Source organism: Erpetoichthys calabaricus, chromosome 17 (assembly GCF_900747795.2).
Source record: "Erpetoichthys calabaricus chromosome 17, fErpCal1.3, whole genome shotgun sequence".
Classification (NCBI taxonomy): domain Eukaryota; kingdom Metazoa; phylum Chordata; class Cladistia; order Polypteriformes; family Polypteridae; genus Erpetoichthys; species Erpetoichthys calabaricus.
This window is the reverse complement of record NC_041410.2, coordinates 93,950,681-94,022,769: the sequence shown is the minus strand read 5'-3', so window position 1 is coordinate 94,022,769 and position 72,089 is coordinate 93,950,681. Positions and strand designations below refer to the sequence as shown.

Genomic DNA, 72,089 nt, shown 5'->3' with positions numbered 1-72,089 from the left:
TAAATAAATGGCGCAGGGCTAAGCTGTAAGGAGACCGCAATTTGATGTACAGTTATTGAAACTGACAACATAATATATCTTTAAAGACTTTTAGTATACTTAATTAATTAGCAGTGCTAAGTTATCCAAAAGGCACTATATGATAGACAGATAGACAGACAGACATGAACGGCACTGTATAATAGATAGACAGATTAAAAAGCGCAATATGATAGACGGGCCGTGTTTTAATACACTTTAATATGAGATTCGATAAGCCGTCTTTGATTCCGTGTTTGATTTTCGTATTTCTCTTAAACTGATGGGCACTTGTCCTTCATGTAAAAAAATAAGTTTTACACAGATTCCTATCTATCACCAACAACATTCATATAGATTTATAAACTGATTTTTTTCGAGCTTGTTGTTTTTGATCATATTATAAATAATAACACTCTTCTTTTGAACGTATTGATTTATATTTGGTGTCCTGCATGGCAATAATGGCAAGACTTAATTACAATGTTGTCCGTTTCAGACATTCGCTGTTTTTTTGCACTCCTTGCTTACGTTTTATTTCTAATATATTTAGTGAATTGAACAGACTTGGAGTTCTTATAACTTTAATATTTTAATAGATATGTCATGAAATATGAAAGAATATTTTGATTATTACTTTTAACTGCAGTTCCTACACAGCAACGTATAGGCTTTTCATTAAATATCTTATGACATTATTCGAATTAAAATGTTGCTTCTTCCAAATAGTGGAAATTGCTATTAAATTACCCGACAAGACCCGTTACTTAATAATGAGTTCCGTTATTTTCGCGTTTTTCATGAGCCTGTTAAATTTGAATGCTTAGAAGTAAATATGAAGTTGACGCGAAGTGACCTGCTCAGAGGGGGATGTGCACTCTTGAAGACCCCCAAGGCCCTTCATGTGCCAGACACACAACGAGCGCTCTTTTCCGCCGGTCGCCTTCCGTCGAGTCAGCCGATATATCGCATTCGATACGTCACTCTTAGGCCTTTTTTAGTCATTTTTTCTCTCTTGTTTTAAATCCACCCACACACAGTGACAGTGGCATTTTCACAAACTGTATTCGGAGTGACCCAGCACGAAAATATACAGTAACTTTCTGGCAGTAGACTCCTTCAGATGGAGACTGCATTGTTAAATTATATCGGCTAATATATTTAAACCACCTGTTCAAGCATATTGTGACCCCGCGTTTTCCATTACAGGGATACGGACCCTCCCAGGACGGGACGCCAGTCCGGCGTTAGGCTGACACATGGGGTCACTCACATTGTGTTTTGATCTTTCGTCGTCATTTCTTACCATGTGCTCTTTTTCCACTCATACACATTTTATGCCAAAACATACAATTACAAAATGATTGCTTGCAGTCCTTCAGTCCACGCTACCCTGTGAAACATATCTGCATGTTTTTGAAGATTTTTATGAATGCAATACGCCGGTGCTCGACAGTTGTTCTTCATTTTCCCAAAGACAAACACAGCTGTAGAAAGAAGTCCTGTGGTCAGTTCATGGCACTGCTATTGGGTCTTCAGAAAATGTTTTTACTGGTGCCTGCATTTATGGGGTGGAAAAAACAACAGGGAGAAGAAGAAGGCACCAATGAAAAGCATCCCGGACGGTGCGCGTGCCAGCAGTTCATATCAAGACACACACTTTAGGGCTGCCGGGCCAGTTGGAAGGTCCGCGTGCACCTGCGCGCGCCGCTCTCGCGAGGCTCCGCTACGTCACTAATACAATACGCGTACAAAAAACAGCCCGCCAATAGCAATAAAAAATAAAAAACAAACAAAAAAAACAATGACACAATGAAGATAAGTGCGTATAAACACATGTGGAAAAGCGCACATCGCTTCTTATAAAAACACACACCCTCGTGAAGCCGGTTACAGCCCCCAGATACATGCGTGAAACAGCAGGAGTCCCTCATTGGGTTGCCTCCGTTTCCTCCCTGTAATCTTATTGGGACCCTCGGGGGAGCGGGCATCACTGACGGAACTTGGGTGGGCTGAGGAGCAGGCTGGTCTGTGTTGCATCGCATAAATGTATCACGCATGTCTTCGCTGATTAGAACCAGCTTCAGTGTCATTGAAGAAACCAGTAATTAAACGGATAATAATAGTGTTTTTATTATCAGCATGATTTCTAGCTCATGAGAAAACGCAAATGCTGATGTTTTACATTTTTCTTTCTTTTTTTTCCCTTCATTGGTCGTGGCAATGATTATCATGATTATTACAGCAGGGATAATGATAATTGTTGTAATTACGCAAATAATGAATCATTTTAATATTGTGTCACTGCTGTTATTTTTAGACATGTGATAATGGTAATTGCCATCATGAGTATTAATATTGTTTTCCAAAATAGTTACCAGCTGGAGCGATGCGCTTTTTTCCTATAATTGTATGGTTTCCTCCATCAATGAGAACAAAACTAAAACGAATACAATATGTTTTAAATAGAATACATATTCATTATTATGTATATTTAGAAATGATTGCACTGCTTCGGTGGTTGACCAACCCTAAAAATATAAGCAATGTCTTTAATATTTAAAATATTTTTCAGTCATGTTAAATATACATCATATGAAAGGAAATATGTTTTGCATGTGAGCACTTAAAAAATAATAGCAGCTGCTTGATTTAGCAATAGCCTTGATTTCCCAGTTTTTCTTTCGGGCATTTCTTTCATTATAGATTATTCCATTCAGAAGTCTATTTCGGAGAGATTCGTTGATAGACAGGCAGTGCGGCGTAGTGGGTTAGGCTTTGGACTTCACACCCTCAGGCTGTCGATTCAAATCCCGCCACTGATACGGTGTGACCCTGAGCGGGTCACTTCACCTGCCTGCATGTGTTCCAACTGGAAAAACTAAAGGGATGGAAATAACTCTGTCTCAACATGGTGCAAGTCTCTTTGGATGATACGATTCACCACAGACCCCCTATAACCAATAGTTACGGGGACTCTGGTGAGTCTTGATCCGGTTTTCTGTGGTGGCGATCTGCGCCACCACTACCTAATCAAAGCACCGTGATGTCCCTACATTGATGGATTAAAGACCAGAAGTCCACGTGACCGTCATCATCAAGTCCTTCTATGAGAGCCCTGAATACAATGAGGACTGATTGAGGTCATTTATGTGAGGTAGAATGCCTAGAGGGGGCTGGGTGGTCTCGTGGCCTCAGGACCCCTGCAGATTTTATTTTTTTCTCCAGCCGTCTGGAGTTTTTTTGTTTTTTCTGTCCTTCCTGGCCATCGGACCTTACTTTTATTCAATGATAATTAGTGTTCTCTTATTTTAATTCTTATTTTGTCTTTTTTTTCTCTTTCTTCATCATGTAAAGCACTTTGAGCTATATTATTTGTATGAAAATGTGCTATAGAAATAAATGTTGTTGTTGTGTGACATTAAAACTCATCCGGACAGCTATGGCCCCATATCCGGTTTTAATTACGAAGGCCTGATAGATGGGAAAGGCGCAAAATATTATTATCACTATAACGGAACTGACTAATAAGAGTGTTGAAATAAAAACTTGTGAAAGAGTGGGGTGGGCTTTTACCCTTCAGTTTTTTAGAAAGGATTTAACAGGAGCTGCAAAGTCTCGACTTAACAATACCCTCGATTTTTCTTTTTTTGATAATTCTTTCATTATATATTTATTTCATTACGTCTGTGCATATGATGTTGGTTCTTTGAGCTTTAAGAAGGTTCCTAAATATGCGGATGAAACAGAAAACTTTAATGTCCAGTAATCTACCTACAACATATCAAGTTAATTTGAACTTAGTCTGATTTATCGAAAAGTAAAGTCCTTTTAAAACCTGCAGGAACCAATTAGGATTTCACAAATACGTTATCAGCAATTCATATGGGACCTGCTACGGATGTAAAAACAATAAAGGTTATGTCTGGAACGTTCTTGTTTATGGTTCTTATGGAGACCAAAAATTGTTTCCCTATGGCATCTCTCTGAAAAACCTTCATTTTTAAAATTGTAGATAAATAGGTATAGGTAGTGTAGTTAGCAAGATTAAAAATATAGACAGATTAACAAGAAAGGGCATTGTATAGGATAGATAGATAGATAGATAGACCTTACAAAGTATTAATCCATTAATAATTCGTATAAAATAAATGTACTTGTCCTCAGTATTTGTGTAACAGAAATTCAATGAAACGGCTCATCATATCAAATAACAGGATATGGCAAAAACTATAGAGATGTTTGGTTTGAATTTCCTTTTCTTTGACAAATTGTTCCAGAGGAAAACTTCTCGGGACAAGTTTCACATTAATTCCTTTTCGTTTTTTTAATATTTATTCAGACCCATGAGTCTGTAAAAATCCAAACTAATTATACCAAAGACTTACCTTTAGAATTGCTTTTCACATATAAAAGCTTTGTAAATGCCGGCACGGTGCGGATTCCAGGTGAAGTTTTCGACGATTCAACTCTCCCCCAATACAACATGAGCCCCCCCCCCCCCCCCCCCCCCCTCCAATGCACCACGAGCTGTGAACTAAATCACCGCTGGGGATTTGAGGTCACGTGGACAACAAAGCGGGACATTCACACTTCCGTTCTGTGTGACTTGCAGCAGAGCTCCCCGTGCCGCGTATCAAATATCAGGCGGTAATAAAAATCACACCACAAACTGAAAACATGTCCTTTACCTCAGTGCTAGTTAAACACAGGGCACTGAAAATAAAATGCAATTTTTCTTTCTTTCTTTTTCTCTTTCTGTCTTATAGATATATAGTTGACGAAAAACTAAACGGCTCCATTGCTTCATATTGCTGCCCAAGTCGTCGAACCTTTGATCACAAACTAGACACATACACAGCAGAAACCGCTCTTTGAAGACATTACAGTAACATAATTGAATAACATTTGTTTTCATTCTTGCTTCTTTTTAAAAGTAACGTTGGATAAACCGAAATTATTGCGGCCACGTGACCTTCAGAAATTTCCAGCCACCACCTAAGCGTTTTCATCTCTGTAAACGTATAAAGCGTTACATTTATTATTCTGCATGCCTAATGGAATTCATATTTATGGATATGATAGTCGACCTATTTTTAATATATCTGCTTGTTTTGTAAAACGCTTTACCTTTTTTTCTCAGTATTATATAAGGCACTATATGAAGCAATTGACTAGCCTTATTGACCTTAAACAATGAAAAGGATCTCACTTAGGATCTAATTTCGTGTCTATCTCAATCCATATTGGAAATCTGTATATTTATTACAATTAGTAGACGGAGAGAGAGCTTTTAGAGGCGCTATGTAAGAGATGGGTGGATGTGTAAGGCACTATATAATAGATAAAGCACCATATTATGGATAGATAGACATACAGGCAGGCTTTCTGGGAGTCACAAACGAGGAGCGTGACGTGCGATCACCCGCAATTAGAGCAGCTGGGCTCAATTTCTGTTCAGCTTTTAATAATGACTGGGGCTTAAGTGCATTCCGCATCTCCCTGGCAGCTTTCAGACGTATCATGAATATAATAAACCATTTTCGCATTAACAAATAAGTACTTTCTGGTTTGGATTAATAGCCTGTTTGACATTCCCAATTCTTCAAGTGCCTTCAGTATAAGATATCTAATTTATGTTCTGCCAATGATGTTTAATTTACAGAAAACGGAAATTTGAATGCAGTGGAAAGAAATTAAGAAAACCGTTGCGCTTCGTCTCCAAGTTCCCTTGCAATAAGCAGTTACTCCGTGTATTGGTTTGTCACCCACGCATATATATTGCTTCAGAAAGTATAGCACTCATTCGAGCACAAAAGACAGAGGATTTTTTTTCTGCACCCGCTTTCTATGCAGTTGTAAAGAAAATCATATTTTGAGCGCTTTCGGCTCGTTTACTAACTAAAGTTTCACCAAACACCAAGCAGCCTGACAGAGCAATCGTTTAGGCAGGATGCGTGGTTATCGCGATCGTTGTCGCGTGGAGTCTCCGTGTTGTCCCCTTGAGTGAACCTCCAGTTTTCAGCACGCATCCCCAAAGACACGAAGGTTACGTGAACTGCAGGCCACCTTGGGGAGTGAGAGCAAAGGGCCCTTATAACGGATTAGCGGACGTCTGAGGGCTCTTTTCCAGTTCATACCCACCCTGAATTGGATTCAGTGAGCTGAAAATGATTGTCATCGTTTTCATATGCTGAATATAATTGTTAAAGACCTAAAGGAACATCTGAGATTTATTTTACAGAGCCAGTGCCTCTTCAAATCTCGTTCAACTGCATTGTCTAAGGTTCGTTTAATTTCAACATTCATTGTTAACAGGACGGCATTTTTGTTTTTTCTTTGCAGATAGATAGATAGATAGATAGATAGATAGATAGATAGATAGATAGATAGATAGATAGATAGATAGATAGATAGATAGATAGATGTGTGTGTATTAGGATATTTGAAAAAAGACGAAAAATAGGCCATTCCAAGCTAATATCACGTTGACTTTTGAAGGTCCCTACAGTCCTACTGTCTAATACATTACTTGACCACTCGTGTGTCTGTGGTTTTCTGAGTAAGGAAAAAATTCCTAACGTTTATGCGAAATCCACCTTTAATAAGTTTCCAGCTGTGTCCCCGCGTATTCTTGTTGAACTCATTTTAAAAATAACAGACTCGACCCACTGTACTAATCTGTAAGTAATTTTAAACACTTCATTATGCCTTATAATGTCCTTTTGCTTAAATACACACAGCATACACGGTATATATATATATATATACACAGTATATACAGGTATACACACACACACACACACACACACACACACATATTATTGAATTTCCCCTTGGGATTAATAAAGAATCTATCTATCTATCTATCTATCTATCTATCTATCTATCTATCTATCTATCTATCTATCTATCTATCTATCTATCTATTCACATATATATTCTTTTTAATTTACAGTTGTTCGTATGGAAAGGTTGTGACTGCTATAGTCAAGCACACTTTAATAATAATAAAAAGAACACAGATAAAAAGACAGACAATACAAATATGATACACTAATTAATAAATAAGTAATAATAAAATAATAAACTGTTTAGCATGCTCACAACTGTACTTTTGCCCACCCCTGTATGAATGTATGTATACGTGTGTTTATGTCTATATGGTGCTGTACCTGTCTAAAACGACTCGAAATCAAAGTAATCAGTGTAGAGCTTAGCGTTAACGTTGGCAGTGCACCATTCAATGCCCACGTCTCTGTTATGTGTCGTTTGGTTTGGGATTCGTCAAAGTGCTACTGTTTGTGATGCGCCATCTGTTGGAATGACAAACGCAATGCAGGTGTCTCTGTTGAATGTATGCAGTTTAGTACTGAGGCCTGAACTTAACCTGAGTTGTGTGCTGGGACAGTCCTTTTAAAATAAGGTATCTATCGGCATTTTCTAAGTCCGTTATCACCTATTTGTGGTTATTTATGGGGATTGTTTAAGGATCTAAATAAAAGATTCATTCTGGATCCTTCACGTGGACGGTTCTTTTGAGCACTGTATGTGGTTCTCGTATGACTTCGCTCTAATTAGCGCTTATTAAATCGGGCTCGTGTTATTGCTTTGGTTCCTGCTTTGTGCCTCAGCCGGCAGCGATAGGCTCCTCTACCCGCGCCCCTGAACTAGTTTAAGCTGGTTTGAGAATATCACCTTAAATGGCAAAGCTGCCAGTTCCAGCCACTCACACACCGAGCGAGTCGATTGAGCTGCACGAATATACGAGTCACCCGACTGTATGAAAGGCGCTATTTGAAATAACTTGATTTCTTTATTTAGTCTGCTAAACTATAGAGCGAAACTGCTCGTTTAAAATATTGCGCATTCCATATGTCAGAAAACGTGCATACTTAATTACAGACAATTAAAGCGCAGGGTAACAGAAGAGAATATATTTCCCTTTAACTTGCGAATTTCGGAAAATATCCGATTCAGTGCTCGTTACTGGAGGCTTGACATTTCATTTCAAAACCGCTTCTTTAATTCCGGGGCTTTATAGTTCGTGTATTGTGATTGCAATTCCTGTTAAATTTCAGTACAAATTGTCTGCTGTGCTTTTTTATTAGTTTTAAATAGTGTAACGACTTCCGCATCATGTTAACCCTTTCCCTTCTTACCGCGTCCAAACTGTCCCGGTTTTTCTTTAATAAACAAAGTGATGTGCAGATTTTCTTAGATATTCAGTTAAGACTTCGGGAGCTTTCAGTTTTGTAGTTTAGTTCATTTACTGCCATACTACACGCACAGACAGCAAAGTCTCCTCAAAATATGGTAAAGATTCTGGGAAAAGAGGCTCCAGCAGAGTTGGATTATTTTTTGGACGCGCATATTTATTTATTAATAAATATTTTATATTATGTATTATATATTTTGAGTTCAACTTGGAAGATAATCTTAAGCAGTTTAACCACGGACGCAAATATAAAACAGCACCGCGGTCCATGCATGTGCCGCTGATCTCCATGGACGCATCTCAGGTAATTCAATCCCGTTTATTTCGACGACGAGACGGCGGATTTCATGACTTCATGCCATCTGCGCGTTGACTTCAAATACAGAAAATGAGCGGTGATGACGGGCGCTGTTTTCATGATTTATCTTTCTAAAGAAAGCTTAGGATCGGCAGCTTAGCGGCCAAGGCATCGGACCGAGTAAACCACAGGCCTGCGACTGAGTGCGCGACCCCCGCTTAAACTGTGTTCTTGTAAACTAGGAAAGGCACCATAAAATAACGGTTAGTTGTGGAGATACTTGGTGTGCACTTTAACGACCACCTTCCTGGAACCCACGCTGTTTCTCGAAAGTTATCGATGTGTAGTTCAAAAAACGTGCGCGTCTATTTTGCAAGAATGTCAATTAATATGAACAATCTTATTTAATTAAAGAGTTCATTTTCAATAACGCCTGCGTATGTTTTCTAAGAAAAAAAGTGTTAAGTGGAGTAAATCAAATTTAGGAAAGTTACTGCTTTGGTGGTCTACGAGGATGAGGATATAAGAGGTACACTTTGGGGGCAAAACAGTTGGGGGTCTCGACACACGGCTACCTCGCGTCAGTGTGGCGGTTTAAACTTCATTTACGAAATCGTCACCTCGCGAGTGGAATTCTGGGCCATGCGGCACTTTCTTGGTGAATCTCAGCAAAATCAAAACCGCCATGGATTAACCAGTAATTTACGACATTTACACATAGTTGATATATAAAATTATATTATATTATATATTATTATATTATACTGTGTATATATATATATATATATATATATATATTATATATATATATATATATATATATATATATATATATATATATACAAGCGTTACCTGGTAGGTAACCACCCATACAATCAGATTGTGACACAGACTTCGAATGCCGTGAATATATATATAATATATATATAAAGGTATTGTCTCTTTTTACCTGCATTATTATCAATCTTTAATTTAATATTGTTTCTTGTATCAGTAAGGTGCTGCTGGAGTATGTGAATTTCCCCTTGGGATTAATAAAGTATCTATCTATCTATCTATCTATCTATCTATCTATCTATCTATCTATCTATCCTATCTATCTATCTATCTATCTATCTATCTATCAAATAAACTTGTATTTGTTTGATTTAATAATATTTAACGTAATCAGTTTTATTGAACTCCAACCAGAATATGAGTTCATATGGATGTTTTATTTTGCTAAACTCACATATAACCATATGATAAACCAGGGGTGTCCAGCTGCAGTGGTTACTGGTTTTCATTCTAACCCTTTTCCTAATCAACGACTAGTTTTCACTGCTAATTAATTCATTGTCCCTTCATTTTAATAGCCCCGTTTTTAAGGATTCAGTCCTCTGAATTGATTCCTTTCTTCATTAAATGACAGCCAAACAGAAATGAGACGTGAAAAGAGCCAACAGATGACCGGCTAAATGGGAACGTCAAACTGCAGCCAATTTCACTCCAACCAGTTTCTTAATGAGAAGCCGATTCTTGCCGTTAATTAAAGCCGTTAGTGAATATCTGGACTTGTTGCTGCTCTCATTCTGCCACAGTTGATTTTCTGTTTTTTCTAAGACCACCGTCAAGATGTTTTGGTGATCTGAGCAGACCAACATGACCGAGACCTTCACCTTTCTTCATTTTCAGGTGAGCTGGTCTTGTGGCGGCTTGTTTTGGTGTCTCATTAGCGTTTGGCTGCTCATAAAGGGAAAAGAGACAACTAAGGGGGTCCGAGTCACGTCAATTAAAAACTGAGGCAAAACAAGTGAAATGGCAGCAAAACACGGCTCACTAATTAAGAAGAGGGTTAGGATGAAAACCTGCTGCCACTGTGGCCCACCCGGACCGGAGTTGGACACCCCTGTTAAACGTTACAGAGCCGCAGCCCTCAGAGTTTAGACTCACACACTCTTAACGGGCTACCCGCTCAACAATAACGAACATCACGCAATCCGTGTGCGGACCACTAACCCTAAAGCTCTATTTAAGAAAATGAGCTCCTTCTCAGTCACTCTTGTCGGTCATCTCATCAGACCTGCCTCTACTGTAAAAAATCTTGGTATCATTTTTGATTCCTCCCTTTCTTATTCCGCCCACATAAACCACAAGAAACTTTCTTACTTTCACCTCCGTAACATATCCCGTGTTCGCTCCTTACTTTCCTTTTCTAATTCTGAGAAACTTGTCCCTGCTTTTATCACATCCTGCATCGATTATTGTAATTCTCTACTGGCAGGAGCCCCTTCTAATCTTCTATCACAGCTCCAGTTTATTCAAAACTCAGCTGCAAGAGTCCTGACTCGAGCCAGCAGCAGCGAGCACATCACACCCATCCTGCTCCGTCTTCATTGGCTCCCTGTGTCTTACAGGATTGAATATAAAATTTTGTTACTGACCTACAAGCTTTAAATGGCCTCGCACCGGACTACATCAGTGACCTTCTAAATCACTAGGCTCCTGTTCTCCTACTAAGGTCCTCTGATTCTGGTAATCGTGTTGTGCCCCACACTAAACCTGCACTCTATGGGTGACAGCAGGGCCGTCAGCTCCATAGCACCCAGACTTTGGAATGACATCCCGAAATTAATGATATCAGCTGACACCATTCATTCTTTTAAAAAACAACTTAAAACTCATCTATTTAGGAAGGCGTTTAACTGAACTTAACATTCTGCTCTTTCTTTCAGTTTACCTTTCTGTCCAGGTGCTCAGGATAATTTGTGTGTCTGTTATATCACTCTAGTTTATTGTTCTTTATTCTATTTAATGCTTTGTTATCTGTTTCATTGTTCTACTCAGGAAAACATTTGTATCCAATGTTACATATACCCTGCTGTTTTTTTCTAAGACTCTGTGAAGTGCCTTGAGCATGGAAAGGCGCTATATAAATAAAATGCATTATTATTATTAATGCTATGAGGTCTCATGTAATTCAATGACGTTTACATTTGAACGAAACCGAATTAGAATAAACACGCGTGCAACAAGAGAATGAGCAGAGGTTCACACAAACAATTTAGAATGGAAACTGTAAGATGGCGGGGTAAGGAAAAAACTGTTTAAAAAATACAAGACGATGTGTTACGTTTGATAATCTTCTCCCGTTAGTTATCCTAATTTCTATATAATCTGTTAGAAATGAACGGCCCCCTGCACACTCGGACTCGCGTCCTGCTTGTGGAGGAATTGAATAGCAGAAAGGGAAATCCGTTAGACCGAGGGACTTGGAGGTCACCACACTGCATGAGTTCACTGCTTTAGACCCTTTTACATCTGATCACTATCTATCTATCTATCTATCTATCTATCTATCTATCTATCTATCTATCTATCTATCTATCCCTATATAATATCCTTCTTAATCTAACTTTTTAATCTTGCCTACTACACTATCTATCCTATATAATATCCTTCTTAATCTAACTTTTTAATCTTGCCTACTACACTCTCTATCCTATATAATATCCTTCTTAATCCAACTTTTTAATCTTGCCTACTACACTATCTATCTATCTATCTATCTATCTATCTATCTATCTATCTATCTATTTGAGTTCATTACAAACCACAAAGCTGCTCAAAGCCTTTTCATCAGCTATTCAATGATTTCTGGCGTAATGAAGATATTGCTGATGTCCTTTTTATTTATCTTTATTTGTATTTCATATTTTAATTTGTGATATAGTGGCTTAGGTTTTGGACTTCAAACTCTGAGGGGGTCGGTTCAAATCCCACTAGTGACTAGTGAGCAAGTCACTTCACCTGCCTGTGCTTCGGTTAGCAAAAGAAATGTAAAACAGGTATAGTCTCAAATGAGGTAAGTCGCCTTGGATAAAGATGTCAAAATCATTTGTATCACTATATAAACATTAAAATGATCTGTACTGATTTTGTATTTAAATCTTTATTGTTCAAATAGAGAATAAAAAAAACGTATTTGTCTGCATTTTGTTGTGGTAAATAATTAATCGAATACAATTTGTTGATTGAAAACTATACCTTTAAATCGTAACTTTACAGTCAGTGGTGGGTTTGAAAAATAAATATCGGATTCAACGGGGTTGCAAAATGGATGGATGGATGGAAGCTCGCTTTTGGCCCCCACCTAGTGACGAAGAATGGTAATGGCAGGTCAAAGTTCGCTTCACGCGGAACTAAAAATTCCGGATTGATTTTCTAGGGAATCACTTCAGGCTGACCCACTCGGAAACGTGAAAAGCGGATTTGGTTTGTTAATATGGCGGCCCCCAGTAGTATTACAGTGGCTGAAGGAGAATGGTGATTTTTCTTTTTCACCGTGATGACTGCAGTTTAATTTCCTTTCAAAAAAGTGTAAGTCGGTGGTATGTTGTGCTTATTTCATATAAACGCTCAGCGTCAATCGAAGATATGGTGGTAGCTAAAATAGTTCGGTGTGTAGTTTTTATATTCGGTGCTTTTCCTTTTCGCGTGAAACTGTTGCCAATTAGCTCGTTTCGTATTGTTTATTCTTGTGTTGTGCATTGTTAATATCGGAGCAACTAACGATGTTTTGAGGAGCTTTCCGCTGACCCTGTCAGTACACGGCAGGCGCATGTTCGCGCTGATCTGCTCCTCTCTTCATTTCTCTCCACTTTGGGGGCCCTGGTGAAGCCATCCCAATTACCCCCTCCTCCTCCTCCTCTACTGTATCCTTCTTTAATTCGGGATGCTCTCCTGTCTCAAACTACTTTCCTCATGTCGAAGGGGACTATTACGAGTCATGTGAGGCGCCGCTCGTTTGAATGAAGCATCCGAGTTGGACTTGAAAAGCAACTTTAGAGTCCATTTAAAAGATGAAGCCGAAATGACCGACAGTTACGTAGTGTGTAAAGCATACTAGTCGGTTTAGGACACCCAAATGAATGAAAAACGGTAGCAGGTGAGCGCCTCTAAATGCTGCAGCTGTCGAACTGGATCTGTTGGTCAGTAATATGATGTCTTCTGGTGTCTATCTTTAATCATCATGTATCTTTTATTATCGGTCTATGTGCCTGCCATATTTTGGCTTTCTTTATCTGGGAGCCTGTCCTATAGCTCCTTTTACTTAGACGTGTGTGTGTTTATGTATATATATATATATATATATATATATATATATGTGTGTGTGTGCGTATGTATATATATCTGTTAATGCCTGTCATTGTCCTTTTCTTTATCTGCCTGGTTGCCTGCCGTATAGCATTTTTTTGTTAGATAAGTTAAAGGCACTAATATATATATATATATATATATATATATATATATATATATATAAAAAAAACTAATAGGAGCAATATAGGAGGCAGATAGGTTAAATAAAGGGGTGCAATAGGACAGATGTAGATACACATATGGTGCCTTTATATCTAACGTATTGCACCCCTTTTAACCTTTTTTGCCTACCATGTGGCTCTTTATTTATACACACACACAGTCCCTCTATCTACATCTGTCCTTTTTATATTCCTTTAATTTCTGTCTGCTTGCCTGTCATATGGCTCCTTTTATTGATATACATATGTAATTCCCCATCTATCTGTTATTGTATACTATCCTATCTACAGTAATGCCTTTCTTGTTAATATATCTAATTTTTTAAGTTTCTAATATCTACAGTATTTTAGACAGCCTTTCACATCTCTCTCTGCATCCCCGATTGCTCCTTTTATTTAGAGGTGTACGCTGATCAGCCACAACATTAAAGCCGCCTGCCTAGTATCGGGTAGGTCCCCCTCGTGCACCAAAACAGCTGTGACCCCGTTGGGGCGTGGAGACATACAGTAGATGGCCTGCAACATGCTTTAGGTAGGTGGCACGTGTCAGAGTGACATCCACACGAATGCCAGGGCACCCAAGTTTCCCAGCAGACCATTGCCCATGGTATCAAACTGCTCCCACAAGCTTGCCTTCTTCCCTTAGTGCCCCCCTGCTGCCATCTCTTCCCCCAGGTGAACAACGCACACAAACACACCCAGTGGTCTGAACATTCCAAGAGAAAATGGGATTCATCAAACCAGGCCAACCTTCTTCCGTTGCTCCATGGTCCAGTTCTGACACTCCTGTGCCCACTGTAGGTGCTTTCGATGGTGGACATGGGTCAGCATGGGCACTCTGACCGTTCTATGGCAACACAATCTGCAATGCACTCTGTGCTCTGACACTTTTCTCTCTCCTGCCAGCTTTGGCTTTTTCTGAAATTTGTTCTACAGTAGCTCTTCTGTGGTATCGGACCAGACTTGTTACCCATCACTCCTCTCATGCATCAGTGAGCTTTGGGCACCCATGACCAGTTCTAGTTTGCCTGTTCACCAGGTGTCTTTCCTTGGACCACTTTTGCTAGGTACTAATCACTGCATACTGAGAACACCCCGCAAGACCTGCTGTTTTTGGAGATGCTCTGATCCAGTGGTCCAGCTGTCACAATGTGGCCCTTGTCCAAGTCGCTCAGATCCTTACACTTGCCCACATTTCATGTTCCAACATCTCGCCTTTCAGGGGCCGACTGTTTCACTTTGCTACCTAATATATCCCCACGCCTTGACAGGTGCCCCTTGTAACGAGATCATCAGTAGGATTCACTTCACCTGTCAGTGGTTTGACCATTGGGGCTGACTGGTGTGTGTATGTATATAGCGTCTCTGTATGTCTCGTACTGCACTCCTTTACGGGGGGGGGGGGCCTCAAAAATATATATATATTTTTTTAAATCGTATACTTCTCAGAACATTTCCAAAATGTAAGCACCCTCCAAATACTCATTCTGAGGCGCAACACGCTTGTCCCACAGTTTTTCCATCGTTCAGTAACTGTTGTGAGGCTTTTGCAAAGTGAGAGCCTTCAGTGCCTCCGTGGTTTGCTTCTTGACCTCCTCTTCCTCCTGAGAACGCTTTACTTTAAGGGCCCTCTTCATTCTTACAAATAAGAAAAAGCCGCAGTGTGCAAGGTCCAGGTGGAGGGTGGACTGTTGTCATCCCGTTTTTTGTGAGATACAGAAACCAGTCGCCCGATCGTCGCAATTTGGGTCATTTTTTCTCCGCACTTCATCACACAATTGCTTGAGCGCTTCAAGGACGCCACTTGGCCAATCGATGCGGAGGGCGGTCAAGCACACGTCAGCACTGACGCCCCTCCAGAAAAAAGAAATTCTTATTTTTTCCCTAAATCACCCCCCCCCCCCCCGTATATCTCTTTGCCTGCTTGTCTTTCATAAAGCACTTTCTCCTGTCCCGTCTGTATGTCTGTCTATCACACTCCTTTCTTTCTGTCTGGCCGTCTCTCTTGAAAATGTTACTTTCTTTTTCCGTCTCTTGCAGGGTCTCGTCCATCATGTGCGTCTAAGATGAATGCCACCAGATTCCTGTTTCACACCAGAAGCTTGCGTCTGCCACTGTTGTGCGTTGCAGGTTTGCGTAATAAAAGTTTATCCTCTGGCCCCATTCCTCTGCATCAGGTGAGTTGTAATGCACAATAGAAAGATGTGTCAGGTGTGTGTCTAAGCTGATTTAAAATTTCAAAATGTGTCCATTTATTTATTCCCCCCCCCCCCCCCCCCAAGTTCCTCAGCAGTGACCACTGCACCAGAAGATGTTTATGTAGCAAGCCTGTTTTCAGACGTGACCCAAGCCAAAGCGAGGAATCCCAGAATAAACCCGACAAAACTCTGATCAGCTATGACAATCTGTTTGAACGAGCAGCCCTGGACTCCAAGAACAAGGCGACGTTTAGCCACGTCCTTGACGTCTTTAAGAACAAGGATATTCGCCGCCGAGGACACGTGGAGTTCATCTATGCGGCTCTAAAGAAAATGCCAGAGTTTGGAGTGGAGCAAGACCTCGCCATCTACAATAAGCTGTTAGATGTTTTCCCCAAGGAGGTCTTCATTCCCCGAAACTTCATCCAGCGGATGTTTAACCACTACCCCCGTCAGCAAGAGTGCGGTGTGCAGATTTTGGAGCAGATGGAAAACTACGGTATGAATAGAATTGTCTGTACGGCCTTCATTGTGGGGTGGGAAAGGGGGTGGTAATTAACCTAAAAGTGTCGTCATGGATGTGCAGGGAGAAAATGTTAAAAAAAAAATAGCTGGAGATCTGTGAAAGTGACCACACTCTCTTTGGACCACTGCTAAAGCATTCAGACCCCTTCACTTTCTGCTCACTTTAGTGTGTTGTAGATTTAAATTTTACAAGGATAAATTTGCCCACCGATTTACTCCCAGTAACCCATAATGACAAGGTGAATGCACGTTTTTCAGAAAGGTTTGCAAATTTATTAAAAACAAAACGGTCAAGAAGTGAAATCCAATTTAAACAAGAAACCTTGGGAGTTTCCAGTCAATGTGCCTTCACTTTCAGGCCACACGGCTCGCTTTTTAAATGCTTTAAATTATTATAAAACTGTCACCATTCTCCCAAACAACCAGTAGGAACTGGTCAACTACAGCCTCAAGGCCTGGCATACAAAAGGTCAAATCAGCATCCCTGGCTGGGAGATCTGAGCCACCCCCATGATGCTGCGTGATGTGTCAGGTGGTACCTTCACCTTCAAACTGACCAATGCCAGCCAGCAATGGGAGGAAAAGAGAGACTGGCAGAAGCTAATCCCAAATGGAACCTCCTGCCCCCACTGTCTCAAGAACTGTGACTCAAAGATTGTACCCATTAGACGACCGAGACAAACGTCATCGTCATTCTGGGTGATGCCAAAGTCATATGTGGAAAGCTCAATGCTAGTACAGCCGCTGCAGTCCCATCACTGACTCGGTGACATACCGAGAAAATGTTCACTTGACCCACTGTGCTCTAGTTGTATGATTAGGAATTGCTTTACCAAATTTTGTTCCCACTAGGAGAGGTCCTATACAGACTCATGAATATATTTATTTGCTTGTCACGGCAGGTGTGTTGCCCAACGTGGAAACCAAAGTGCTCCTGATCCAGATCTTTGGGAAGAAGAGCCACCCCATACGAAAATACCAGCGTCTGATGTATTGGTTCCCACGGTTCAAGCATGTGAATCCATATCCTGTACCTCGTGAACTCCCCCAGGACCCCGTCGACCTGGCACGGTTTAGCTTGCACCGAATAGCTGCTGACCTGAATGCCAAGGTGACAGTTTATCAGGTAGGTTGATATTTGCCAAACACTGACCGTGTCACGCATTTTATTTTTTGTTTTTACCACGCTTCTTTTAACTTCACCCGTTTGTTGTCTGGTACAAATCTTGTAATCGACATTTCACCCACTTCCTGTTGTCCAAATGACTTGAAATTTTGCACACTTACTCACTTCAGATGGCAATACATGAATCAATAATCAGTTTCACGAATTGATCAATTAATCCATGTTAAGAAATGAAATTGTCATATGATGATTTCACCAATAGATGGCGCTAGTAACGGATAGAAATATTAAAGGAAGAGTTAAAATATCGATTACAAAATTATACTAAAACGAACCAAGACTAAAAAGTTAAAAATTATAAATACTTTTTAAAAACACGCTTATATTAAGTTAAAAAGTGTACTAAAAAGTAAAAAATTAAAAGTGTCTCATACATCACTCATAAAATAAAAGTGTGGGCGCTTTCATCAATCAACATTCAAAAAACACTTCTTCAAATCTTAGCAAAAGTGCCCACGCTTTTATTTTACAAGTGATGTATGAGAGACTTATTTTTTACTTTTAAGTACATTTTTTAACTTAATATACTGGTAAGCGTGGTTTTTAAAATGTATTTATATATTTTTTTTTTTTCACCTCTCCATACACTTTATGCATTCCCTTGGTTTTTCCATTAATGTGAGTGAAACACCAGTGCAACATTTCTGTTGTGGAAATTTTAGTATACTTTCTTGGGATATAATGTCTATCTTAAAGGAATACTCCATCCAAACTAGGGGGCTCCATCCCCTGCTCGCAAAGCCCCAGGGGTGGGCACTGGGTGCCTGCTATGTCGCGGCTCAGCTTCTCAAAGGGCATCGGGGCGCCCCTCCATTACAGAATGCAATTGTATTTAAAGAGATTGTATACAAAGGAGTATAAGGGGCGCAGGAGGAAGACTGTTTGGTCCTTAGTTATCTCTATAGATATAAAAATCAGCGTCTGTCTGCTTTTCACGAAAGAACTACTTAATGGATTTAGATCAGGTTTTTTTTCTAGAATTTGCTTGAACATTCCAGTTGATTTTGCGACTTCTGTCATCGTGCCAAGTATCATTATTCGCTTGCGGTACCGATTTTATTTGCACAAATCCGAAAGCAAGAGAGGCTGCGGGGCGAGGCCCTCCTCACTCACGGGTCAGCCTCCAGTCAAGTTGCTCTACCTCTCGTCATGTGTTGGAGCATTACTTGCCTCCGCTTAGCTAGCGATACTGGTTTGTTCAGCAGACATCATCATCTAGAGATTGTTAAGGAGTAACGTTTTAATGTTTTTGAGGGATAGATCAGGGCTACGTCTGTTTTAGAGGGTACCTGCTGATTGCCAGAGACATCATGTGAAACAGGAGAGCAAGGAGGGCCCTGCCCGGCTCCCCACTCCTGATGTCACACTTCCCCTTCCCTTCGGTCTGCAGCCTCTGTATCGGATTAGCGCAAATATATCACTCCTGCAAGCGAACTGTGATACTTAGCGTGATGAGAGATGTCGCAAAATCAACTGGAAAGTTCAAGCAAATAATAGAAGAAAACCCAATCTAAATCCGTTAAGTAGTTGTCTCATTTGCTAGCTAAGTGGATGTAAGATATGCCTCAAGGCTGGCATGTGAATGAGGAGGGTGCTTCCTTAATAATAATAATAATATGAATGAAATGCAGGCATTGTATAGAATGCTGAAAATTGGATGTCAAAGTATGAAATGATTAATATGTCACGCATTTCCTAGGCATTGTATGCAATGCGAAAAGACAATACTTTGCCTAAATAGCATTTGTCATTCTATATAATGCCTAGGCATTACATTCAATGCCTAGGGAAAGTACATATAATATTAAAATAATTTGGATATTTCATATTTTGCCTAAACACGCCAGGCATTCTACACATTGCCTAGGCATTTTATACAATGCCTGTATTTCATACATTGCCGGTAACATTACAGTGTATATATATATATATATAAACTATGAAGCTGTCCTATCCTTAAGCCATCTTATCTTCATCAGCATACCCAAGTATGTACAGTGTAAGTAATTGTGATTTTGCTGAATGTGAAGCGGCCGAGATATGCAGATCAGCTCCTCCCACTTTGAGGTCATGGCTCTCAGCTGGGTGGAGTGCCCTCTCCTGGCTGGGGGATGAGGTGCTGCCTCAAGCATAGGAATTTAAGTATCTTGGGGGTCTTGTTCACAGGTGAGCGGGAGATGGACAGGCGGATTATAGCAGCGGATGTTATACTGGTCATTCGTGGTGAAGAGAGAGCTGAGCTGAAAGGCAAAGTCCTCGATTTACCGGTGGATCGATGTTTCTGCCCTTGCCAATGGTCACAAGCTACAGGTAGTGACCAAAAGAAGTAGATCATAGATTTGAGTGGCAGAAAGGAGTTTCCTTCCCAGGGTGTCTGGGCTCATCCTTAGAGTGCGGGTGAGGAGCGCAGACAGACATTCTGGAGGAGCTCAAAGTAGAGTGGTTGTTCCTTTGTATCGAAAAGAGCCAGATGAGGTGCTTTGGGCATCTGATTAGAAACGCCTCCTGCCCACTTGCAGTGGGAAGTGTTTCTGGCATGTCCAATCTGGTGGAGACCCCTGGGTAGCCCCAGGAGACACTGGAGGGATTGTATCTTTTGGCCATACTGGGAATGCCTCCCTCAGAGGAGTTGGCAGGGAAAACAAATTAAAGTCTGGGCATCATTGCTTAGGCTGCTGCCTCCCCAACATGGACAACTGTCTGAAAACGGATGGATGGAATTTGCCGAATATCAAAAAATCAGCTTAGTATGCTATGCATAGGGCGAGTGCTTCAGGAAATCTGGTTAATGCAAACTGACAGGCTCCCAATAGCGGTTTAGCAGTCGTGTCCCTTGGACCCAGGGTGTGTCTAGCACTTTCATGTTCTCCCGGTGTCTGCATGGGTTTCCGAAAGATGTGCAGGTTCGGTTAAATGGCGACTTTATATTTGCCCCAGCATGAGGTAGTGTCGGTGTGCACATGTGGGATCCCTGCAATGAACTGGTCCCAGTTGTTTCCTGCCTTACACCCAATTCTGCCAGTACAGGCTTCAGCCCCCTGGCATCATGAACTGGATTACGTGGGTTGGAGAATTTACATGTATGTATTGCCATGTTTAATTTTAATAATTGAAGTCAAGATTAGTAATCAGCATTGCGTTTTCTGACTTGTATTCTTTCCTCCTTTCAGATGCCTTCCTCTGACCACAATGAAGATGGGAATTTGGTGTGTCAGCCGTATATCGTGGGTAAGAAATGTTCATCTGTATTGATGGGGACCTTTAAGGAAACCCACCTGGAATTGCATCCGCTTAGTGTTGGTCTTACACTGAGCTGGCGGTTCATTCAGGTGTGGCTCCCCGGCCCTCTGTCTGATGCAAAATTCTATATATTTCAAGTTCAAGAGTACACATACAGTACAAGTATATATATATATATATATATATATATATATATATATTAATTTATACAACACTTGAACTGGCTCCCTGTCCAGAACCGTTCCCTGAACCAAACTAAGTGGTGTTGAGAATGAGAATGGCTGTGTGTTTAAATCAGTATCTGGGCTTTGTGATTTGAGGGCAACTGCTACTTAAGACTAAGGCGTAACGATTAGTAAATTACAAGGAGCGGTTCATTACTCTGTTTTCTGTCTCTTTGTATCTTGTACCACATTGGCTAATGACAGCTATTTTTCATAACCCCTAGGAATCCAGAGCCCTGACCAGCGGGAAGTTCTAGCCAAGCACAGACCAAACCGTCCAGTTTTTGTGGAAGGACCCTTTCCTTTGTGGCTAAAGAGGACCTGTGTGTATTATTATGTCCTACGGGCAGACCCTCTGCCCCCTGAAGAAAAGGTTTGTGTGTGAGGCTTTGTTTTATCTGGAGTATAAAAACCACAGGGGCATATTGTTATGGAAGGAAATACTTGATGTTACAGATTTATTCTGAACCAAATCAGTCGATGAATTAACAGAATTGATGTATCGACGATTAAACAGAATTAGACTAACGGTAGTATGTCACTCACTTGGTTGAGTGTCCACTGACTGGTTTAAATGATTCACTTAGGGCAGGGGTGTCCAACTCCGGGCTTGGAGGGCCACAGTGGCTGCAGGTTTTCATTCTAACCCTTTACATAATCCGTGACCAGGTTTCACTGCTAATTAACTTCTTTTCCCTTCATTTTAATAGCCCTGTTTTGAAGGATTCAGTCCTCCGAATCAATCCTTTTCTTCATTAAATGGCATCCAAACAGAAATGAGACGTGAAACGAGCTGACAGATGACCAGCTAAATTGGGATTTCAAACTCCAGCCAATTTCACTCCAATCACTTTCTTAATGAGAAGCCGATTCTTGCTGTTAATTAAACCCATTAGTGTGACAGTGGTGTGGTCTGCAGTAGGAGTGACAGAGGGTGGGATTACATCGGGGATCGGCTCCGAGCCCTTTCTCATTTGCAGTTGTGATGGACCGGTTAGCAGACGAGATTAGACAGGAGTCCCCATGGACTGTGATGTTTGCTGATGACATTGTGATCTGTAGGAGATCCTGGAGAGGTGGAGATATGCTGTAGAGAGGAGAATAATGAGGGTCAGTAGGACCACCACGACAGAATACATGTGTGTGAATGAGAGGGAGGTCAGTGGAATGGTGAGGCTGAAGGGAGTAGAGTTGGCAAAGGTGGACGAGTTTAAATACTTGGGATCAACAGTACAGAGTAATGGGGATTGTGGAAGAGAAGTGAAGAAGAGTGTCAGGGGTATCCGCAAGAGTGACAGGGAAGGTCTACAGGACGGTAGTGAGACCAGCTATGTTATATGGGCTGGAGATGGTGGCACAGGAGACAAAGCTGGAGGTGGCAGAGATAAAGATGCTAAGATTTGCACTGGGGGTGACGAGGATGGACAGGATTAGAAGTAAAGACATTAGAGGGTCAGCTCAGGTTGGACAGTTTGGGAGACAAAGCCAGAGAGGCAAGATTGTGTTGGTTTGGACATGTGCAGAGGAGAGATGAGGGGTATATTGGGAGAAGGATGCTAAGGATAGAGCTGCCAGGTAAGAGGAAAAGAGGAAGGCCTAAGAGAAGGTGGTGAGAGAGGACATGCAGGTGATGGTGGTTACAGAGCAAGATGACGAGGACAGGAAGATATGGAACAAGATGATCAGCTGTGGCAACCCCTAACAGGCCAAAAGAAGAAGAAGAAGAATTTAATTCCACATCTTGCTGCTGCTCTTGTTCTGCCACAGCAGACATTTCCAAAACTGTTGATTTTTCTGTTTTTTCTAAGAACATTGTCAAAATGTTTCTGGTGACCTGAGGGGTCAACTTTACCGAGACCTTCACCTTTCTTTATTTTTAGATCTTGTGTGATGGGCACAGGTGCGCTGGTCATGTGGCGGCTCGTTTTGTGTCTCATTATTGTTTGGCTGCTAATTACGGAAAAAAGAAACAGAGGAGCCTGAGTCAAGTTCATTAAAATGAAGGAAAAAAGAGTTAATTAGCAGTGAAACCTGGTCACTAATGAAGATGGTTAGAATGAAAACCTGCCGCCACCGTGGCCCTCCATGACTGGAGTCTGACACCCGTGACTTTGGGCCACATAGTGATTTACGGGTGTAAAACGCAGCTGCGTGCTTTTAATTTAAACTTTGACGTCTCAGTTGCAACTGTTGGACTGTGACTTGCACCATTTACATGCACTTACAATACAAACGTGGTTACGTGTTTTGAGCATGGGAAAGGTGCTATATAAATAAAATGTATTATTAACATTACTTGATATGTTAATCCATGAAGTTGTATTTATTTACTGTTTTTTTTAATCCAAAATGATTTAACTTAACATTCAAATTGCTGTCCTGCTTTCCTCGAATCTCCAGTTGGACTTCAGTCAGCAAGAATACCTTTGCTTTTGTTTTTCTTGGGCTACACACTCTCAGTGGCCAAAAGGTTGTGAGCCTCCCTTCAAATGACTGAGTTCAGATGTTTCTTTGCTAACAGGAGCCTCACATGGGCACATAGCCATTGACAAATGTGATGGAAAGCTCTGTCACTTGATGTGGCCTTGTCCTGAATTGACATGCAGTTTCAGCTCATCTAGCTCTGCCCTGGTCAACTGTAAGTGCTTTTATTGTTTCGTGGAAGCATCATCACCATGAAGTGGCAGACCACACAAACTCCTAGAGTGGGGCCATCCAGAGTGCATAAAAGTCACCCATCCCATGTTACATCACTTGCAGCAGAGGCTCAAACTGCCGTTGAAAGCAACGTCAAGCACAAGAACTGTGCGGCAGGAGCTTAGTGAAATGGGTTTCCGTGGTTGAGCAGCTGCACACACGAGTGAGATCTCTGTGCGCGATGTCGGGTGCCATTGGGAGAGGACCAAAGTGTGCTGTCATTGGACTCTGGAGCAGTGGGAACGCCTGCTCTAGAGTGACGAATCACACGAACGGCTGACAGTCTGAACAATTCTGGTTTTGGTGGATGCCAAAAGAGCACTACCTTCAGGATGACATTGTGCCTACTGTACAGTTTGGTGGAGGAGAGTGAATTGCAGGATTTGGGCTAGGGCCCTTGGTTCATGCTACTGCATGCAAGAATCATTTTAGACAACAGTTTAGAGAAGACCATTTTCTGTTCCAGCAGGACTGTGCACAAAGCCAGGACCTCAACCCTACTGAGCACCTATGGCATGAATTGGCGAGCCAGCTCTTCACATCCAATGTCAGTCCTTGACCACACAAACAATTCTTTGGCTGAATGGGCACAAATTCTCACAGACGCACTCCAAAATCTTTTGGAAGAATGGAGGCTTTACAGAGGGGCCACCTCCCTATTAATAATTCTTTACATTTACATTCTGCTTTTCCTCGTTCCTCAAAGCTTTTTTACATAGAATGTAGTAAGCCACTTCAGCCACCACCAATGTGCAGCATCCACCTGGAGGATGCTATGGCAGCCATTTTTGTGCCAGTAGTGCTCACCACACATTAGCTATTAGGTGGGGTGAAGGGTGAGAGATTGTTAGCCATTTAGGAACAGGGGATAATTGGGGGCCAGAATGACCAAGCCATGATGGGCAGTTTAGCCAGGACATCGGAATACACTCTACAATGGGTTTTATGACCACAGAGAGTCAGGACCTCGGTTTTACGTCTCACCATTTATGTGGCGGTGTACTGGGACTCATACACAGACCACAGGGTAAGAGCCCCCTGATGGTCTTACCGTCACCTCTTCCAGCAGCAATCCATATTTTTCCTAGATGGTCTCCCCTCCAAGTCCTGGCCGGCCCTGAAGAGGCTTAGCTTCACGTGGACGAGTGCTTCTGAAGTGCAGGTGGTACGTCTGCCAGCCATTGTTTTGAAATGAGATGTCCAACTCGCTCACATAGGCGTGACAGCTGGGTGTCAACAAAACCTTTGGCCATTTAGTGTACTTTTCCTTCATATTTTACAGTATCAGATGTTTGTAAAATGACCTTCAATAAAGGCATCTGCCAAATATGGAAATGACAATACATTGAGAATACAGTTGTTTTGTTGCCCAACAACAGAAAACCAAAGCTCACCAGCTGCTCCTGTAATACATCGGAGGTTTGTGATTGGAGAGTAACACTTAAGAACTGAAGTAAAATGGTTTAGAAATGATTTGGTTCAATTTGTATTCTGGTTCTCTCCATTCACAAAACAATGTTTATTGGTTAACAATCCCGTCAGCGTGTTCTCGCCATTTGCAAATCAAATGATGGACCAGGCGCCTCACATTAAACATGCACAGTGTGAAGAAATAAAAGTTTTAGCTTGCAACTTGTTGGTCTTTTCACATCCTCCCTATGATCGTCTCCACATCGGTACCACTGGAAGTAAACCCACCGAGTGTAAAATCAAAGCACTGCGAGTCTGAGGGGCGTACAGCTATGCTTATGGATGGGAGACTGAGATATATGTAATGTTAAAGTGCGACTTTATTGTATGATTTGTCGTTTTTTAATTCACCTGTGCTCATTTATATCTTGGTGACTGATAGGTGGAGGAGCCAGTGGATCCAGAAAGGAATTTCTTTTACCCATTAGAGCTGGAACTGGACTATGATAGAGACCTCGGTGATGATGAGGACTTTGATGTGGATGAAGGTAATTTCACCATGGCCAGGGATTTTCAGTTACTTTCACATATACATGCACACATTACTTCCTTAAAATGAATAAATATATATACACACACACCCATAGTATGATGAATTGAATTAAAGCCAATATATTTAAGAAATCCTTCTGAACAATTTCTTAAATATGCGATGATGCCAGGCAGTGTGGTCGAGTGGTTAAGGCTTTGAACGTAGGATTTCAAATCCTGCCACTGGCCCTGTGTGACCACACATGCATGTCACTTCACCTGCCTGAGCTCCATTTGGAAAAAGAAACGAAATGTCACCAATTGTATCTCGGAGGTTGCAAGTCACATTGGATAAAGGTAACCGCCAAATAAGAAGTAATATTGAACCAGCCCACATCGGACATTAATCTGGATCCAGCCCTGCAAGCAGGTCCTCCAACTTACGAGGAAAACTTGGGAGTTGGTGGCAGCATTGGCACGCCAGCCAGTTCCAGTGTGGTGCTGAGGTGTCACCTGCTGCACTTGGGTCCCAATCCAGGTGGTCTGTCGTGTGGTGGGTGTATCAATGCCCTATCAGTGCATGCTCCCAACCCACCCTGCATTGAAGTCAGTCTTGTAGCAGGGTTTGAGTTTGAAGGCCACTGCTAGAATGTTCAAGTGTCTATCTATTTATCTGTCATGGCTCCAGGCAGCATCCTGGCATTTGGTCATTTTCAAGTAAGCTACCAGCACATGTGCCACCCTTGAGTAAGCCCTTCGCTAGTTCGTTAGCTGGCCTCATGTCAAAGCACTTACACGAGTGTCTGGCGAGTGAAGTCAACTTTTCCAGACTTTTAAGAACCACAGTATTTGAAACGTACATACAGTGACAAAGATGAATGCTTATTTCTAGGCCTTGATTCCATGATAGAGATAACCGACAAGTGTCTGACGTCCTAATGAAGGGAGTAAAATGAGTAACTGTTAGTAATATTCTACGCAACGTCCCCCCTGTTGACCAGACTTTTTCCTTTCCACAGTAGAGGAAGGTCCTGTCTATGCAATGTGTATGACCGACTCTGGGGATCGGGACACTCTCGCCAAGTGGATCTCTGGACTGCAGGAGACTAATCCCATCCTGGGCTGTACCCCTACGGTTTTTCGTTTGGATTCTGGACCATCGGAAGTACAGAGCTGCACTGTGTCAGACCATCCAGAAATTGAAGATGTTTTACAAGGCCAGAAAATGGCACAGTAGCTCCTCCATCCTTACTGTATACTAAATAGAATATGGAGTCTGAATACTGGACAACACATGGAGGTCACACTCAACAATACGAAGGTACAGGAGCAAATGTGAACATTTAGAGGGGACGCTTCAAGACAAAAATGCTTTAAAGCTTCTAGGTGGCCTGCAGGTTAGACTTGGAAAATACTGAGTGGGCCCACCTGAATGAGGGGTTTAATCTTAATATTTCAGATGTGACTCGTTTTAAGTTGAGCGTAAGCAACACTTGGCCTTTCTTGTGGGTTATGTGGCCCCGCATTCCCCCCGAAGCTTCATCCCAGTCTCGTCAAACTACAGTGTAAGCCCTACCAGTGGAGGCCACTGCTCTTCCTGAAAACGTTTATCATGTGCACATTTCATCATCTTCTGCCGACTCCTAGAAGACCAGTTGTGAAACGTCAATCAATAAACACAAATGATGTGAAGTGGTTAACATTTGTCTCTTGCAGTGGTCTGAGAAGTTGGGTCGTTCCTCAAGAAAAACACAAAACCATCTCAAATAGACAAGTTTCTGTCTTCTTTGTGTACCCCAAGGGTGATAGTAATGGGCACTCTTGTCATTAATATTATTAGATAATTTAAAAGTTTTTAATCAATGAATTATAAAAGTAGCAGTTCAAGTCAACACCAGCGGTTTTCAATCTTTCTGACTGCTTGAAGTTTGAGAAACTCCTCGTGGACCTTTACAGAGAAATCGCATCCCTTATGGGTGCTTTCACAAGATTGGAGCCCAGGGTGGTCCCCCTAAAGATTTTGAGTGTCTAGATTTATTACCAATAATAATAATAAAAGGCAAAGCCCTCACTGACTCACTCATCACTAATTCTCCAACTTCCCGTGTAGGTAGAAGGCTGAAATTTGGCGGGCTCATTCCTTACAGCTTACTTACAAAAGTTAAGCAGGTTTCATTTCGAAATTTTACACGTAACGGTCATAACGGTCGACAACGTCCGCCATGTTAAACTTTCTTATTTATGGCCCCATCTTCATGAAATTTGGTAGGCAGCTTCCCTGTGCTAACCGAAACCGATGAACGTACTTATTTCAGTGGTATGACACCACTGTCGGCCGCCATATTGAACTTTCCAACGGTCTTTTTTACTTAATGGGCCCATCTTCAAGAAATTTGTTACGCGGGTTCCCAACGCTAACTGAATCCTACTTACCTACATATATACGTCCATAGCCTGCAGCTCAGTCCACACTCTGAATCCTCCAGGCACTCCTGAGTATAATCTAATTTTGAAGGTTGGGGCACCAATAATGTTACTGAGAAACGTACAGACACCAAAACTTTGTAACGGCATGAGACTTCAGGTCACATGCCTGCAAAAGAACCTAATTGAGGCAACTATTTTTTACTGGTAGTGGCTCAGGGGAGAGAGTTTTTATTCCTCGCATCCCCGTTATACCCTCAGATCTCCCATTTCAATTCAAACGCCTACAATTTCCAGTAAGGCTCTGCTTCACAATGACAATTAATAAGTCTCAGAGACAGACCCTACAAAAGGATGGCATTGATTTGAGGCAAGATTGCTTTTCACATGGCCAACTGTACGTTGCATGCTCAAGAGTAAGCTCAGCGCACAGCTTGGTCATATTATAACCAGAGGGGCGAACTGACAACATGGTATACAAAGAGATCCTTAACAAATAATTATTGGTATATATTTTCCCTAAGTTTATTATTTAAAATTTTAAAGCAGTACTTCGCCACTGCAAAGCGCAGGTATTTTGCTAGTTACCAATAAAATGGAAACGGAGTGGAAAGTGAAAGCTTTACCAACCGTGGAAAACGTGAGCGGATCGATAACAGTCAGTGGGTAATGACGGAGCTAAAAAGTCACACCTTGCCGGATTCTTGCCGACTGTCAAAAAAAAAAAAAAAAAATTCTACGATCCAGGGGGTCTGGAAACACTGATCTACCCCATTAACTGTCCACTAGTAGAAGTGCTCGTCCTACTGAGGGTCACTTAAACAACAAGTTCAGTACGACCCTCCATGTTTCCTTACCAGTTACAGACTTCGGCCTCCTAGGCAAATTCCCAGGTAACCTCTGAGAAAGTGGGGATTTTTGAGCCACTGCTGGGTGCCTCTAAAGAAATACCCTCCCAAAATAATTTTATTTAACCCGTGTAATTTGTGGTGGTGGTTGAGGAAAAAAAATTTAACTGAAGATCTGCCTCAGCCCCTCTCATTTAGTGGGCAGTAGACCCGCCTTTAATTAAAAAGCAAGGCATTATGGGAATGCATTTCCCACTTATGATGTGTGCTGATAATTCCAAAGTATCTGTTTAGGAATATTTTAGTAAAAAATGCACGTGTTTTACATGTTTTTGAGCCTAGAGCTGGATAACAGACTTGAGGATTATGTAACATGAGTAACGTGAAAGGTTTTTTTTCCTCCCTCACGGACATTCTTCATATTGTACAGCAATACAGAAAGCATCAGATAAAAATTTTCTTTTGGTCATCACTACAAACTACATGGGGGTAACATAAAAAAAAAAATTGGGGTGGAATTTTGCTCTAAGCCTTAAAGTGGGGAAAAATGCAAATCAAACCAACTAAAAACAATTATCTTCAAGCTTCTCAAAGAAAACAAAATACAATCTTTGTACACGACTGCCTTCATTAATGTTAAAAATTGGGGGGCTTTTCAAAGCTATCTTTGAATTTATTTGAATAACGAGTGCTTAGGGACTTGTAAAAACACAAAATGACATTGCAAGAGATGTACTGTAGGTTTGCAGGTTATAACGATACTGAAAAAAAATACCCAGTTGTTAAGGTGGAATGGTGTCAGCCTTACTTTAATTTTGGTCGTTTTCAAGCACCTCGCGCTCCATCGTTTATTAGCAAAATCAAGGAGGAAATCTGCTCTTCCAGTTGTTAAATTGAGCAAACGTACGGTCATCTTGCTCTAGTCAACTAAGGAGACGGAGAATGAGAATGTACACGAGTGTAAACACGCCAGCCAGTCGAAGGAATGGAGCAACCCCAGTCCCGCCATCCACTGCACCAGCCCGGTCATCCAGCCACACCCCCTTCTCCACTCCTATTACACTTTTGCAGACTGGGCCAAGCAGGGAGGCCCCAGTGGTTTGTGGGCTGTGGGAATGAAGTCACCATGAGATGGGAGTTATCACTTATTTGCATGGGAACTGCTTTGGTACAGATATGAAGCTCCAAAAACTGCTAACGATAGTGAAGTCACTCTTAATGCCGAATCAATGATACAGCGGCATGTCCATCGTTTCCAAGATGACCTCAAGTCTGTACCGAAATAAATTCTGTTCTACCATCGAAGCCTCAAATTCTGTTATTGTTTTCGAAAAATTCTTACTAATGTTTGTTCTGTTATACAAGCAAGCCCGCGATTTGCTAGCGAATCGGAAATCCAAGAATGGCAATCAGTTTCTGTTCCGTCAGATATTTGGATGGATGACATATCATGGAGGGTGGGCGCGTCTGGGGAAATGTCATTTAATTCAATAAGCATATCTGTACTAAAGCGGTTTCGTTTTGTGGAGACGTGATTCTGTTGCCGTTGCTGACACCGACTGCTGGCAGAGTGGAGCACAGTAAGTTTAGTTTACAGGTTGTGGTGTTCGTGTGCCAGCCACTGAGTCGGGGAAGCCGCTGGGTTTGAGTCTGTGACCGTTATGTGATCTATATTACTGGCACAGTGGATTAGAGCAAGTGTAGTGAACAGGTTGTCTTGTTTGGGCGCCACCTACTGACTCTGGGAAGCCGCTGCGTTTGACTCTGGGGCGTGCGCCACGGCACAATATGCGCCTCGGTGGGAAGCCGCCGCGTGATGAAATATCATGGAGGGTATATGCGGTGGTGTGGGCGGTCGCGTCCGGGCGGCTGTACAACCTGGTGTGCACGCTTTACCTCAGGTGTAGTTCACAGGTCGTAGGCATGGTAAAGCGTCCATTTAATTCACTAACCCAATTTGAACTAAAGCGGTTTCTTTGTGTGGGCGCCTTCGTTCATTGTTTGTATCCATGACTGTACAGGTTGTGTTGTCTGGGCGCCACCTACTGACTCTGGGAAGCCGCTGCGTTTGACTCTGGGGCGGGCGCCGCTGCGTTTTGGGAAGCCGCTGCGTTTGACTCTGGGGCGGGCGCCGCTGCGTTTTGGGAAGCTGCTGCATTTGACTCTGGGGCGGGCGCCACGGCCGCAGTGCGCATGCACCTCGGTGCGTCCACCGTGCATATATTAACTGTGGTTTAGTAAGACAGATAACATTTTTCAAAGTGCCTTTTGATATCGCTACACGCTCCGTCCATAAACCGCTGGTCTAGACCTGTGGTGACATGTGCCACTGTGACCCTGCTATGTGTGCGTCGTGCAGCCTGTGGGTCAAACCTGGCAGACTACTGTGACCACAGCAGCAGAAATAACTGCGGCCGTTACTGTGCGTTCCCTCACATCCAGCCCCGCCGCCTATTGAGACGCACTCAGAGCAACTACATAGATGAGCAGACCTTTACGTGTGCATTTGAGAAAAAATAAAAATCTAAGATGCGTACATCATCTTAAATTGGAGGAACGCCCAAGAAGATAAACACACTAACATAGCGGTTTTCTTGCTACTCCAAGTGCTTTACATAGGGAGCAGGGAGCCCCTTTCACCACCACCACCACCAATGTGCAGCACCCACCTGGATGATGTGATGGCAGCCATTTTGTACCAGTACGCGCGCTACATGTGAGCTGTTAGGTGGTGAGAGTGACAGGATGATTAAGGGGGCCAGAATAACTAGGCCATGCTGGGCAGTTTAGCCAGGACATCAGGATACCCCCCTACTCTTCACGAAGATGCCCAGGGATCTTTAACGAGCACAGAGAGTCAGGACCACACTTTTACGTCTCACTCAAAGGACTGTGCCATTTTTACAGATCCTCACATACACCACGGGGTAAGCGCCCCCTGCTGGCCTCACCAACCCCTCTTCCATCAGCAGCCCAAGCTTTTTCCTAAGATGGTGTCCCATACAAGTACTGGCCGAGCCCAAACAGGAGGTGGAGGACCTCATCAGAAGGGTGCTGCTCGCCATGGAGAGAACATTCAAACAAACCCAGTAACAGTGTGGCTGGGAAAAAGAATTGTGGGAAATGGAGGAGATGACGTGCCTCTGGAATGGCTGCAGGCAACTTTAGACAACCGAATGAGTAAAGCATGGCGGGCGTCCAATTTCTGTTTTGTTTTTTCTAATGAATGTGTCCAGTAAAATATATTGGGAGTAAGAGTGGCCATCTGCATTTGGAAAATGTAGTGAAGTAAAAGTGAACAAAACCAAAGGTTTATACACAAGTAGAAATACGCTCAAAACATACTGAGGTACAGTAACAAAGTACTGACACTACGCTACAGAACAACACTGAAAAATGATGGCCACAGAAATAACAGGCAGCACAAGATGAGCGTGGCCCCCACTTGGTTATCTGACGGACTTTTGAATCCCTGCTCTTCTATATCTATCCATCTCTCATTCATATTATATTATATATATATATATATATATATATATATATATATATATATATATATACACATACACACACACACACACACACATTACTCCTTAATCTCTAGATGATAATGTCTGCTGAACTAAGAGGTAGCGATAGTTAAGCAGAGGCAGTGCACTCCAACATGTGGCCACAGGTAGAGCGACTCGAACAGAGGCTGGCATGTGAGTGAGGTGGGCCCTCATTTATTTATTTATACAGTGCATCCGGAAAGTATTCCCAGCGCATCACTTTTTCCACATTTTGTTATGTTACAGCCTTATTCCAAAATGGATTCAATTCATTTTTTTCCTCAGAATTCTACACACAACACCCCATAATGACAACATGAAAAACGTTTATTTGAGATTGTTGCAAATTAAAAATAAAAATTGAGAAAGCACATGTACATAAGTATTCACAGCCTTTGCCATGAAGCTCCAAATTGAGCTCAGGTGCCTCCTGTTTCCCCTGATCATCCTTGAGATGTTTCTGCAGCTTCACTGGAGTCCACCTGTGGTAAATTCAGTTGACTGGACATGATTTGGAAAGGCACACACCTGTCTATAGAAGGTCCCACAGTTGACAGTTCATGTCAGAGCACAAACCAAGCATGAAGTCACAGGAATTGTCTGTAGACCTCCCAGACAGGATTGTCTCAAGGCACAAATCTGGGGAAGGTTACAGAACAATTTCTGCTGCTTTGAAGGTCCCAATGAGCACAGTGGCCTCCATCATCCGTAAGTGGAAGAAGTTCAAAACCACCAGGACTCTTCCTAGAGCTGGCCAGCCATCTAAACTGAGCGATCGGGGGAGAAGGGCCTTAGTCAGGGAGGTGACCAAGAACCCGATGGTCACTCTGTCAGAGCTCCAGAGGTCCTCTGTGGAGAGAGGAGAACCTTCTAGAAGGACAACCATCTCTGCAGCAATCCACCAATCAGGCCTGTATGGTAGAGTGGCCAGACGGAAGCCATTCCTTAGTAAAAGGCACATGGCAGCCCGCCTGGAGTTTGCCAAAAGGCACCTGAAGGACTCTCAGACCAGGAGAAAGAAAATTCTCTGGTCTGATGAGACAAAGATTGAACTCTTTGGTGTGAATGCCAGGCGTCACGTTTGGAGGAAACCTGGCACTGCTCATCACCAGGCCAATACCATCCCTACAGTGAAGCATGGTGGTGGCAGCATCATGCTGTGGGGAACTGGGAGACTAGTCAGGATAAAGGGAAAGATGACTGCAGCAATGTACAGAGACAACCTGGATGAAAACCTGCTCCAGAGCGCTCTTGACCTCAGACTGGGGCGACGGTTCATCTTTCAGCAGAACAACGACCCTAAGCACACAGCCAAAATATCAAAGGAGTGGCTTCAGGACAACTCTGAATGTCCTTGAGTGGCCCAGTCAGAGCCCAGACTTGAATCCGATTGAACATCTCTGGAGAGATCTTAAAATGGCTGTGCACCGACGCTTCCCATCCAACCTGATGGAGCTTGAGAGGTGCTGCAAAGAGGAATGGGCGAAACTGGCCAAGGATAGGTGTGCCAAGCTTGTGGCATCATATTCAAAAAGACTTGAGGCTGGAATTGCTGCCAAAGGGGCATCGACAACGTATTGAGCAAAGGCTGTGAATACTTATGGACATGGGATTTCTCAGTTTTTTTATTTTTGATAAATTTGCAAAAACCTCAAGTAAACTTTTTTCACGTTGTCATTATGGGGTGTTGTGTGTAGAATTCTGAGGAAAAAAATGAATTTAATCCATTGTGGAATAAGGCTGTAACATAACAAAATGTGGAAAAAGTGATGCGCTGGGAATACTTTCCGGATGCACTGTATAAATAAAGAGGGCCCACCTCACTCACGTGCCAGCCTCTGTTCGAGTCGCTCTACCTGTGGCCACATGTTGGAGCGCACTGCCTCCGCTTGGCAAGAATTACATATATATTTTATTAAATTCATTTTTAAAGTTTGACCCATTTCACTACTATGTGGGTGGAGCCACGATGGTCAGTTAGTATTTTATGACTGCGAGTGCTAATTCTGCATAGACACGTTACAAAAAAATAAATAAAATAAATACAAATCCAAGGCAGCCATAGAATAATAACTTTTGTATTTACAAAACTAACTTTTCTTTCCCCTCTTTGTACAATTAGTCACCAAAAATGTACATTTTGATTGGAGTTTCAAGTGCAAGGCGTGTAAGTGCCCGAGCATTCATCACGTTTTGTAATAATAATTGACCAAAGTAGCTTGTTCCATCCGCACTTGTCTGTCCACTAGTGAAAACTTCCAAAACAAATTTACATAAAACAGTGAAACAACAAAAATACAAGCACAAAAAAAACAAAACAAAACAAACAAAGCCATATGGCATTCATTACCCATAGGCATCCACCCGCCCAAGTGCTACAAGCCGTCCGGGCCGAAAGCGCTGCTGCCATGTTCTACGAGTTTTTCCGCCGATTCGAGGAGACTCGTAAAAGATCGCCACACTTCAAGCATTTGAAATTGGAGTTCCCGTCCTTTTTAGGAATGTGCCAACAGCGAAAGCATCGGACTCGATACTTCTTGTATCTGTAAGACATAAACAGACACACACCAACGGGTAAATTCCAGTCACTGGAATAACCTTAACACACGAAAAAAATGCATCACCGCACGCTGCTCTTCTACGGATACCCCCCCCCCCCCCTGGGTCGAGAGGGGTCGCCATTGCTAATCATGCTCTCTCCTACTCCCTCCACAGCCTTGAAAAGGAGGCACCCGACTCCGCCCCTTCCCGTCTCCCACCTATAGAGTAATAAGTCACGGGGGTCGGTGGCAGGAGGCAGAGCCCGACACAGGATAGAGCACCTACGCAGTTCATAGACATGACAGACATAAAGCAGGGGTGTCCAGCTCCGGGCCTGGTGGGCCGCAGTGGTTACAGGCTTTCATTCCAACCATTTTCCTAATCAGTGACCAGTTTTCACTGCTAATTAACTCCTTTTCCCTTTTCCTGTTTTTAAGGATTCACTCCTCTGAATTGATTTGCTCCGTATTTGTAAAATTTGTATTTTTATACTGTCTGTATATTCTATTGTATTGTATTGACCCCCTTCTTTTTGACACCCACTGCACGCCCAACCTACCAGGAAAGGGGTCTCTCTTTGAGCTGCTTTTCCAGAGTTTTTCCTTGTTTTCTTAGATAGTCAAGGGCGGGGGGGGGTTGGGGCTGTCAAGAGCCAGGGCCTGTTAAAGCCCATTGCAGCACTTCTTGTGTGATTTTGGGCTATACAAAAATAAATTGTATTGGTTTCGTCATTAAATGGCAGCCAAGCAAAAATGAGACGTGAAAGGAGCGGACAGGTGAGCAGCTAAATTAAAACTCCAGCCACTTTCACTCCAACCAGTTTGTTAATGAGAAGCCAATTCTTGCCGTTCATTAAAGCCGTTCTTGAATATCAGGACTTGTTGCTGCTCTCATTCTGCTACAGTTGATTTTCTGTTTTTTCCTAAGACCACCATCAAGATGTTTTGATGGCCTGAGCAGACCAACATGACCGAGACCTTCACCTTTCTTCATTTTCAGGTGAGCTGGTCATGTTTTGGTGTCTCATTAGTGTTTGGCTGCTCATTAAGGTGAAAAGAAACAACTAAGGGGGTCCGAGTCACGTCAATTAATATATATATTAAATAAAAAGTAAAAAAATAAAAGTCTCTCATACATCACTAGTAAAATAAAAGCGTGGCCGCTTTTCATCAATCAATATTCAAAAAACACTTCTTAAAATCTTTGCAAAAGCGCCCACACTTATTTTACGAGTGATGTATGGAGACATATTTTTTACTTTTTAGTACACTTTTTAACTTCGTATAAGCGTGGTTTTTAAAAAGTATTTTTTATATATATATTATTTTCAACTTTTTAGTCTTGGGTTTTTTTTAAGTATAATTTTGTAATCAATTATTTTAACACTTCCTTTAATATTTCTATCCATTACTAGCGCCATCTATTGGTGAAATCTTGAACTATTCTTCATATGAAAATTTTAATTTCTTAATTAACACGGATTAATTGATCAATTAGTGAAACTGATTATTGATTCATGTATTGTCACCGGAAGTAAGTAAGTGTGCAAAATTTCAAGTCATTTGGACAATAGGAAGTGAGTTAAGTATCGATTACAAGATTTGTACCAGACAACAAACAGGTGAAGTTAATATAAAGCGTGGTAATAAAAAATAACTGAGGCAAAACGAGTGAATTGGCAGCGAAAAACGGCTCTCTAATTAAGAAGAGGGTTAGGCTGAAAACCTGCAACCACTGCGGCCCAGAGTTGGACCCAACCGAGTCATAAAGCCCGACATCCAAAATGGGCGACTTTTGATTTCTGTTATTTCCTGGCCCTCTGCACCACCGAGCGCTCGTACTTTTCTCGTCTCTTTTTGAGCGATGTAAAACAGGGGTGGCTGGGTTGGCACTTACCGAATGAGACTTGTGATTCCTCACTCCACCATAGTAAGGAAAAGAAAAAAAATGAGAAAAGCAATGGCACCTAATTAGAGGGAATACAACTGACCGATTGTGAAACAAGGGGGTGGTAAGGCGTTGATTGTGGACTTGCAGCCTCAGGGGACGTCCATGACGGAGTTTGAGAAACCATTATAAAATAATTTCAGCATGTCTCTTTGGGCAAGGGGGTTGCATCCAAAACAAATTCAGACTTCACTGGCACCACAGAGAGGGGGAGCAGCACATATGGTCATGTGAGAAAGTAAGCGCACCCCATAACACGCTTGTTCCATTTTTAACATGATGATCCAGGACTTTAATGACCTCTTGGGCACGGCCATCAGCAGTGTGTGCGTCTGCGGAGAAAGTGTCGACTTCGTCATCGAGAGGTTTACTTACCTTGGCAGTGACATTCATGTCTCTGGTGACTCTTCCTATGAATTCAGTAGACGGATTGGGAGAGCATTGGGGGGTCATGAGGTCACTGGAAAGGGGTGTGTGGCGCTCCTGATATCTATGCAAAAGGACGAAGGTCCAAGTCTTTAGAGTCCTGGTGCTTCCTGCCTTGCTATATGGTTACGAGACATGGACGCTATCCAGTGACCGGAGACGACGACTGGACTCCTTTGGTACGGTGTCTCTTCGGAGAACCCTTGGGTACCGTTGGTTTGACTTTGTGTTGCTCATGGAGTCCCGAATGAGGCACATGACCTGCATTGTGAGGGAGCTTGAGTTACGGCACTACGGCCATGTGGCGCATTTCCCCCCCGAGGGTGATCAGGCTCGTAAGATCCTCATTGTTGGGGACCTGAGTGGCTGGACCAGGCCAAGGGGTCGCCCACATAACAGCGACAGATAGAGGGTCATTTCTGGAGAGTGGGTCTGGACCGTGTGTCTGCCTGGGGGGGTTGCAAACCAGGATCCAGAGTTGTTTCGTTGTGTAGTGGGTGTGGCAATGTGCTGTACCAGTGCCTGCTCCCAACTTGACTTGACTTGGACATATTAAGATTTGACCTTTAAATAAACGGTCTCTACAGATAAAGGGGCCGTAACAGGCATCAGGACACATTTACATCTACAGTCCATTCTACAATTGAAATAAACATAAAAGCAAAACGTCACATACAGAAAAAGTAAGTGTGTGGTCCCCCCCCCCCCAATTTATGACAACCTGAAATTAGACTGGGGTGCCCCCCACCCCGATTGGAACATCCCTGGAGAGGATCCTGTGTGAACCTGTCCTTCTTATTTAAAACTCACACATTTCATGTCGGTGATGCGTGTGCCACCAAGTCGACATCAAAGGGGCTCTACGAGGCCTTCACAAAGAAGGTTCTAGATGCCGACGACTCTTGAAAGGGAAATCAAATCACTTCACTGCCCAGAAGATCATCTGCTGTATACAAGAAGACGTCAAACAGCAGCCCGCTTGCCCAGGCCGGGCCACACGAAGATGGTGATGGACGTCTCTAAGAGGGGACCACCAGGTAGCTCTTGCCACTGTGGATGTCAAAGTGCAGCGAGTCTACCTTTAGAAAGTGGATTTTGTATCGTATGGTGGGATTACTGGTGAGGTGGAATGGATCATTAACTAACATTTAAAAATAAATAAATAAATACAGATTAAGTCACGTCAGGCCTCTCTACCCCAAGGACGATTCCTGAAAATCCCCATACCTTATCCCACAGGCATTGCAGAGAGGCGTCCCATCTTCTGCATCCCTCCACAGAGGCGTTTTCCTGGTACTGCAGGATGCGCAGACTTTGTTTTCTTAAAAAAATAAAATAAATAATAATTACATTCAAATACAAACCACTTGGTAAATGAGAAGAGCAGATGCCGACACAGCTAACATGGCTACCCACCCGTTTTTCTCACCCTACCTATTTCATTAAAGGGTTGTGGGGACTCACAGACCATTCAGGCATCACGAATGCAAGGCAGGGTGGGATGCCAGTCCATCACACTCACCCACCCTAGGTCAATTTAGAGGGGCCACTTAACAAACCAGGGGAACCCCTTTTTGGACACTTTATACATAGAGAAAGGCTGAGCTGGGATTTGAACCCGGGACGATGGAGGAGTGAGGCGTCAGATGCAACCACTAATGTGGAGACCTTGGTCTGAGTAGCTCCATCTGTGGCTCGGAGTTTTGGACTTCCTGACAAAAACGGACCCCACTCATCGAGGTATTGGCAGAAAAAAAAAAAGAATAAATCTCTCCTCCACCAATGTCGGAGTTCTGCACGGCTGCCACCTGAGCCCACCTCTGTACCGTCCTTTTACCTATGGCTGTGTAGCAAAGAGTGGGGGTGAGACCATCATCAAGTCTGGGGCCGACATCACGGTCACTGGCCTACAACTGCGACAACGATGAGGCAGGTTGCCTACAGGGGGGCAGTAAAAGACCTGACTGTGTGGGGCCATAACAGCCACCTCTCCCTGAATGTCAGCAGAACACAGGAGAGCAGAGCTGACTTCAGGGAGAACAAAGGCAGTCGCACTTCACTCACATCAATGGCTCCCACGTCCACGTCAACGGTCTTTCATGGTCTGTCAACACCTCCTGCATAGTCAGGAAAAAAAAACCCAATCCCATTCCCTGAGGAGGCTAAAGAGCTCTGGGGTAGCAACAAAAACATTTGTGAACTTTTACCGATGCACAGTTGAAAGGGTCCTGACAGGAGGCATCACGGTGTGGTTTGGTCACCTGACTGCCCACGACTGCAAACTCCTCCTCCTCTGAAGAACAGTCTGTAGGGCTTCTAAAAGCACTGGACCTTCCACCACTTCAGACCATCTGCTCAACCCAATGGGTCTGCAGAGAGTGGAGTCCATTGTGTTAGATGACAGCCGTCCATCTGTTGTACTTGTGGGAAGCCTCGCCAATCACTGCAGCCACTTAAGGGGCAGCCTCTGTGCACCAAGCCATAATGTTACGGGGGGGGGGTCCCAACAAACCTGATCCTACCCACCCTGCACCATGTGCCGTACCCACCTGATGGCTTATGTCTAATAGTGATGGGTTTACGAAATCTAGGGAAAGTACTGGAATCGTCCAAAGATTTGATGTCAAGATTTTGATGAATCTCCATGTTTTAGACCTCCCTGAGTCAGGAAATACCATTTTTGGAATTATGTCCGTCTGTGTGTGTGTGTATATTATATATATATATATATATATATATATATATATATATATATATATATATATATATATATATGGAAGAGAAGGTCTGTGATAAACGGAGCTGCGTGAAAACCCTATTTAAAACGTGTCCACACGCATTGTAATACCAAGGAAACAAAAATTAATGAGAGACGCTATCTGTTTCAACTTTTCACCTCGAACGGATACTCAAAATCATTCATTAATCGGAGTCTACACAGCAGACGCCAAAGGAATCGGCATACAATCAACGTAAATCAGAACCCCCACCCCACCTGGCATTCACTCCCGTATCACCATAATGTGTCAGAAGGCACGGCACGCACCCTGACCAAGTGGGGCATCAGAATAGCACATAAACCCACGAACAATCTGCGCATGGTCCTGTTTAATGCTAAAAACAAGAAATCGACAGCCGAAACACGAAACGCAGTTTATAGTATTCCATGCAATTCTTGCTCAGCGGTATACATAGGACAAACGTCACAAAAAATCTCAACACGTGTACAGGAACATCGCAACGCCATCAGAAGAAAGGACGCACTATCTTTGATATATGCACATACTAAATCGACAGGACACACATTCAACTGGGACAATGTAAAAGTAAAATTTAAGGCCAGTACAAAAAGCGCCAGAGAGTTGGCCGAGTCTTGGCTATCAGATGAAAATGCCATCAACAGACACTTGGACATAAACCCAGCATATGCCAACTTAAGAAGGACATGTACACAATGATTAAAGTACACAACTCCCCCCCCTTGATCATACTGACTTAGTCACCTCCAACCCCCCCCCCCCCCCACCTACTGAATGTGTTGCTATATATTGCCTTTGATTCTTGTAAGTCTAAGCATTATCCTCTGATGAAGACCCCTGATAGGGGTTGAAAGCTCAGGAATAAAAAAAAAACTATTTTATGATACGTGATTTGTTTTTTCTCCCTTCGTGGATCTCCAACTGCATACATATATATATATATATATATATATATATATATATATATATAACATGATAACTTGAGTGCCTTTCACTTTGGTGTCAACCACACTGTGCATACAAGCATGGAGGTACAAAACGTACATTTCTATCAACTTTTGGGCTATTTCCGTTAATCGGAAGTGCTACTTTACCTGAAACGTTTCCCCAAAAATATAAAAAAAAATTGATAATCTCGCATCATATTATGATAAAGCTTTTTTTTTTTGTCTTTTTACATTTTTTGAAAAACGACCAGTTTTCAAGAGAATTGTAATTTTCCTTTTGATGTTTAAACGCTAACACATAAATATTTGAGAAGGTTTTTGCTTTACGTAAACGATATTTGGTGTCCAAGTGTTACGTCACTAAAGTCTCCGGCGACTTTTGCCCCTCATTCGCTTACTGAAAGTGGTGACTTACCTGAATTATCCACCAAAATAAAATTATCATGGCAAATTTATTTATTTATTCAGCTGCAGAGTCGGATTTATCCAACTTTATAATAATTGTTCAAAATATTATTAATTTGATTTGACTTGTTGTTGATGGTTCTTGAATGTACGGAATATAAAAATCTAATCCTTGTCCTGCGGTTTACTCCTCAAATATCAATCCCCATATCTGAGTACACAAGGTGGTCTGGGGAGACTCTCTCTCCCCCCCCCCCCCTCGATTATTTTAACTCTTATTTGTTTATTTATTTATCTTCTGCTACTCTTATTTATAAAAACACACAACTGTGGCACAAGAATTTCCCTTTGCTCTCACGGCGTATGTGACAATGATGAAGACGTCCAATTCTCTAACCCCCCTTGGGGTCATTTCCCTCACAACACAACCTTCTGCTCATTTTGATGGCCTATTTAATTTTATTGTCCCCCCCGCCCCCCCCTTATAGAGAGGGGAGACAAATGCAAGGACAGCACCGGTGACAGCCCCCCTTAACTCAACACAACGAGATGCTTCCTCCTTACTGTTTGGGTAAAGGGGGTCGGCGTCCTCCTCGGAGCTGCTGGTCCTGCCGTTGTCTGCTGCCAGTCGGGATTTACTGCCTCGGGTTTTTTTTGTCAAATTCAAAAGCTCTGCGCTGAAAAACAAACAAACAAACAAACAGGAGCTCGTGTTATAAGGAGGAGGAGAGGAGGATCTGCAAGCCTTACAAGTCAGGGGCCTGCAAAATAAATAAAACAAACAAAGAAACACGGAGACATTCATAAATCATATTTACATATAAAATCTGTTTGTAGGAGTGTATAATAAAAGCAGGCGCACACACCACAGGCATGTCTCGGGGGGGGGGGGGGGGGCTCCAAATACAAAACGCCTGCCCCCCTCTTGTGGTGTGGAGTGGAACAACAAACCACCAAAGACCTCGGACGTCAGCGCCACTCCGCCTACGGTGGTCCCACTCCCTCCCACCCAGAGAGGTCCCAAAGTCGGCCTTCACTCACGGAGCCGCACCTGAAAGAGAGACTTAAACGGAGCAGAGGAAGGCCATCACAACACCCTCCCCCCCGCCCCCCAAACCCAACCCAGATGAGCCCCTAAACTTGACAAGCAGAAGGGGACGGTGGTCTCCAATTGCGAGCCATTGTTAACAGTATCAATATGGTGTTTGTTTTGGGGGGCCTTCCTTACCTGTACTGTGGAGTGATCAGCAGCTGATAATTGTCGGGGGTTTCACTGCTGGGGACCATCTGCATGGTGATGGTTACTCCTCGGAAGTCGGGGTCCCAACTCTTCGCGCTCTTCATTGGCTTCTGCTGTTTCCGCGGCTTCCTGGGGTGGCTGGTTCCTACACCGGGGGCACCGGTTTGTTTCTGGCCGGGTGGCTGGTTGCCCACTTTGGTGAGGACATCTTGCTCGACGCCGGCCACTGGGATGCCGCTCTGTCTGCTCGAACCCGTGCCACTCCCTCCGGGGTCTCGGAGAGCCCCCTTTGCACTGAAGCACAGCTCATTGGAATTGAAGTCCAGCTTGGTTTGTGAGGTGGAGTGCATGGTGTGGCATTCACCATTGTGGGGGGCATCACTGCAGCCCCCTGCATGTCCCCTTTCGGACTGCTTCAGGATGTTAATGGTACCCTTCAAAGCTGTGGCCCCCCAGGTATTTTTCATCATAGCAGACTGGCGGCCAACTGGAAGTTCATCGTTGTGGCCGAGCATGAATTCCTTCCCATTGGCCTCTTTGGTACCAGTGGCCAAGGTGCCCACAGAGTCTGTGCCAACTTTGGTGCCCCCTGGCAAGAATTTATTGTACATAAGATGACTCACACTTAAGCTTTCCTTGCACTGGGCCACCTTGGCACTATCCATGTCCTGGACCGGTGGGCACAGCTGACCAACACTACCCAGTTTGGGCGTCTCCTTCGTCCCTTTGTCCATAGCCAGGCCAAAAGAGCTGGAGGCGGCTTCACTGGTCACACCCGCCTTGGCGCTGTTAATCTGATCAGCGTTACCCAACGGTTGATGGGCGCCATCCACAAAGCCCTCCGAGTTCATCAGTCTGTTGCACTGGAGGCTGATGAGACTCATAACATCCAAGGAGCTGCAGCCGTCCAGCCTGGGCACCAACCTGATGGAGCCCGAGTACACTGCTGGCTGTGGGCTGCACCAAGTGCCAGGCTTATCTACAGGAGTGTAAAAGTCAGCAGGTGGGTACTGGGCTTGTGGCTGTCTGGCATTATTGAAAGGGCTCCCGTCTATGGAGGCCACACACTTACTCGGTGTAACGGGGGGAACCAGCTTTGTCGTCTCTTGCAGAAAGTAGAGAATCGCCGTCTGTGGTGCAGTATTCGGGTAGTGACCATCCGGGCACTCCTGGCTGGGCACACCAAATGGGCGGTCCATGGAGTCGCTGAATCAAACAGAACACAAGAAAAGACATTTTGAATATTAACAGGAAGGACACGTCGCAAGTACCACCTTAAAACACACTCCAGTGCGACGACAATCACACAAGTAAAATATCAGTCCGAGTTTGAGGGGCGGCGGGCAGCACACTGGCACATCCCCCGTGTCTTGGAATCGCCCGAGATCCGCCTAGGAGCAGGTTCTCCAAGTGTCCCCTGGGGGTTTCCTTCCACAATGCAAATTAGCCTGAGCTGAGAGCCACGATTGGTTCCTGCTTTGCACCCAGTGCTGCCAACCCTAAAACAGGGCAACGCGGGGCAAATAAAATGGGAGTATAGAAGGGCTGTGCCAATGCACTTCTAAAGTAAGGCAGCGTTTCTCATTCTGTACATCAGGGGTCTCCAACACGTCGCTCGCCAGCTACCGGTAGCTCACAATCCCCCTTCCAAGTTCCTCGTCAAAGGGTTAATGAATCCTACGTAAATTTGAAAACTTGATTAGTCAAATTAGGGCTGGGCGATCTTTCCAAAAAATCACATCACAATCCTTTTAACACAAAATCACAATCCACAATCTATCTTTTCAATGCGGCATACACTGAAGAAAATATCCGGACTCAGACTCATCAATACCCAAGTAACACTTTATTTTAAATATCAAACAAAGTTGAATTCAATTGTTTTCTCATTCGCTAGCTGAGCGGAGTTAAGGAATGTGAAGCTGGCGAGTGAGTGAGGAAGGCCCCTCCACTAAGCCCGCTGCGTGTTTCTCCGATTTGCGCAAATAAATCGTTACCACAAGTGAACTCCGATACGTAGCGCGATGAGAGATGTCACAAAATCAACCGGAATGTTCAACCAATTCTAGAAAGAAAAAAAAAACGATCTAAATCCGTGAAGTAGTTCTCTTGTGAAAAGTGGACAGACATACAGACATTGAATTTTATTATATATTAGTAAACCTTCAAAATAATGTGCAGTTAAAGTCTCAACAGCATTCTGAACATTTCTGGAGCTTAGTAAAGCCTGATAACTATAAGAATCTTCACCAAGCAGCTCTGAAAATGTCTGCTCTGTTTGGGTCTCCACATCTCTGTGAGTCTGACGTGAATGTCATGAAATCAAAGTTCAGAACAAGACTGACAGACGGACATTGAAATGACTCCAGAAGAGTGAACCTCAGTGGCTCCACTCCACCATACACCTCTCTTGTTGAGTCATCTGACTGACTAAATAACACATCACACATGCCACTGGACCTGTGAATAATGTCACATAGTGACATGGAACACAATGACAAATGAACAGGTCACATCTGTGGATTTGGAATTGCATTGTTTTGTTTTGACAGCATTTGTGTCTTAATTCAATAGTGTGAGATACACCAGAAAATGCATACAGACGTACAAAATGCACTTGCAGGTGAACTAAATATTATCTGTGATGCTTTAATGCAAAATGTGAGTTGTGGACACCAACATTTTGTAAACGTTCAGGCAAAACGAGCTTATTCAGTTTGTTTGGGTTGAAATAAGCTATGAGAATAAACGTTAGAAAACACGAGGAGCTCTCGGCCATTTTTCATTTTGTAAAAGTAGCTCTCGGGGGTTAAAGGTTGGAGACCCCTGCCGTACATCATTCTGTGACACTCACAGGCATACATCCTGCCTGCCCACCAGCCCACTCTTGGGGACCGTGAGGGTGTGGAGCCAACCCTGGCAGGATCAGGCACAACACAAGCACCAGCCCTGAACTGGACACCATCATGAAGGGCAAGGTCAGGTATCCAGTCGCCCGTCCACGGGATGAGAAGACGACAGAAAGAAGTGCATTTTGAGGGTGGTGTGGTGGTAACACTACCTGCTGTGCCACCATGCTGCCTACACAGACATGACAGAAGGTTAGACACAAAAACATAGGCACTAAGATTAAAATAAACAAGTGTTAAAGTAATAGTACAGACATGTGGAATAAACTAGCAGGGAGAATGGAGGAGAGCAGCACTTTAGGGACCTCCACATCTCCAGTTGAGGTTATTTGGACATGGATAGATCTCCCCCACATTTTTGAATGGGTTTTGTTTCCCAATCCTCTCTCCAGGGTGCGGTTATCCCTACTGCTTGTACACTTTTTTCTACCACATCTTGTCCTTCCCTTCGCCTCTTTATTAATGTGCTTGGACACAGAGCTCTGTGAACAGCCAGCCTCTTTAGCAATGACCTTTTGTGTCTTGCCCTCCTTGTGCCAGGTGTCAATGGTTGTCTTTTGGACAACTGTCAAGTCAGCAGTCTTCCCCGTGATTGTGTAGCCTACAGAACTCGACTGAGAGACCATTTAAAGGCTTTTGAGTTAATTAGCTGATTAGAGTGTGGCACCAGGTGTCTTCAATGTTGAACCTTTTCACAATATTCGAATTTTCCGAGATACTGAATTTGGGACTTTCATTAGTTGTCAGTTATTATCATCAACATTAAAAGAAATAAACATTTGATTAAACATCAGTCTGTGTGTAATGAATGAATCTAATATACAAGTTTCACTTTTTGAATGGAATTACTGAAATAAATCAACTTTGTCCTGATATTCTAATTTTATGACCAGCACCTGTATATACACACACACACACACATTAGGGGCTTCCTCCGAAACCCTTTCTTAAACAGTGATACAATGGGAAACAAATATTTTTTTTTACCTCATCTTTGCTCGATCTGCTGCTGCGATATACACACACACACACACACACAAACACATACATAACTACACACACTAGCCATACACAAAATACCTACTGTAAATACAGCATGCAGACTGTTTTGTATATTTTTGTTGGCACACTATTATTTAATGTTTAAAGAGTGATTGTATACCCATACAAGTCAGGGTGTCACAATGGCGCGGGGTCCACGTCCCGAGCCCTTTGGGTTTCCTCCCACAGTCCATAGACACGCGGGTCGGTTGGTTGTGTGCACCCGCAGTGCGGTAGGCAGGCGTCCTGTCCAGGGTTTGTTCCTGCCTTGTGGCCTATGCCAGGGGTAGGCAACGTCGGTCCTGGAGTGCCACAGTATGTGCAGGTTTTTGTTCCAACCCAGTTCCTTAACGAGAACTCAATTATTGCTGATGAAGCACATATTGCTTAAGTGACATTTTAATGCTTCATTTTAGTGGTCTCGCTTGTTAAGGTTCTCCAACCTTAATTGCTTATTTCAATCTTAAACTGCTGCATTCAGTGTTTTAATTGCTCCTTATTAGCAATATGATGTAAAAGACAAAGCAGCCAGCAGTTCTCCAGCTAGCTTTTTTCCAATTACATTTGTGTGTTTTCATCATGCACAGTTTGATTTAATAAAACACTTAATAGAAAAATGTGACAGACTGAAAATGATCTGTTTTAGGCTTCAAATCATTTGGATGATATCCTTGGAAAGGAAAAAAATCTACGATATAAGAGCCTTACATTGCACAGACTAACAAGCCATAAAATTAAATAAGGTCTGAGATTGGCAATGATTGGTTTCTAATTAAGCAATTGGGTTGAATGAAAACCTGTAGCCACTGCGGCTCACCAGGACCGACATTGCCTACCCCTGTTTTACATCTTATTGCTAATAAGGAGCAATTAAAACACTGAATGCAGCAGTTTAAGATTGAAATAAGCAATTAAGGTTGGAGAACCTTAACAAGCGAGACCACTAAAATGAAGCATTAAAATGTCACTTAAGCAATATGTGCTTCATCAGCAATAATTGAGTTCTCGTTAAGGAACTGGGTTGGAACAAAAACCTGCACATACTGTGGCACTCCAGGACCGACGTTGCCTACCCCTGGCCTATGCGATCCCCCGTGTGACCCTGGTCGGGATTAACAACACTTGACATACAAGTTGAAAATACACAGAGGTCGGATATCCGTAACTGTGCGTGTATGATATATATGGTATTTCTTTGGTATATGAAAAGCACACACACGTACTGAGACGCTGCGTCTTTCATTCCGGAGACGTTCACTGCCTCAGTGCGGTCTGTCATCACGACCAGAATTCGAATTAAGCGAGTTTAAGATATGAATTGAAGACCCCAATAAACGACCGGGCACTCAAACCTAAATGGCAGCCTCAGTCTAAATAAAGTCCTTGAAAAGCTTTCAAAGTGCTCTCCACACACACACACACACAGGTTTACAAGGTCTGTCAAAGGTGTCCTCGAATGTGACGCGCAGCCGACGGCTCAACATTTGTAAATAAATAAATATAAATAAATAAAACGAACAGGCAAATAGTCCGCTCCTCCTCCTCTCCGCAGGCCCCCCAGGACTCCCCTTTTCCACACACACTCTCGTGCTCTTAAATGATTCGACACAAGTAAACACAGGACTTTTAAAAGAAGGCGCCACCGCCACTGCTCCGCTCCGTTTATTTCTTTTGAATTCGCTTCTCGTCTATTTGGCAATGCAGACGCCTCGCACTCCACCCGCGGCTCTCGTTGCTGCACACTTTCTTTAAAGCTGACCCGGCATTTTATTTATTTTTCTTCTCCCTCCTCACTATACTATACGGTTTGTCCTCTAAGCGGCCCTGTAAACATTTCTTTCAAAAAACAAGCACTCGAGTGCGGAGGCGGGAACAGAACCCCAGTGACAGTGTGCACGCCACGCCACCCCACGCCTCGCTTTTGCGTTCACACTGCGCACTTCTAATTGTTTGTTTTTTTTATTCCTTTCAAAGAAGTTTCCTTGAAGTTTTAAACACCCGGGTAACGCACAATATAAACACACTGACACCAATAAATGTGCACATGAATAAATGGCATCACCTGCAACGCCCCGGCACGCCTTCGCTGCTCCGGTTTGACTCCGAGTGGCGTGCGGCTGGCAATCCCTGCACACGACCCGCAGGTTGCAGGCAGCCGATCTGGCGGGACTCGTGCTCGGAGGGGGGCACGTGCTCGGCCCGCTCCTTTATGGTGTGCTGCTGCAGTGGCGGCAGCGGTGTTGGCTTCGAAAGCTTGGAGGACATGGCGCTCCAGCCGCAGTCGGTCTCCAGACACGCAGGGAAAAGCAGCTCCTTTAACACCGAGAAGTCGGGGGGCTGATCCGAAGCGAACGGCTCACCCTCGGCACCGTCTTCCATTATCTGTGGAAGAAACACAAGGGTTCAAACACCAAAAAGAGACGCATGAAGACATTCAGGACAGATGAAGCTCAATGGTGAGCCCCGATCCCATTTGTCTTCTCTACATACGCTTTACATTCGAACACACACAGTAATGGCAGGGGGTGGGTAACTGGAGTCCATGAAAATCAAATCGGGTCAAAATGATGACCTTTGAAGTAACTTATGGGTTTGTTTTTCTACCCATCCGCAATGCGCCTCCGTCATCATATCGTGCACGCTTTAATAACAAAACAACGAGCTGGCTGCACGTGTTCGGGTCCATCTTGCGGTTTCCGATTTATGGTTTTTAGACGAGCTCGGCGACATCGTTATGGAAAACATTGGGTTTATGAATTGGCCAGAATGAAGTTGGGCGATTGTAGTTAAAACAAAATCAATAAGAAGTAAAAGGCACAACGTTTTACCAGATGTGATAAGCTACTTTTACAGAAGGGGAAGGAAACCGGAAGAGACCCTTCATCGCCATCCGCAAATCTGTGCGGGCCTAGTTCTGCTCAAACATGGAGCGAAACGAAGCCCTGGCGTCCATCACAAATTCTTTGAATAACAAACTTCTTACTACTACTACGAAAAAAAATAACTTAAAGCAGCTTATGTACATCAATTACTTTAACGACCTGACATGGACGTCGCTTTGTTTGCGGATCCTCCAGTTACGATTGTAAAATTCGCAACAAAGCGCTGGCGTTAAAAATTCTACATCGAGATTTTCCGTGCTAGGTACTTTTGTAACTTTGACAAACTTCTAATAAAACCGCGATCTACCTCTGACGCTCCGTTTTCTTTGCATCAGTTAAAGGCTGAAAGCTTCGTAGTCGACGGCGTCCAAAATCCAAAATGGGGGCGTCACCTGGGTGCTCCGCTGATTTTAGCGAACGCCATCCGTGCAACGTTTAAAACAAGAAAGGCGATCGCCTGCCTGGAGCCTCCAAATATCACAAGCTGAACTGAAAAGTATGATTTGACGATCGATAACATTAAAAAGTCACACCATTAAACTGCAGTCAACTTACATCGCTCGGGATCCGTCGTGCAGATTTCGAGTAGCGATATGGAGAAACGATTTTTTTTTTTTTTTTTTTGAAACACACCCCAAAATAAAATGAATTCGCCCAACAACCTAATCACCGTCGAATGCGGGCCTGATCGGGTAAAAAAAACGGTGAAAACGGAGCAGAGAACACGTTAACAGAAAACACCTGCTCATTGATTACGGGGGCTATGGCTCAGCAGTGGGGTATAAATGGCCGTTAGTTGGGTAGATGAAGGTCCAAAATACGCCGACTGTGAGCGTTTGTGTTTCGAGCTGCACATTAAAACGTCCTGCCGTAAGTATTTCTCTACCAGAGAGTGTGCGTTTACTGGCTTAAACGATATAAAGGTTACATTGGGTCCACTTTGTGCTGAAACAGTCTATACGCTTTTTATTTTTTCTTTCAATAAATTACTACAAGCAGCGGAGGATCCCTGCGCCAAGTGTCGGCTCTACTATTTAGGCGGCTGCCTATAGGGCGGCAAACATGGGGGGGGTCGGCATTTATTTTTTTAAACAATACAGAACATTCGCACAAACCGCGATTATCCGATTAAATTGTTTATAGAATACCAGCGATGCTTTGTTTTAACGTCTGACGATAAACACGAACAACCTCGATGATAAAATGCAGCACTGAAAACACGGTCGCAGCAAAATTAAACGATCGAAACGGCAACAGGACTTGCTAAAGGCCGGTTTCATTACGACTTTAATCGTCTCCCAGCAGGGCTTACGTTAAAACTTGTCAGATAGCTTTCTGTGTCGTTCCCCGCCGTCTGCGAGATTCGCTCCTGGCGCGCTAAAGCACTTCTACGTACGCTCAGGAAAAGAGAACCAGAGGCCGTGCATTGATTGGATAGTTAAACTGCTTAATTTGCATACGTGAGAATAGAGTAAATTGTGGGCAAAGATTATTTGGAGATGTCATTATACTTCAGTTTTATTGAATTTTGTGATTATAATAAGCTTGACTTTTTTTAAAATAATGACCTGTATATGTAATGGAGCTGCTGCAATAATGTATGTCCTTTTTAAATAGAATAGGATCCCATCGTTGTAAAGTGCATGTTTACCTGGGGGCTTAGAGACTTGCATATATTTTGGTTTGTGTGTTTTTTTTTGTTTTTTTTTTTGTTTTTTTTTTGAGAAACAAATACATAAAGCCTGCTAATAGACTGGTTTTAACTTGTCTGAAATGTCACTAAACCCCCCCCCCCCTTTCTGAAATAACTCTTGTGAACTAACGTTGCTCTAACTGATCCAACTGTCAATTCACTATTTCGTATGCCACCCCTCCATCCTTCGCCATCCCCTGGCCTGCCTCAGGTTTCATTGTCGATGATTCCAGTCAAAGCAAAGGGGCTGACTGGGTGCCATTTCCAACTTTGCCTGGGGCCGCAAGAAATTTCGAGCCATCTCTGTCTGTACCAACTTATGTAGAATGGCCAAGAATAAAGGACATTGCGTGGCCCCTTCGCCCATCCCACAGTGGCAACAGTTATGTTAGAAATGAGTACAATTAAAACATTGATCAATTCACACGAACATCAATTAAAGATGAGGGTGCTGCTCATTAGCTAATAACTCCTGAGGGGGTGAGGGCCTGAAGACCTGATTGTTATAGTGAGGGGCTCGAGCGGTGGGTTTTCTCTTTGGTTCGTTCCAGGGGTCTCGCTCTGCTTCTGGAAGGCTGCAGTAGTTGCATGTTTTCATTCCAGCAGCTTTCTTAATTACTAACCAGTTAAATTAAATAAATGGATCCATAAACATATAACTTTATTTGTCCCCAGAGGAAAATGTGGCTTTTTACAGAAGCTCTTTAAACGCATTGAGAAATGCAGAGCTTGTCTAAAAAGGCGGCGGCAGCTACCAATTTAATGTCACGCATGTCCTTTACAGACCCCCGTTCAGGCCTAAGCGGGTCAGGTAATGATGGACTGTGTTTTATGGTAATGGACTCGCTTAAATGTTTTGCCTTTCTCTTTAATAGGTGAGCAGCTGATTCGGGGTTGGGGGGGCCTCAAACATTCCTGGGGGGGGCACCATTTTGACTCCAATCTCCTACTTGGCTCTAACAGTAATTCGACGGCTTGTTGGCGCTCACCCGCTCGTTTCCAAAAGTGCTTTTTTTTTTTTTTTTTTTTTTTTTTTTTCCCCCCCCTTGTCTGTAATCTCCATCCAGATGTTGTGGACCCTCGGCACATCAGCATTTCTCACTTTCATTTTTTTTTCCCTTTCAGAAATGTTAAGAGACTGTGTGTGAAGACCACCGCTGCAGATGAGGGCAGAGTGTGCCTGTCACCATCTGGCTGCTCATTAAATGTGACCGTTAAAACAGAAGACTACAACAAGTAAAGCAACCCAGCAGGTGCCATTCATATTACTGACTGGTGACTGAAGGACAAAGAAGCCACCATGAAAACCTGCAGCCACAGTGGGCACTGACGTTGGCACCTCCAGAGTTTTATTCACTCGGAAAAGAAGAGATTCACGGGGTGAGTTGAGACTTCTTGAAATTGGCTTTACTCAGAATTTCCATATGTCAAGTCTTTGTGTTCAACAGGTGGCGCAGTGGTAGTGCTGCTGCTGCTTTGCAGTAAGGAGACTGTGGAAGATTGTGGGTTTGCTTCCCGGTTCCTCCCTGTGTGGATGATAATAATTCATTTATACAGCGCTTTTCTCAGTACTCAAAGCAATAGCGCTTTGAGTACTGAGAAAAGTGCTATATAAATGTAATGAATTATTTATTAACTCTCTAGTAGAAGTGAATTCCGTGTCGTGGGTGTCGCATCCACAAGCTTAAAACACTTCAACGGGTGGACGCACAGCAGGGTTGTTGTCCCGTTTCCTCCCAAAGACTTGCAGTTTGAGTGTCCCGTGTGTGTTTGGCCGGCAGTGAACTGGTGTCTTGGCTGAGGTTGCGCTCTGTCATAGGCTTATATTCTTATCTAAATCATATATAAGAAATAGCCGCAGCCCCCCAGCACTGACCCCTGCTGGTCACCACTCTTAACATCAACCAATTCTGATGAGGTTCCTCATACCTTCACCCTCTGCTTCCTGTGTCTGAGCCAATTCTGCACCCATCTACACTCCACACCCTGAACTGCCACTTCTTTTAGTTTGATGCCCACCCTCTCACGTGGCACCTCATCAAATGCTCTCTGAAAGTCCACATCAATAATATCATGAGCTCCACTTTGATCGTATCCTTTTGTTGCCTCCTCATAGAATTCCAGCCTGTTAGTAAACCATGACCTCCCTCTCCTGACCCCATGCTGACTGTCCTGTACTTGCCAGGCGTTGCTCAATCTTCTCCTTAATAATTCCTTCCATTCATTTTCCTCTCATGCAGGTTAAGCTTACTGGCCTGTAGTTGCTCTGATCTGCCCTGTCACCCTTTTTCTATAATGGGATGATATTTGCCATTTTCCAGTCTTTTGGAATCTCTCCAGTGCGCAGCGACTTCCTAAACGTGGCTAATCTTCCTTTGTTCATTTATTAAAATGTTTAGGACAACCCTCGCCGGTGTCTGCCTGCCCATTTTTTTTCTTCCCCCAGCATTTTTATCTTTTATAACTTCCTGCTCTTTGTAGTCACTGAACTGGTGTTCATGCCCAGTGCTGCCACTTTGTTCCTGGACTATGGTGGGCCTGCTGTATGCTCTGTGCCCCCCCAAGTATTAAGATGGCGGCCTTTTGTTGTGTTTTGCTTTTGTTGCACTTCTAGTTTTGAGTTTTTCCACAGTCAAGGCGCTGCAGCACAAGCCAGTGAGGTTCAGCACCTTTTTTTTTTTTTTTTTTTTTTTTTGTTTTATGGTGGTCACACTGGGGGGGTTTGGGGGGATAAGAAAGCAGATCAACAGCAGGCGTCCATCAAGCACAACACGCCAGCTTGCTCGGAGGAGGGTGGCCTGACCCCATGCAGAAGCCCCATCTGTGCTCCACCGAGCATCAATCGATGTCCTTCCTGCCATAGCGTAGGGGATTTGTTTTACAGTAAACGACTATCCTGGCAGGGCCCGCCGAAGATCTACTGCCCAATGTACACAAGTTAAAATGGCAAAGCATGCCAGGTACGTTCAGCTCAAGTATCTGCACTTTGATTTGGTTTCAGTCCAGTGGTGAATGTGGACATTTTGAACGATTTCCACTTTAAGTAATCGACGACCCTTACAGGTCACCATCTAAATGAAAATCCCACCATTTCAAACTGCACTAGATAAGAGTACGGCACATGCACCCTCACGTCACCATTCCCAGTTACATGTTGTCTTCCACAGCCTTTGACAGGGACCTCCAAATTACCTGAAGCTCTGCATCCCTCAATTGCCATAAGACATGGCAGACGGTGAGATGCGTGATGGACCCCCGTGCTGTTTTATGTGTCCAGGCCAATGGTGGGTGAGAGGTGGGAGTTTGGAAGAAACTGAACAGGAAGTGAAAAAAACTCGCAGAACAGCCAATCAGGTTGAGGGGGGGGGGGGGGGGGGGGGGGAATGGGGGCGTGGTTGGGCTACACCACCCAACAAACCACTTAAGCCCCTGCTTAGTCTTAATTGGATAACCAGCTGATGATCAGGCAACAGGGCGGACCTTCACCCCCGCCTCACGTTAGATGGGGGTTTTACAAGGGGGGGGCTGATGAGCGCCGTGGACTGAAAATGCCAAGCGGAGCTCACAACCTGCTTGACCTTTCAAACTGGCTGGGGGGCACTGCAATTAAATCACAAGGCTGGTGATTGGGGGGGGGGGGGCAATCGTCTGACTTGCATGTCAAATGCAAAAAAATGTAATTAAAAAAATACACTGATGTTCTATATTATCTGAAAGAGGGGGGGGGGGGGGGGGGTCAAATTCTCACTTAAAGGGTCTGTACAAAACTTTTAAAACCTGGCAGGACCTAATCCAGTGTTTCCCAACCTCGGTCCTGTGGACCCCATTGTGGCTGCAGGGTTTTGTTCCAAGCCGATTCCTAATCAGTGACAACACCTGATAGCACAGAGCTCATTTAATTAGCTGGGATGATTTTTACATTTAATCGACATTCAGAAATATTTCTGCTTTTGATATAGATAAATGCTTAACTTTTGTTGTTTTTCATTTTATTTTGCCCTTTCTCTGTGCAGTTTTCCCCCTTTGTTGTATCATAATGACAATTAAAAATGAGCAGAGCAGACACCCAGGCAAACGGCACTAAATAATCAAAGGCTGCAACTACTTTAGCATCAGGCCCACTAAATAGTAAATGGATTAAACAGAACACCTGGAAAAGTAGAATAAAAATATTGTTAAAAAGAAAAAAATGTACATTATTCCCATATAACTGCTTGGTACATTTTAATACAGTGATCCCTCGCTATATCACGCTTCGACTTTCGCAGCTTCACTCTCGCGATTTTTTTTTTCTGGTACACGCTTGTCACTACGCATGCGCTTTCTGAGAACTTTTATCTAAGCCCCACGATGGTTCGTAAACGTGCTGCTTTTTCTAAGCCTTCTGACAATGAAACTAAGCGCTGGAGGAAGATGCTTACCATCCAGGAGAAGGTGAAACTCTTGGATATGATCAAAGATAGCAATAACCTACAAAAGCCTCCTCACGCGTATGAAAAGACAGCGCCAGCAACTGCCTATCAAGATGTTCTTCAGCCGGACACCCACTGCTTACTCCTAGTACTCCTTCAGTGGAAGAAGACAATGACGCACCTGCTGAAGATACTGCACCACCTGAAGACTCTCCTACTGAGGTCGTGCCTTCATAGGTTAGTGGTTGTGTGCAAGAACTGTGTGTGTAATTTAAATGTACAGTACAATAATATATTTAACGTCTGTCTTCTCATTTAGGTCTAATATATTGGGTAATACGAGTGTAATGGTGACTAATGGGTGTTTTCATGTCTAGAGGGCTCTAATAATAAACGTATTTAGAAGGTCGTAAACAGGTTTTCTATACTCTAACTGCGAAACTATTTGATTTATAAATAAATGACTTTTTGCGAAGTAGGATTCTTTATCACGGGAGTCTGGAACAGATTAACTGATAAACGAGGGTTCACTGGATATAATTTTTTTTTTTTTTATAAACCAAACATGGTTTAATTTCTATATTATTCCCAAAACATAGAACTTGGTAAATATCAGTTCACTTAATTAGCCCAGGAGTCAAATTAAAAACGGAAGCTGGTTGGAACAAAAACCTGCAGCCATAGGACCAGTGGTTGGAAAACACTGATCAATAACATTTTAGAATAAGCATTTAAGTCAGGGGGTCCTCAGTCCTAGTGCTGGAGGGCTGCAGTGGCTACAGGTTTTTGTTCTCACCCGGTTGCTTAATTAGAAAGCAATTCTTGCCAATAATTTAATTTCGTGGGTGGTTGGTGCTTTAACTCTGCCATGTCAGCTTGTTCTCATCTCCTCGATTTTTCTTCTCCTTTCTAAGGATGTCATCCAAATGATTTGAAGTCTAAAACAGACGAGTGATTCTCAGTGCTTCACGTTTTTCTCTTCACTTTCCTCCCAAGTATTTCATTGAACCCAATAGTGCAGGATAAACACACACCGGTGTCGATGGTAACAAGCTCAATGGAGAAATGCGTCTCTCCTTTGTCATTTACATCTTATTGCTAATCAGGAGCAAATTAAAAACGGAGCATTCAGCTCTTTAAGACTAAAATAAGCAGTAAGGGCTCAAAATCCTAACGAGACCACTCAAGTGAAGCAGAAGTGTGTTACTTGAGCAATAAGGGCTTCTTATTAGGCCATTGGGTTGGAGCAAAAACCTGTGGCCACTGTGGCCCCCCAGGACTGTGATTGAGGACCCCCCCAATTTAAATGGAGGAAGCAGATTCTCTTATTTTCACTATTATTAAAGTTTTACTCTGTTGGCCTGGCTCAATTTCTCAAGGGTGGGCATTTGATTTTTGTTAAACTTGACTTCCTTGTATGAAATGCTATTGGATTTTAATAAAAATTGATAAAATCTTCCAAAAAAAAAAAAAAAAACACCAACAGTTGAGAGAGGCCTGGCCATGTAAAATAGTGTGGGATGGTGGGGACTGTAGAAAGGTGCTATAAAAAAAAAAAAGTTAGATACACAGAAAATAAACAGTTAATCATAAAGGCTTTATTTATGGCAATAAAAAAATATAAATTAAACACTCACTCACTCAACTGCTCCTTTCATTGTGTTAAAGACCTGCAGAAATGTCCAGTTACTCAAGAGCAGCACAGAGCTTGGCTTCCCCCATTTGGTATTATGACCTAAATATTTTTACATATTTATATCTGACTAGTAATTAACACGACAGCCCACATGGCCATGAAGAACACACACACACACACACACACACACAGACGTACGCCATGGCATCACTCTCACTCCTCCATTTCACCCCTTTAATTGCACCTCTCCTTCTAAAAAGCGGGCCTGTGCCAAACTTCACCCTCTCCATGTTGGCACGAGCACTTCAATTGGGGGCAGGTGAGCCTCTGATGGCGCAGATTTAACGTCACTCTTAGGGCAGGTAAACGCGCCCCAGGCTGTAACTGTCCTAGGACAGGACGAGAGTCACACGGTGTAAGGCAGTGGAGGTCTGGCCACTGTGCGCAGACGCTGAAGAAGATGAGGCTGCCACCCTAATGGGAGGAAGGTGCTTCAGGTAAGGACGACGTTTGGGCAAACGCAACAGAACAAACTCCAACATGGCCCCCTTTCAAAGCTGCCGGTGTGATCTCGAGTCAAATGGACTTCTGCCAGCTGCTCCCTTCCATCCAAATTCTTAAACTCTTGTCTGGGTGCTGGTGCCCCTTTAGCCCTCAAACAAGCAGCTGCTTTCTGCGCAGACTCCTGTGACAGGCAGGAGACACGTAATCCGTGTGCCAGCCCAGTCGGTCAATGAGAGGCGGGCTTGTGACCGTCCACGTAGAAGTTTCGAGTGATTTTGGGCAGAGTCAGCTCGATACCATCCAGCTCTGGGGTCAGGATCACTTGACAGCCTAGGCGCGAGTTTTCTTGCAGCAAGGGCGCCATGTCAAGCATGTCCTCTTCCCTGAAACAGAGCGAGAGACAGACAAAGAGGTCAGGAGCCGACACTGATACAGCACATTGACGGACCAGCTCAGGATCCCAGATTAGGACCCCCAGTGCAGCCACACGACGGGTGACACCTCAGCACCACACTTAGTTCAGATGGAATGGAACAGTAAAGAGAGAGTCAAAGACGTTTATAAACTCGCACCACACTGCTCTTAAGATGCGGCCCTTTCAATTGTCCTACCGTCTGATGAAGTCTCACTGAAGCGGAGAGTCCAGTGATGTCACAAAAACACACGATATTGGCAAAAGTATTGGGGTCCCCCCCCACCCCCGATCATTGAATTCGGGTGTCACAATCACTTCCATAAACTCAAGCCCCTCAGTCTGCAGACCCGCTGGCTTCTACAAACGTGACCGAATGGGTCGCTGTCAGGAGCTCACTGAATTCCAGTGTGGTGCCTGATAGGATGCCATCTGTGCGAGAAGTCCGTTTTGTGACATTTCCTCGCTACTAAATATTCCATGATCGACTGTCAGTGGTGTTATAACAAAGTGGGGAAGCAATTGGGAACAACAGCAACTCTGCCACGAGGTGGTAGGCCACGTCAAGTCAGAGCGGGGACAGCGCATGCTGAGGTGGGCAGAAGACAGCAACTTTCTGCAGAGTTGATAGTTACAGACCTCCAAAAGCTCAAGAACAGTGCAGCATAGAGAGAGAGCTTCATGGAATGAATGGGTCTCCATGGCCGAGCAGCTGCAGCCAAGCCTGACAGCACCAAGGGCAATGCAACGAGTTGGGTGCAGTGGTGTAAAGCCCACCAGATGCCACTGGACTTGAGCACAGTGCAGACGTGTCCTCTGGAGTGACGAATCACGCAATCTGATGGATGAGTCTGGATTTGGCGGTACTCGCCTGACTGCATTGTGCCAAGTGTAAAGTTTTGGTGGAAAGGGGGATTACGGTGTGGGGTTGGGCTTGGCCCCTTAGTTCCAGTGAAAGGAACTCTTAGTGCTTCAGTATAGGAAGCCATTTTTGGACAATTTTAGGCTCCCAACTTTGTGGGGACACTTGGGGGATGACAACACGACTGGGCACACGCACCCATGCAGAAAGCAAGGTCTATAAAGAAATGGAGGAGCGAGTTTGGTGTGGCTGCACAGAGCCCAGACCTCAACCCGACAGAACTGAGACTGCGAGTGAGCCGGGCCTTCTTGTCCAATATCAGTGCCTGACCTCACCAGTTCTCTCCTGGGGGGTATTTTCCGTTTGTCACTTAAATTATCCGAGATCAGAGGCCTCATCTGGAGTAAGTCGGTTTTTCAAATGCAGCGGTGTAGTAGATTAGTCGAGCTGGATCTAATCATCCGAGATGAATGCGCGTGCCCTCGCTGAGTGAAAAGCATATTACAGTAATCTCTCGCTATATCGCGCTTCGCCTTTCGCGGCTTCACTCTATCGCGGATTTTATATGTAAGCATATTTAAATATATATCGCAGATTTTTTGCTGGTTCGCGGATTTCTGAGGACAATGGGTCTTTTAATTTCTGGTACATGCTTCCTCAGTTGGTTTGCCCAGTTGATTTCATACAAGGGACGCTATTGGCAGATGGCTGAGAAGAAACCCAACTTACTTTCTCTCTCTCTCTCGCGTGGAGTTTCTCTGATCCTGACGTAGGGGGATTGAGCAGGGGGGCTGTTCGCACACCTAGACGATATGGACGCTCGTCTAAAAATGCTGAAAGATTATCTTCACGTTGCTACCTTCTGTGCAGCTGCTTCGTGAAACGACATGCTGCACGGTGCTTCGCATACTTAAAAGCACGAAGGGCACGTATTGATTTTCGGTTGTTTGTTTTTCTCTGTCTCTCTCTCTGCTCCTGACGGAGGGGGTGTGAGCTGCCGCCTTCAACAGCTTTGTGCCGCGGTGCTTCGCATACTTAAAAGCCAAACAGCCCTATTGATTTGTTTGCTTTTCTCTATATCTCTGACAGTCACTGCTCCTGACGTGCACTCCTTTGAAGAGGAAGATATGTTTGCATTCTTTTAGTTGTGAGACGGAACTGTCATCTCTGTCTTGTCATGCAGCACAGTTTAAACTTTTGAAAAAGAGACAGACAAATGTTTGTTTGCAGTGTTTGAATAACATTCCTGTCTCTCTACAACCTCCTGTGTTTCTGCGCAAATCTGTGACCCAAGCATGACAATATAAAAATAACCATATAAACATATGGTTTCTACTTCGCGGATTTTCTTATTTTGCGGGTGGCTCTGGAACGCAACCCCCGCGATGGAGGAGGGATTACTGTATATATTTTACCCCCCTGGTCACATTATATATAATATGAGTCTAGAAAGCATGATCAGCAAGTCTTTGATAGGCTGTAACAAAATGTTGAAAGAACGGGCGCATTTTATTTTTCACACAAGTGGAGCAGGACCTTTTATTCGAAGGACATGAATTTCAAGATTTAATATGCACAAGGGGTAACACTGCAAAAGCAGCCCAAACCAGAAAAGATGGCTGGCAAAAAGTGGCCGACAAATTAAATGCTATGTAGTGTGCATTGTACTTACTGAAAGCAGTGTTTTATTTCCTATGTGTCAGATTAATTATTATTTAATATGTCATAATTCCAGAACAAACGTGAGCACAAGGAGAACATGGGAACAGGTTAAAGTGAAGTATAAGAATATACTTCAAACTGGTAAATATTGGTATATAACTGCTTAAATAATTGTTGACAAAGAATCATAATGTAAAGAACATTTTAACTTTAAAGCTAATAAGAAGGCAGACAAGCAAAAAACAGGTGGAGGTCCACGCGGTCCAGACCTAACCCCTGCAGAAGAGTTGGCTCTCCAGCAAAATGCCCATCGCCCCGTTTCTGAGGGCATTCCGGGGGAAGCTCCTCCTCAGAACCAGTGGCAGGATGCAGTGGTCACTTCATTTCAGGTAAAGGATGGTCATTGTATATATTTGTCCTCAGTGTGTGCCATAGGTATGTTCCATATAGGCCTCTTTTTTGTTGGGTCAGTTGCAGGGAACGTCATATCCCTTGAACCTGTGTCTGACCAACGAGATATTGACGAAGGTCAAATATTTGATGAAGACACTGTGTCTGATTGTTCATCAGGAGGAGAGGTACATTTTCCAAATAATGTTTGATCAAACTCCACTCTGATCATTCCCATGTGCCCCAATCACATTTGGAAACCCTGGGTAATGAGAATGTTAGGCTGATATTCTTTATGGAACTGTGGGTGTTTTTTACTTGTGTATTACCCACCTGCAATGGCATGAGACACCTCTTTTGTCTGCACACGCAGGTGTCCAGGAAACGCAATGAAAACCCAAAGGAAATATTTCACAGCCAAACAGACTTTACGAATTGCCTGGCAAACTGCACTGTAGATAGATTTTTCCACATCGCCGACAGTATATTATTAAGTGCCGCTTGCTAAAAAACCTCAAAGCAATGCATACTGTCTGTGTGGTTGTGAGAGCCCAACTTCGCCGAGTTTGACCTCGAATATAAGGTCCTAATAAATTTTTGAGGTGCAGTATTCCCCCTCGGCTAAAGCGGTATCTTTCTAAAAGAATTTCCTCCAGGAGCAATAAAGGATCTTGCCGGTCGCGCAAAACCCTCTCTATATGAAATTCTCTTCTTATAATTTGCGTACCAATATCAATTGGTCGCTCATTTGTGAACGGCGAAGTCATGACTAAATGAATTCCAAGCACGGACACTGATTAAGTGTGTGAGCTAATCCTTGTTTACATCGAACAAACCTGCTCCAAGCAGGTTTGAGGATTAGGATGTGTTGCTATGACAACACATCCAGCAAGAGTTTTGAAAAACCGACAGATCCAGGATCAGGCCAAACCGTCAACAATTACATCCGGCTAAACGAGTAATCCATGTACGAAAAATACCCCCCTGGTCACAAATTCCCATCAACATACTCGCCCTACACCTTGTGGAGAGCCTTCCCAGAAGCTGCCAAGGGTGGGCCGACTCCGTATTAATAAGAATGGGATGTCATTAAAGTTCATGGGTGTGTAAAGGCAGGCATCCCAATACTTTTGGCAATATCGTGTATATACTGTACTTTAAACTAGCGACACTAAGAATATTCAAAACAGGCCAATGGTCATACAGTGCCCACCTTAGTAAATAAAATCAAAATGGGTTGTGGGGAGGAAAAAAAGTCTGTCCTTTTGATTTTTAAAATACTAACAAAATGAACAATAAATTCTGTTCATACCACATTTATATTTCTCTCCGCTGTATTTGGGTGGCACTGCTTTCTCCTAAATGCCCAACTTGGAGATGCCACTTTGGCTGATACTCGGATTTGCCATCAGTCCGCTACCACAAATCTAAAACAAGCCACCGGCAACCCTCTCAGTAGGACATGTGTGAGTATTCTGGGAATGAAGGCTCCCCTTGGATTGTGAAAAGACACAACAGGCTTTCGTACCTTTCATCGGGCTCTGGGAGTTTATCGTAGAAGGCGTCGCTGACGTAGACGTGGCACGTCGAGCAGGCCAGAGAGGCTTCACATGCGCCTGCAAACGAAAGGGTAAAAAGAAATTAGTGTCGGCCATCAAAGTTAACGCCCAGAACAAAAACTGCACGCAAGTCCTGTGCCACGTCGTAGAGGACCCTGCAAAACGCCAGGACTGGCTCTGCGTTTTATTACATTTACAGAAAATGCTTAACCTTATAACACGATTGTCGCATTACGAAGGCATACGCCATAACTACAACCTGTAAAATACTCAACTCCTCCTTTTTACTTGCAGATTTTGCTCGGCCTGGTTAAATGGAGTAAACCTGAGGCCCTTTAGATCAGGGGTTGCCAACTCTGGTCCTGGAGGACCACCGTGGCTGCAGGTTTTCATTCTAACCCTTTTCTTAATGAATGATTTGTTTTTACTGCTAATTCACTTCTTTTGAATTTGTTTTATTTGATTTGCTCTTGAAGACTCGGACCCCTTAATTGTTTTTCTCCTTAATTAGCAGCCAAACAATGACACACAAAATGAGCCAAAACAAACTGGTGTCCATCATACAATATCTGAAATAAAGATGAAGGCCTCAGGAATGTCGATCTGCTCAGGTCCCCAAAACATTTTACCAGAACACAGAAAACAGAAAATCCTCAGTTTCAGAAATGTTTGCTAATGCGTCATGAGAGCAGCAACAAGCCACGAAATTAAAGAATGAGTTTAATTAACGACTGGGATTGGCACCTCATTAAGCAGCTGGTTGGAGTGAAATTGGTTGGAGTTTGAGGCCCTGACTTAGTTGGTCTTCTGTTGGTTCCCTCATTTCACATTTCATTTGTTTGGGTGCCATTTAAGGAGAGAATTGAAGGGATTCAGAGGAACAATGAAGAAAATCAGGGGAGCAAATCTTAAAAAAGCAATTTTTAATTAAAATGAATTTACAAGAAGTTAATTAGCAGCACAAACAGGGGACTCGTTAAAAAAAGGGGTTAGAATGAAAACCTGCAGCCACGGTGGTCCTCCAGGACCAAACTTGGCGACCCCTGCTTTAGATTACCAAAAAAAAATAAAAAAACCTCTACCTGGGAGAGCTAAGAGGCCTGGATGGACGCTGCAGTGAACTCGATTCTGTTTCACTCGCCACAAGTGCTTTATCATCTTACAGAATAAGACTACACTACCGTGGCTGTCCGTTTTGTCTGTCCAAGGTTTTAAATCGCCTGTAGCTCATAAACCATTTGACCTACTGTCCTGAAATTTGGAACACATATACAACATGATGTCTACTATCTGCTTTCGGGGTGATGATTGACCTCAAAGGTCAAGCCAGGTTAGGTCAAGCTCAAAAGTCTAATAACCTGTAGCCTGAAATTTGGTGCACATATATTACGCTGAAACTCTGCACTTCAGCTTTATCTTAAGTGATCTAAAGTGAGTTTTGGAATTATTCCTCTTTATTTTATTGTAGAATCGACTTTCGGCACGCCGTTCTCATCCCTACCACCTTCGCCGTCACTTTGCCTACCTCTTCATATCTTAAATCATTCTTGAACTCAGAACATGGAACCAATTTAGAAGATTTTCCATCTTAAATTGCTTTCTATCTGTGGCACCCCTGCAAGAGAACCACCTCTTTCAACCCTCGCAAAACATATCCAGTTTTTAATATCAGGAAAAGATTTGGGATTAAATTGCTCGGAGATCTTTTATATAGACAATATCTCTGAATCCTTTGAACAATTACATTCCAAACTTAACCTTCCAGCTACACATTTTTCACTATCTTCAAATTAGAAACTTTGTCAAACAGAACCTGCCCGATTTTCCTCATCTTGTACCCTCCACCATGCTGGAAAAAATACTACTCAACTTCGAGGACTTAGACACCATTTCTGCAATATATAAAAATTTTATTAGATTCCCTTCCTTTCAAAGATCCAAGAGGACAGTGGGAAAAAGATCTCAATACATCGGAAAAGGAGTGGAAGGTAGCAATGCAGAGAATTCACTCGAGCTCCATATGCGCAAAGCATAGAATTATTCAACTCCAAAATTATATATCGAGTTCATCTGTCTCGCCTAAAACTGTCAAATGTTCCCAGGGAAAAATCCAACCTGCGAACGCTGCAACCAAGCTCCTGCCTCACTGGGTCACATGATTTGGGCCTGCACCAAATTAACATTTTGGATCAAAATTTTGAGGTGTCTTTCAGACAGCCTTGGGGTCACAATCCCGCCTAACCCATTAACAGCTGTGTTTGTTCTTCCAGATGGATTTGAAATGGATAAGGACAAGCAAACTGTGATTGCATTCACTACACTTTTGGCACACAGGATTCTTCCAATTTAATAAGATCAGTCTAACTCTCCTGTAATAAGTCAGTGGGAAACCGATGTTTTATATTATTTGAAATTGGAAAAAATCAAATTCTCAGTTAGGGGATCTGTACAGAATTTTTTCAAAACCTAGCTGAATCTAATCAATAAAATTTTAGAATAAAAAGAAATAAATGGAGAAGGAAAAGAAATGCAGAAATAATTATCTTTTTCTGCTCTATTAAACTCTAATTTAGGCATGTTTACAAGCCTTAAGTTTTACTCCTTAGGCCATGCTCTCCTTCTCAGAGGTGGGGTTTGATTTGTTTTCAATCCTATTTTTTGTAAAAATTGAGCTATATGTACCGAATGATTACAATAAAGTAAAAAAAAAAAAAAAAAAATCCGTGAAACAGATTGAAGACTTAAGTGGCAGCTTAAGTGAAAAATTAAAGAAAACGTCCTAAGTAACTGCAACACAAACATCGACTTAAATCAGTTTTAACGTGAGAAGATGCAGACGAAAGAAGAGAAGCAGCGGACTGCTAGCGTGGAGAAAAGAAGAGCTGCTCAGGAAGCAGCAAGCACATCAACCTCTGAGCAAACGAATGCTAAACGTACAGAGAGGATGAAAACTATGAAGAGCGCACTAAGCATTTACGACAGGCTGACGCAGAACGAGAGCAAAGAACAGACCATACAACGAAGACGGGCTGACACGGAGCAAAAGAGAACCTCGAGCAAATGAGACTCTGGAAGAGGCTAATTGACGTCGGCAATCGGTGGTCCAATGTGCCAGAATTGAAAAGGCAAATGAGACCGAGCAAAACGCCAGCCAGTGACAACAAAGAGACGCTGATCGCGTAAGTATAGCTTGAACGCTCTCGGTCAAGTGTATCGTTACTGGTTTAAGATGTTTTAGCCAAAACAGACGTGTGGAGGAAGCAACAGGACATCTGACAAGTGGATTATGCGACATTAATAATTTCAGATTTCTTTTAATGAACATCTTGATGTCGTTTAATGCTCTTCAGTGTTTTGTTCCCATTGATGTTTATTGAACCAGGAATTTTGCTGCATGTTTTCTCCATAAACAAAAAATGAGATGAACAACTTTTCTCCAATCTTCATTACAAATACAGTAAAATAAAACTTCACTTTTAGCCAAGGTCCTCCTTGCCTCTCCAGATGACAGTACCGGTTACCTTGCACCCTAACATATTAATTGTAATTTGAGGAGATGGCCGTGCATTCCCCCCCCCACACACTTTTTCTAAACACGGGTCAATACATCAAAGACGATAAATGAAATCTGCGACTGTTGTGTTTTTATTGTTTCCACTTATCAAAGTTAATAACCCCCCCCACCCCCGGACAACAAAAATCCGGTTTTACACGTGAAGAAGCAGACACATACCCTCCAAATCAATGCCATGCTTATGCGCCAAATGAAGCGCATTGTCGCCCACTTTTGCTTTCACTGGAATCCGCTGGCCTGATCGATCCACAAAAACAACATTAATTCTGGAAATACAAAAGTTGAGTTATTAATTCTGAAGTGACAAATTGTTCATAAGCAGATAGGAAATAAAACAAAAAAACTGACAGGCAAATTCACTTCCAGCAAGTCCTTGTCTAATTTTAATGGCTTTTCATGACTGATAAATTTCCTGTAACAAGTACAAAGGATCACAAGCTGATTATTACAGAAGCGTGTTGAGCCTAGGAAAGGCGCTATATAAATAAAATGTATTCTATAACAATCCAAGGTGTGTGTGCAATTATCACGTCCACTTTACTAATTCACCTGACCGCATAACAACAAGCGACACTGAACAGCCTCCGTCAGCTGAGGGCGCTCCCTCGTTCAGTAGTACATGATCTGTGACTGGGGGGTACGTATGGCTCTTTTGTGTGGGGTTGCCGTGTTTGGTGCATCTCTGCGGGTTTTTCCTCCCACAAGACGTGTGCCAGCAGTCCTAAAGAGGGCATTGCAAGAAACTGCTGCCCTGTCCAGGGATGATGGGATAGGTTCTGCAGTTAAGGCTGGACGTCGGCGGTTTGAGAATGTGTCATGTTGTTACGATGTAGCAGGAGCCTCCATGTTCTGTCGGCACATCATTACACCTCCTCTCTAAAAATGATTTTGGAATTTCTGCCTGTCAGTAATGTCATGCGTGTGTTTGCCCCATCGTCAAAAGTCACCAAACATTTTTCTTTTCATTACTTACACATTTTTGTCCGAATCCTGATCGACTTCACTGTGGGAGACACCTGAGGAAAATATATAATAGAAGTTTAATTTTCACTTACTGAGCAAGTTAGGGATTATTAAAATTGTGTAAATTGATTTTATTTATCCTTCCATTTGCTTTATATGCTCAATGGATGACCAGCAGGACTTGGTCTCATAACACAAAGGGAACTAAATGAGAAAGAGAGCAGGGAGGCCTCTTTCTTTGGGAGACCATACTCCTTTAATGTGAGTGACGACATCATTTACATGGTCTGCAACTTCACGTCAAGAGAGGCCCACCAAATCAACCGGCTAATTAATAGGGCAGGCTCACTTTGAGGATGCTCTATGGACGCCCAAGGGGGTAAAAGCCGTGAAGGTGAGAGTGAAAACAAAACGGAGTGCCATTATGAACAAGGCTGCAGATCTCCTCTGTGACGCACAAACTCTGAGAACTTGCAGTCAATGAATCGTGACTGGGGGCTCCAGAATACCAAAGGCACGTCACCTTTATAGTGCCTCACTGGGTCTTCTGTCAGCCAAGTCAGTTTTTCTTTTTTTCATTTAGTCACTCATTGATGTAGTAACTAAAAATGCATCGGCTTACTTATCAGTCAGGTCGGTCGCTGAACGCTACGCCTCGCGCACAATTTGGGTATTAGATGGGCCAGTGCGACTTGCCCATTTAGCGCATTGTTTCGTTTTAAATGTTTACTTTTAATTGTGAGACTTAACGTGTAGATACGCGCCAACACCACGGCTTAGCACTTGCATCGGTACTCATAAGCGCAGGCTTTGTGAAATACTTTGGTGTCTTCTAAATAAATACAAGTAAATGATCACGAACTAAATGTGAAATTAGCTTCCTAATCCTGAAAATTAAAGTTGTTTATTGATCTGAAGAATTTAATTTCACTGTACTCTACACATGCCTAACAATACTGACCGTATAAACTATAATCATGTATTTATAAATAACATGACTATCCTTCAAGCGTTGTGCCTCATCTGAACTGGACATGGCAGTGAGCGCTCCGTCCCATTCAAACAGGTAGGAGATGTCCGCCTTCCAAAACGCAGCGTTTCTATTCCCACATCTACACGCTTACATGCCACCGAGGATTAAGTCAGCGGATACCTGCAGTCGTGCACAAGCTCATACTTTCCGCAAAGAGCCGTCTAGGTCTCGGGTTCATCCACAGCCGACAACTCGTCTTCGTCCTGCCCGTTTCAGCCGAACAGGTAAGAAGCGGTGACAAACTGGATTTGAGGACCACAGCCATGCCTCTTCCAAGCATTGTGGAGGTCGGCATGACAGTGGAAACACCAGAGTCATGTGGACATTGACGCAACTTCCGGATAGCGGTACATCCGGGGATCTGAAACGGAAGTACGAGACGGCGGTAGTAAATGAAAACTGAAGGGAGTGTCGACAGGGAGCGTGGAGCAACGTGAAGGTGGCAACAGTGGAATTATTGTACAGCTAAATAGCAATCGTAATATTAAATAATGTGATACGATGGATGAGTGTTGGTATGAGGATATATAAATACGAGCAGAGTACAGCGAGTCTTTAAACTGCATGCTATTTTTAGTGGTGATACGTTTGTCATGTAACGAATTATTCATTTACTGTTAATGTAGCGGACAGTGCAGGTTATCTACTACAATATGTTTCTTCTTTTTCGGCTTTGTAGAGAATATGTTGTTTTATTGTACTGTATCTGACCCGTCGACTTTGTGTTGTACAATTTAAAGCACCAGGAGGCAACGACCCTTGTAAAACAACGCGGGAGAGAAAAGCGTCCGCTCGTTTAATTTCACTTTTCCAATTTTGGATTTAGCAAGTTCAGAAAATAGATGGGCTGACTATGATGATGGAAGGATTGGATAAACTTTATTTTACCACTAGCACTATTTATAATTGTATAAATCCATCCATCCATTTTCCAACCCGCTGAATCCGAACACAGGGTCACGGGGGTCTGCCGGAGCCAATCCCAGCCAACACAGGGCACAAGGCAGGAAACAATCCTGGGCAGGGTGCCAACCCACCGCAGAATTGTATAAATATTATATATTAAATTGTATAAATGTATTATACTCTTTCTAAAAGTGATTTGACATTATGAACAGCACCAATCTCGGCAGCACCGGGCACAAGGAAGGAAACGGAGCTGGGCAGGGTTCTCCTCATTTGTGGGGTCCGGTCATGGACACCCAACGCTTATGCCAATTTGGTATTTTCTCACGTGAGTAGCCCACGGCAAATCCATCCACAGCATCTTGATTAGGTCTGGGCTTGGACTTGGCCATTCCAGAACCTTCCATGTCATTCTTTTCCTTGGTGGATTTACTGGCATGTTTAGGGTCATCACCATGTGGCAAGGCCCACTTTCATTTGAGCTTCAGTCTTCTGACAGAGGGTCTCACATTTATCCTCCGGCCCCTTCTGGTACAATCAAGAATTCACACTAGATTGTATAAGGGCGAGCTGCCCAGACTCTGATGCAACAAAGCAGTCCCAACCCAACAAGCTTTGCTTCTGGTCAAATGCTGTCTTTGTTTTCTCACCAGACATGGTGGCTACGTAGCTCTGTGTTTGCCTTGTCTGGCCAGAGCAAAATTTATTCTAGAAGTCCTGGTCTTTGCTTAGGCCTTTATATGGGCAAACGTTCGCCTCGCCCCGATGTTCTTTCCTCCCGTGTTGATCTAATTACTGCAATTTCTTTCTAATGGTGGCCTCACAGTTTGACATCAGCATTGCTAAGAGCTACCAGGAGGTCCTGTGCTGAAATATTGGGGGTCTTGGAGGCGTCTTGCATTCTGCTCTCAGGCTGAATTTGCTTCTCCGCTTGTAGATACTCGTCTGGACAGCAGAATGGCTGATTTCCAGTTGTTTGGAAAACCTTTTTAAATCCATTTTCCAGACTACTAGGCATACTGAACCTTCACACCTTTTGATTGGGGCAGGGTGATAAACAAACACTTAAACGACAAAGAGCAAACCATAAGAAACATCTGAGCTTTAAGTAAGGCGGCTTCAGACAGGACTCCCTCTACTGCTGATGTCACCAGGTGCTAATTTGAGGTGACGATAAATGGAGGGGCCCACTTACCTTTTTCCACATGCGAGTTTTGCAGTTATGCTTATTGAAATTATGCAATGGACCACAAAATGAAAATGTGTCCTGGTGTTTGTTATGCCACCTTTGTCTACAACAGGGATCTCAAACTCCGGTCCTGGGGAGGCCCACAGTGGCTGCAGGTTTTCATTTCCGTCCTTTTCTTAATTAGTGATCTGTTTTTTGCTGCTAATTAACTCCTTTTCCTTTCATTTTAATTGACTTGTTTTTTAAGATTTGTTCCCAGAAAGTTCTTCATCGTTCCTCTGAATTGCTTCATTTTTTTCCTTAAACAGAACTCAAATGTGAAATGAGTGAGCCAACAGAAGACCACCTAAGTCAGGGCCTCAAATCCAACCAGTTGCTTAATTAGGTGCCGAGTCTTGTTGTTACTCGTTCTTGAACTCCGTGGCTTGTTGCTGCTCTCGTTGTCCAATAGCAGACATTTCCACAATGGTTGATTTTCTCTTGTTAAAATGTTTTGGGTGACCTGAGTAGATCAACATTCCTGAGACCTTCATCTTTATTTTCAGATATTGTATGATGGACACCAGTTGTTTTGGCTCATTTTGTATCTTATTATGGTCTGGCTGCTAATTAAGGAAAAAGAAACAATTGAGGGGTCTGAATCTTCAAGAGCAAGTCAAATAAAATGAAAGGAAAAAGTGAATTAGCAGCAAAAAACTGGTCACTAATTAAGAAGAGGGTTAGAATGAAAACCAGTAGCCACTGGGGCCCTCCAGGACCAGAGCTGGGAACCCCTGGTTTATACGAAGGTTAAATCTTGAAATTTTTATTTTTTATTTTTAAATAAACATATCAAGGGGTGTACTCCACTTTTTCACAGGGCTGTTGTGATACAAGGAAGGGTGTCTGCGGACCCCAACATGAACACACTAAATAACTGCATTTATTACACAAAATGTAACACAAAGTTAACACAAGCACAATGTTCTCTTTTACCACCGCACTGCCCTCCTCCTGTCGAGTGTTACCCTCCACATTCCTCCCAGCTCCGACTCGTCTGAGTAAGGGGGTGCACTCCCTTTTATTATGGACCCAGGAGTACTTCCGGTGTCAGGGCAACTGCCCTATAGAAGCACTTCCCAGTCATGTGAAGTCCATTATAATGGGGAGATTGTCTCCCTGCAGCGCCCTCTTGTGGCACTCGGTGACCCCCAGCAGGGCTGATCTGTTGGACTACATCTCCCTGGCATGCCCTGATATCTGGGGCTGCTGCCATCTAGCGTGCTGAGGGAGTAAAAAGCCCCTAATGCTATCTTCCTTTATAAGTGGGCTGCCGTCCATCCCTTCAGGTCTTTCCTTCCGCATCTGATCCCCATCTCCTCCCTGGCCGGGATGCCTATCTGCCTGTTAGTAGCCTCCTGTCCCTTCTTTCTGGCCGGGATGCCCGTCCAGCCCATGTGGCATCTCCACTGTATATCAATCACTCAGTCATTACATGGCGCCCTTAACAGTGCAGCGCACTTTAGAGAGAAACCGGTCTTAAAATGGAC

General features: G+C 43.3%; 3 protein-coding genes across 3 annotated transcripts; 1 reads left to right on the top strand and 2 right to left on the bottom strand.

The window, feature by feature from the left end:
- The first annotated feature begins 12,774 nt into the window (after nt 1-12,774).
- ecsit (ECSIT signaling integrator) lies at nt 12,775-27,545 on the top strand. Its single transcript, XM_028822804.2, has 8 exons — nt 12,775-12,893; nt 15,875-16,011; nt 16,117-16,531; nt 17,460-17,683; nt 20,914-20,971; nt 21,432-21,580; nt 25,757-25,862; nt 26,865-27,545. The coding sequence occupies exons 2-8, from the start codon at nt 15,901-15,903 to the stop codon at nt 27,080-27,082; spliced, it is 1,281 nt and encodes a 426-aa protein (XP_028678637.2). The 5' UTR covers nt 12,775-12,893; nt 15,875-15,900; the 3' UTR covers nt 27,083-27,545.
- Nucleotides 27,546-34,730: 7,185 nt separating this feature from the next.
- On the bottom strand, nt 34,731-51,152 carry zglp1 (zinc finger GATA like protein 1). Its single transcript, XM_028822803.2, has 6 exons — nt 51,078-51,152; nt 48,946-49,265; nt 42,922-44,139; nt 42,258-42,370; nt 38,810-38,903; nt 34,731-35,211 (listed from the first exon to the last, which is right to left on the bottom strand). The coding sequence occupies exons 2-6, from the start codon at nt 49,260-49,262 to the stop codon at nt 35,082-35,084; spliced, it is 1,872 nt and encodes a 623-aa protein (XP_028678636.1). The 5' UTR covers nt 49,263-49,265; nt 51,078-51,152; the 3' UTR covers nt 34,731-35,081.
- Nucleotides 51,153-57,522: 6,370 nt separating this feature from the next.
- Nucleotides 57,523-68,820, bottom strand: fdx2 (ferredoxin 2). The gene is made up of 5 exons (XM_028822805.2): nt 68,586-68,820; nt 67,443-67,485; nt 66,629-66,735; nt 62,865-62,952; nt 57,523-58,393 (listed from the first exon to the last, which is right to left on the bottom strand). The coding sequence occupies exons 1-5, from the start codon at nt 68,758-68,760 to the stop codon at nt 58,237-58,239; spliced, it is 570 nt and encodes a 189-aa protein (XP_028678638.1). The 5' UTR covers nt 68,761-68,820; the 3' UTR covers nt 57,523-58,236.
- Between the last annotated feature and the right edge of the window lie 3,269 nt (nt 68,821-72,089).

Coding starts and splice junctions, on each gene's coding strand:
- ecsit (XM_028822804.2), top strand. CDS start 15,901: ATGAATGCCACCAGATTCCTGTTTCACACCAGAAGCTTGCGTCTGCCA. Junction 20,972..21,431: donor GTGTCAGCCGTATATCGTGG/GTAAGAAATGTT, acceptor CATAACCCCTAG/GAATCCAGAGCCCTGACCAG. Junction 25,863..26,864: donor GGACTTTGATGTGGATGAAG/GTAATTTCACCA, acceptor TCCTTTCCACAG/TAGAGGAAGGTCCTGTCTAT.
- zglp1 (XM_028822803.2), bottom strand. CDS start 49,262: ATGGAAGACGGTGCCGAGGGTGAGCCGTTCGCTTCGGATCAGCCCCCC. Junction 42,371..42,921: donor CTGATCACTCCACAGTACAG/GTAAGGAAGGCC, acceptor TTTGTTTTTCAG/CGCAGAGCTTTTGAATTTGA. Junction 35,212..38,809: donor TGCAATGCCTGTGGGATAAG/GTATGGGGATTT, acceptor TATGTCTTACAG/ATACAAGAAGTATCGAGTCC.
- fdx2 (XM_028822805.2), bottom strand. CDS start 68,760: ATGCCGACCTCCACAATGCTTGGAAGAGGCATGGCTGTGGTCCTCAAA. Junction 66,736..67,442: donor CAGGATTCGGACAAAAATGT/GTAAGTAATGAA, acceptor TTGTATTTCCAG/AATTAATGTTGTTTTTGTGG. Junction 62,953..66,628: donor GCATGGCATTGATTTGGAGG/GTATGTGTCTGC, acceptor TTTCGTTTGCAG/GCGCATGTGAAGCCTCTCTG.